Source organism: Stegodyphus dumicola, chromosome 8, assembly GCF_044657685.1.
Source record: "Stegodyphus dumicola isolate Sdum_Otavi_A_Nest chromosome 8, ASM4465768v1".
NCBI classification, from domain to species: Eukaryota; Metazoa; Arthropoda; class Arachnida; order Araneae; family Eresidae; genus Stegodyphus; species Stegodyphus dumicola.
In genome coordinates, this window is record NC_140775.1 from 25724145 (window position 1) to 25796233 (window position 72089).

General features: G+C 32.4%; 1 protein-coding gene across 2 annotated transcripts; it reads right to left on the reverse strand.

Annotated features, from left to right (window-relative positions):
* Positions 1-11245: 11245 nt before the first annotated feature.
* On the reverse strand, positions 11246-41688 carry LOC118196017 (insulin-like). 2 transcript variants are annotated; one of them, XM_035367377.2, is made up of 3 exons: positions 41530-41688; positions 14332-14533; positions 11246-12370 (listed from the first exon to the last, which is right to left on the reverse strand). In XM_035367377.2, exons 1-3 carry the CDS (start codon positions 41539-41541, stop codon positions 12168-12170), a joined length of 417 nt encoding a protein of 138 aa, XP_035223268.1. In that variant the 5' UTR covers positions 41542-41688; the 3' UTR covers positions 11246-12167. The 2 variants fall into 2 exon arrangements, with proteins under 2 accessions (XP_035223268.1, XP_085677813.1); XM_085821687.1 differs by lacking the exon at positions 41530-41688 and adding an exon at positions 33045-33209.
* Between the last annotated feature and the right edge of the window lie 30401 nt (positions 41689-72089).

Here is a 72089-nt window from a genome sequence, read left to right on the forward strand (position 1 = left end):
GCAAAGCTGATTTCAAGTTATTTCTCGCACCCTAAGCGGAAATTATTTATATCTGCGTTCTCCTTAAGCTTTTGATTTGCTGCTTGTAAATAAATTTATAATAAATTGTTAATTTATTTCTGTTATTCGGAGTAATATTCAGAGAGATTCCATCGAATCCATAGTCCCCAACAATTTGAAAATGCAATAAGAGCAAAATGTAGTGTTAAAAAATCTATAGAACCTTTCTTAGTTAAAAACGGTAAAATGATCTGCTTTTTTACATTACTTCTAGTCGAAGAAATTGTTTATATGATAGTGTAGTAAAATCAGATTATGTGTGTGAGGAAAAACCTCTAATGTTTATTTTTAGTAGAATTGAACAGGACAGGTTTTCAGCATAAATAACTATGCTAGTCACAGTTTCATAGCTTTCATGTAAATCATTCGTATCAAAACGTAATAAAGTACTCTGAAAGATACATACCAAGACATGCAGAAAGGAGAAAGAAAATACCTTATGCCTCTTATATCTCATAAACATCGCACAGAAGTATTATTTCAAGCACGGCATTTTTCTATCACACCTTTTTTTAATACACATGATTTGTACTTAAGAATATCATAGACTTCTGTTTCAGAAAAATTCCACTTATCAGAAGCAGCATCGGATCGCTTAATTTTGAAATAATCGGTTTATATTGTATTTTGAATACAATGTGACAGTTTTAACATTTACATTGTGTAAAAAAGAAATTCCCTTTTTAATAACAATAACTGCAACTTTGTCTTTCTCTTCCTATGGAAATTGGAAATATGTTAAAAATTGGTATCTTTGAAATCTAAAACTTGAGAGCCCTTGAAAATATCGAAATCGAATTTTCTTTTGCCATGAAATATATTTGCTTATACATGCATACGATGTAAACAAGATACGAAATGTAAAATCTTTGCATTCTAAGCAAAGAGCTTTGCTAAAGCGCAAACCAGTAAGAAAATCATTCAAATAACTTCGTTTCTGTTTTTAGCAAATATATTGAATATCGACATCCAATGAAACTACATCTCTACAGTTTAATTTAACGGAACTGAGTAGCACAAGGGGAATCTGTATACTACTAAAAAATTTTATTACTATTCTTGAGTTTTATTTTAATTCAGGCATAGGGTAAAACTTTGGAGAAGTAAGTAACTCTGGGATTCCGCTGGACGGAAAATAAAGATTTGTTTCAAATATGTGTAGGAAAAGATACAAAACGCAACGAAATCAATTAGAAATTACTAAGATTATCTGCTACGTACTCCTTGTCTTGTTCATTTTTCCGGTTGCAAGAAGACTAACTGCATCCTTATTTACAGTACCTCATACTTGTTTTCCTATATTTGAAGCATCAGATTCATTTGCAAATATCAGTTACTAAACATTAATGAAACGACTTGATTTTTTCCCGTATATTATTGATAATCTTTTTTTTTAAAACCACGAGGTTTTAGAAACATTTTCGATAAAAAAATTAGTTTATTCAAAAAGTTCTCAAAATGAACTCACATAAGCATTCAGACACTTAGAAGAAGCAGTTTAGGTTTAATAAAAGTATGAAAATAATAAGACATCCAATTATTAGTTAGATATGCTTTAGCTAAAAGTTTTAGCTTTTCATGCACTTTTTCATGGATTTAACTAATAGTTTCGAGTAAAAAGTTCCATTTTGATACATTCCTCTGTAAGAATTAACTTTTAATACAGCTTTCGAAAAAATGCGCTATTAAATTATTCTTTCTCCAATTCCCTCCACACTCTTTCGGTAAGATTCAAGTCAAAGAATATGAAATTTTGATAACTTCAGCATAGTCGTATAACGAATGTCGCTAGCGAACATTTCCAGCTATGCTTGCGATTGTTATCCTGATAGAAGTTGAATGTATTTTGCATTTCAGATTTCTTTGCAGATATTGCAGATTGATATCTTGACAGAAGTTGAATGTATTTTGCATTCCAGGTTTCTTTTCCAGGTTTTTTTGAGACTCTTACAAGTTTTCATTAAAATATTCATAATATTTTCATTAATCTATATTATTTTCTATAAAAGTAAATTTTCCATCCCAAACTTCCTCAAAAGATTATTCTTCCGTCTTGATGCTTAACAGCAGGCAAGAAACTTTTATCATTCAATTCCTCATTCGGCTTTTGCCTCAGAGCAATTCGTCCATCACATCCAAATGTATTCATTTTGGCTCATCTGCAAATGCAACATTATTTCATTATGGTAATTCTCTGCTTACAATTGATTTTGCGACAGCCAAGCATATTTTTCTTGCTTTTTTGCTGGGGAAGAATTTTCTTCTTGTTGTTCGCCTACTGTATTCGTGTTAACCAGTTAACTGTGATTGACGAGTATACTCGTCATGGAGAAGCGGCACGATTTTGTGTATTGACGAGCATACTCGTCATGCGTTTAATGAAATGGAAAGATAAGTGGGAGGTTTATTTAGTAAGTACTGTACATAATGACAACGTAATAGAAACAGAGAAAAGAAAAAAATAACAAAGAAACCGGAGCTAGTGATTGATTATGATAAAAAAATGGGTGGAGTGGATATGAGCGATGGAATTATCATAGAGTACTCCACAGCAAGAAAACGACTCAAAAAGTACTACAAAAAGATATTTCTCCATTTCTTAGACATGTGTCTGAATGTATTCATATTATATAAAAAAATAATGGAACAACTTTTTGATCAAATTTATTGAAGACACTTTTGCGATGTATCCAGTTGAAAGAAAGAAATCGACACAAACTCGGCCATTTAGACCTAATATAAGCCAATTAGGCGGGAATCATGTTCCGGATTATAAACTCGGAACATCGGAAAAAACAACCCTACGCGAAAGTGTTCGCATTGCTACAAATGTCAGATCAGGAAGGAATCGCGTTACTGGTGTTCGATTTGCAAAGTCCCATTGTGTATAGTACCCTGTTTCGCTGAATAACACTCCACAGCAGGAATTTAAATTCTTATACTTTTATATGAATAATATTTAATTTAATTTATTGTGTTTTTAGTTTAATATGTATGCAATATATGCTTATGTTAACCAAATAAGTAAATATTAGTAATAAAATTTTCAGTTTTATAAAATAAACCCATCTTTTTCATCCAATATCTTACCAGCGCAACTTATCTGTGATTGACGAATATACTAGTCATGGCTCGATTCTGGCGACAAAAAACGGTGCGCACTCTTAAACGAGGGCGTCACAGTTAACTGGTTAACTAATGACCCTTCTAACAGTTTCAAGGTTAAATTTTATTGCAAGCCGTCCTTCTAAATCCACTGCAAGTTTGTCAACACTAAATTTTGTGTTTTGTTTAATTTTTCATAGGCTAAATCTCCGATTCCTTCTTATTATCTTAGAATGTGGCGCAGACTTCAGTGCATTTTGAAGAGTTGCAATCAATTTCCATCATTTAACATCAAAGAAAGCGGAACGCTTTGAACCAGATTTCCTTTTTAATACTTTGACTATTTTTTCATTTTTAAAGCCGTGAAGAGTTAAATTTGTAACGTCTTATTATATTCATTCAGATTATGGAACTGTTAATATAACACTGGTGAAATAAATTAAAAAAATGTTCATATTTGATCTACGATCTCCAGAACTACTGGACAGATTTTAATAAAATTTGGTGTGAACATAGGTTGATATAATACAAAAAATGAACATTCAACAGTTATAATAAGCACACATGTTCGTGTGTAACACTCCTGGGAGTCTGAAGGTCTGAAGCAGCGGTTGCAGAAGACAAAAAAGAAAGGGGTTAATAGGGGGTATGGTCCCCTCTTACAGCCATACAGGCTTCGCAGCGTGATGTCATACTGGGAATAAGGCAGTTTATTAGTGCCTGTGGCAATTGGTCCCACTCATTCAGCAACACTATTTTCAGTTCCTGGATGGTTCTCGGAGGGTGTTGCGAGTTGCAATTGCCCTCCCTAGAACGTCCAGTCATGCTGTATAGGGTTCAGGTCTGGAGACCTGGCTGGCCAATCCATCGGGCGAACATCCTCACTCTCGAGAAATTCGTCGACCAGAAGGGCTCTATATGGTCTCTCATTATCGCTCTGTAATACGAACTTGGGGACCACTGCACCTCGGAAAAGGCGAACATAAGGCTCCAAGACCTCATCCCTATACCTCACACCAGTCACAGAGCCTCTGTCAAAGACGTGGAGAAATGTGCGGCCATCCAACATGATGCCTTTCCAGACCATTACACCGCCACCGCCGTAATTGTTGATTTGCAGACATTGGAGGGTAGGTAGCGGGTCCCTGGCTCTCTCCATATGAAAGTACAGCGAGAAACAGTGTTTAGGTTAAAACGGGACTCGTCGGTGAACAGAACGGCCGCCCAGTGCTTCGTACTCCAATCATTATGCTGCCTGCACCATGCTAATCGAATCGAATTCTCCTGCCCGTAGACTTGAGCGGGACGTAAACAGCCGGTCTTCTGGTAAACAACCCTCTTTCATTCAGTCTTTTGGAAACAGTCACCTTGTTACACGGGTTCTTGTGGCTGCAGGTTCCGAGAGAGCTGAGAAGCAGTAGTCCCTCTGTTACGCCTCACTAAAATGGAAAAATAACGATCTTCTCTGGCCGTCGTGGCTTTTGGACGACCTTGCCCTGGCTTTCTCTCGATGAATCAAGAATCCTGGAACAGTTTCTTTCATACATACAGTTTCCTAGGTTACATACGACGCTGGGCGTTAAATTAAACTCTCTGCATATCTGGACTTGCGATTGGTCTGCCCTTAACCACCCACCTCATTCCATCATCTAAACGTTGGTGGTTATTCATTTTTACTGTTCCGATGTGAATTTAACCGATTGCTGCAAGATAACACCAAGAAATTCGCCGAGGAGTGCTAGCGAACGCAATTCGTCTTACCCTCCACGCGCTTTTAAAGCCTGTTTTCTGCTGGCTTCGCCTACACGTGTACGCTTACGCATTTGCCGTACAAGATTTGCATTTTTATCTAGAAGCAGTGGTTTTTCCTTCAATTCAGTTGTTTTCATGCAATTCGATAAAATATGCAAATTCTCTTAATTTATTTCACCAGTGTATTTTGCTATACAAATAATAATTTCCAAATGCGATGTATGCTCCTTTGAAAATTGCGATGTATGATATAATTAATAATAGTTAATAATAAGATAATTATTGCGATGTATGTTCCTGTGAAAATTTTGACGAGAAAAATTGTCTTCCAGAACATCTCACAAAATTTCAAGTGTCCAAAATATTATGTGAATTACTGATTAATACTTTTGCAATAAGTTATTATTATTGCAAAGAATATTTGATGATATTTATTTTGAAATAAGGAAGTCTTAAATATAGAAATTATTTGGAAAGGAATACAAAATTTCAAGTGTCCAAAATATTATGAGAGTTACTGATTAAGGGGGCTGATACACCTTAAAACCCCTTACGGTCTTCGAATATGTGATTGTTACAAGAATTGGGATATTTTATTTATTTTAAAAGCAATTACTTCGAACCTTTTACAGCTGACTACATAATATAGCTGTTTTGGGAACTAGTAACCAGAAAGTTTGTGTTGCCACAAATATTTTTGTAATTTAATCCGCTTTGGGACAACATTTTTTGTCATGTTTCCACCTTGCGCGCATGATATTTTAAAAGTGACTAATGGTACATACTTGAAATTTGATGGAATTCTTTATACGGGCACTATCTTCTAACTGAACCAAAAATATGATGAATATTTTAATATTAAAAAATTTTATACACGAAAACATTACAGATTTTTTTTAATAAAATACATTTTATAAACTTAACTCCAAATAAACTAAAAATTTAACATGAAATTCTTAGAGTTTTTGGTTCACAGTTGTTTCCAAATGTTATAAAAGCTACATATTAAATATGGAATTAAATTATGCAACAGAATGTTTTAAGCCGTGTGCGCAAGGTAGAAACATGAACGAAACATTTTGCCACAAAGCGGATTAAATTATAAAAATATTTGTGGCAACACAAACTTCCTGATTACTATTTCAGAAAGCAGCTATATTATGTAGTCAGCTGTCAAAAGTTGGAAGTAATTGCTTTTTAAAAAAAATTAGTTATCCCAATTCTTGCAACAGTCACATATTCGAAGATCTTATGAGTTTTAAGGTGTTAGGAGTCTCCTTAAGACTTTTGCAATAAATTATTATTATTGCAAAGAATATTTGATGATATTTATTTTGAAATTAGGAAGTATTAAATATAGAAACTATTTGGAAAGGAATATTATATATTATTATTATTATATTAGGAAAAAAAATGTTTGGTATCTAAGTTTTAGCATTTATGTAGTACAAGATGTATGTAAATAAATTTGAAAAATGCAAGTGCCCAAGAGCAGATATGAGTCACTGTGTATATGTAGAGCTCACCGAATCCACAGTCAGTATTCATAAAGTATCACGGATTTGAAGGCGAGCTATACCTGTTTCACATACTACTTTAAAATATGAAATAATAACTAATAGCATAAAGAATTGTGAGTGTATGATTATAGACAGAGCAACAACTGATAGGAAAAAATTATATATTGGATTGTGTAAATGCTTGTGAATTATTGACTTACCCCATAAAGATAAGACATTTTGTTTGTAAATAACAGCGAAATAATTAAGCGGTGGAGACTATCCTGCTGAAGATAAGCTAGTTTAAGCTGAAGTGCGCTAAGAGTTGACCCTGTGAGTGATATACGTAATCTCGGATATTTTCAATATGTTTCAACTATTATATTTGCTGTATAATTTTAGTAACTGCAAAACAATTATGAATTTCTAGCTTCTCACTCAGTGTAATTATTTGAAGAGATTTATAAGAAGTCGCTTTATTAAAATCAAATGATTTAAAAGCGCAGTTTTAAATGGCAAACATTGTTACAGTGGACAGCAAAGTAATACAGCTTTTCGCAACTTTTCATTAATTTTCGATCCAATTTTTAATCATAATTTCCATCGATCCCTCTTATATAATAGAAATAAATACAATAATAATGTATTTTCGTTAAAGCTTTACCATTCACGATATTAAATATTCACAGTAGCAGAGTTCACGCAGAGTCAAGGATAATTTTTAAGTGGGCTTAAGCAAGCATTAGATGATAATAAAAAAGCAAAGTTATCCGGTGTCGGTAAATCGGTAAGTGTAAATACTAGAATTAATTGTCAGTCTGTATATCAGAGAGTACCTCAGACTCTCAGTGTCTTCCAACAGAAAAAAAAAACTTATGTAAGATTCATTTTGTAAAGTCTCATACTGGACATGAACATGGAAGATACTCAGTGGAGCTTACTTTCGAATTTAATAGAAAGTTTTGAGTAAATGACTGCCCTGATTTAGAGAAAAAGACTTAAACGCCGGAAAATTACAATCGATACAGAAATTTCATGGAAAAATATTTATTGTTTTAAGGAAATTATATTTACTAATGGCGTGAAAATTGAAAAATGAATTTTTTTATAAATTCATCATTTTGTGTAAAAGGATCAAGCTTAACGACAAAGCTGAGAATAGCATTTGATGCAAGTGCAAAATTATCATCGGATGCTTCTCTCAGACATTTTAATGATTGGTCCCAAACCCCAAGATGATCTGATTAATGTTCTTTTCAGATTTAGGCTTCATAGTATTGTGAGAATTGGTGATATTGAGAAATTGTATAGACCAGTTAAAATTGAGCCTAAACATATGCAATTTCAAAATATATTATCAGCCTTATCAATGGTCAAATCAATATGAAACTTTCCCGAGAAACACATTCATCCAAGCATTAGTTTGAACAGGAGGCTTTTAGCCTCAACTTTTGGTCAAAGTTGTCTTTAGCGATCTGATTTGCTTATGAGGCCGTAATAGTTACGATTTTAGGGAACATTCCGCTGGCAAGTCTGCTTTGTGTAGAGAAGGAGGGAAAGGAACCAATCAAAGGTAGGTTCTGTTTCTGTATATTTCTGAGTGGTATTCCTTCGTACTTCTGGAAAAAAAGTGTTTCTCGGAAATGTTTAACGTCAATAGGTCTGAATATAAATTTTAATTTTCCAATCAAACCTTAATGTATTACAGATTTGAGTTAGTATATTATTGTTATTACATCGTAATCATAGCGAAAAAGAGGTAAGAAGCTGTTATTGTAAAGTCTGATACGAAGATTTCAATTTCTTAATTTCTGATTAATTAATTAGTGATTTTATTAATGTTCACAATATTTATGTTGGTTTTTGTCTTGTATTTAATCTTAAGCAACATCAGAAAAGATAAGTCACCAAGCATTGGATGAAACTTTTGTTGATACTACAGAGGGTGTTCTTTTTGTAACAATTTTGCAAAGATTTATATATTTAAACAAACCTTGGTATTTTATTTTGTAATATATTGAGTCTGATAGCCTTTTTGTTGAAATATAATATATCACATCTTGGTTTTGAAGTTAAAAGTCCTTTTCTTAAAACATCAAAGTTGATTTTATTCCACTCCTTCTTCATAATCTTCCAGAGTCCATCCAATGTTTTGGGATGCCACTTATAAAGAGCTTGTTTTAAAAGTCCATATTCACAGTAATCTATAGGAGACACATCAAGCAACTTGGGTAGGATCCATTAAAGTGAATAACTATAATTCCGGTTTCATTTCCCATTTTTTCAAAAACATAGAGTAGTAGATTTAGAGGTATGGCTTGGAGCTTTATTCTGATGGAACTTAACACACTGAAGATTGTTTAAATAAAGAGATGGAATTTGCTCTTTAAAAATACGTGTTAAAACACAGTTCTGATAGTAATCCGAATTAATTTTGACATTTTTTTCTTCTTTCCTTGTTTAGCGTTGTAAGAGAATCCAGTAATAACCATAAAACCTTTAGAAAAACTCTCCTTGTTGTCTCTGAACCAACATACTAAGTCTGTTTCTCCTCTTTTCCGATAGTAAATCTATCTTTTTTTATCAAATAAGTATATCCAGGTCTCATCAATTGTAACTACATATTTCCATTCTTCACCCGCCAAATACACTCATGTCCATAAATTAAGGATAATGCAAAATCAGGCAAAGGAGGAGTTAGAAGCAAAACCAATTTGACTTATTTGTAAAGCTTATTTATTAAACAAAAGGTAAAGAGCAAAAAAAAAATGCTATATGTTTGATATTATTAAAAACTTCGCGATTTTTTCTCCCTCGAACAAATTACAAAAAAACCTATTTACAAAAAACCAATATTACATGGTTGGTATGATTGTTAATACATTGTATGTCTCCCAGACGATGCAATACAGTCCGTACAACGCCTACGTATGCTGAGTATCAAATTATCGATCTGATCTTGGGGGATATTACACCACTCAAAAAGAAATGCTCTCCGAAATTCCGGTAGACATGTAGGAGGAGGTTGACGGGCTGCAACTCGTCGGCCAAGCATATCCCATGACGGGCTGCAACTCGTCGCTCTACTGGATTCAAGTCCGGTGAGAATGCTGGCCGGTGATATCCTCCGACTGAAGGCATTCGCTTACGATGTTTGCACGGTGAGGACGGGCGTTGTCATCCATAAACACAAATTGTGCGCCCATGGCGCCCCGAAACATACGTACATATTGTTCCAGAATGACGTCCCGATAGATTTGGCTTGTCACGATTCCAATTTGAACATGTAGGTCAGTTCTGGAATCCAGAATAATTTCACCCCAAACGAGCACTCCTGTACCACCGTAACGGTGTCGTTCAATGAGGTTTTTTTGGTGGTAACGGGTACCTGGAGCTCTCCATATGAAAGTACGGCGAGAATCAGACTGCAAGCTAAACCTAGACTCGCCGGAAAACATCACACAAGCCCACTGTTGCGGTGTCCACAATGGATGCTCTCTATTCCAGGCTAACCGCAGCCGACAGTGAGTTGCAGTAAGTGGAACGCATCTGACAAGTCTACGAGCATATAGACCAATCTGCCTTAAGCGTTTGTACACGTTCTGCCTTGAAATTGTCATACCAGTGGCTGAAGAGAGCTGACAAGACAGGTCTGAGGCTGTGCTCCGCCTGTTTCTTTTGGCAGTAACTGCCAAATACCGGTCCTCATTCAGCATTGTAACTCTGGTGCGACTTGTGCTGTAACATCTACTCAGATTACCATCATCTTGGAATCGTTGCCAAAGCCTGGAGTTGACACTATGGGCAATTCCAAGTTCGTCTGATACTTCCAGTTGGGTACGCCCAGATTGCAGACGGCCGATAATTCTACCACGTAAACAATCATCCAAATGCGTCCTTTGTGTCATAACTATTCGGTTATTGCACTGAAATGCTTATAAAGCGCCTGCGAACAATTTTACTTCTTTGCCTGTATTCCTTATATATCACTCTCTTACGCTCTCGTCATTGTGACGTACCATCGGTGTCATCTGGTTACTTCCTGAAATTTGCATATGATTATTGAAGATGTGTGTAGTGATTTTACAGGTGATATATTTATTTTAGAGTTCGATTTCCGCGTGACTCCGAATTATCCTTAATTTATGGACATGAGTGTAATTTTCATACAGCAATCTGCATATAGTCTTATGCTGAGAAATATGTTTCGGCGTTAGGCGATGAAAATCATGTTTTTGTTTTGACTAGCTTTGAAGCAGATTTTATAATTTTGTTCACAACTCCTACAGAGATAATTCAAGATTCTGCAATAGGGGCTTTGAGGGGCTAGAGTTTTCCTTTCAAACATGAAATGCGACTTTAGATTTAATAACAGTTGTACGTACCTTTGTTGGATATACATTTTTTGCCCTTTTCCCAGTCAGATGTAAACTTTGACGTCTCTTTAATTTCATATTAATTATGTCACTTATTTTACATTGAGAAATATTAACATCATCATTTTCACATATTTTTTAAATAATTGAATTAGAGTATTTCTCTTCGGACAAGGCAAAAGTATAGTCTTCGATCCATTGTTTATTTTTCAGTGATATTTTAAAGAAAAGAATATTTTAATGCTGCAGACGATAATTAAAGCTTATTCCAATTTGAGGCCAGTCACATTTATATTTAAAAATTAATATTTAAATTCAAGCAGAAAATCAGAATCGTTCCAAAAATGTGCAAATACCTTCTGTATTAGATGTTAGGAACATCACGTAGTTCGAAATTACTTTATATGTCATATCAATATTTGACCTGAATACAGAAAAAAATACTCATATATATTTAGATGACAAATAGTTTAATGAAAGCATGACAAAATATCTACATACAGAAATGTGCATTAATTTAAAAGTGGAAAAGTGCTTTGAAAACATAAATCACATCAAATACATTCCCTTTATACCAGCACAAAATGGTAAGTCCTTTAAAAAAAGTACGATATTTTTTCCAGTCTAGAAAACACTGCGCAAATCTGTTTCAATTGATGAATAGAATGCTTTCCAGTTTTACATTAAGTACCATAATCAGAATCGTAATGGTCAGTAGTTGGGCAGCATTCAAGAATAAAACAGGAGAATTAGAAAATAAATTGTATCGATAATAAGGGTATTTTGAAATTTTGAAACTTTCTAATATTAAATTTTAAGATTAAATTCAAGATGAAATGAAATGTTGCTGAAATCATGCTTTTCTAAACCTTCTAGAAAGCTTTTTGAAACTAGTAAAACTAAACCACGATTGAGTATACTATGTTATCTGCAATAATAATACTGTTAGGTAAAGAATACATTTCATAAATATATAAATATATATATATCAATGATTAATTATTCTCGATATAAAACTGAAGTAATGCAGCAGTAATTGTGAACACATTTTGAGTTGCTCGAATTGCATTTTCTGTCTCGATTTTAAGGCACATTGTTATGAAGCACCTTGATATAAAAGTTCTGTGGTATTAACCAGGGATTTAATCATATTTATTACTTAGAGATATTTCCTACAACTATTATCATACTTTAAATAATTTTCATAACATGTACGAATGTAAAGGAATTAAAAAAAATTGTGTTTGTTTTATACCATGTTACAAATTTTTTACTTTGTGTTGCAATCAAAAATTAAAAAGTGTGCGTTGTGATCCCAACTACTGAGCATTAGTTAGTCCACAAAACATTCGGCAACGTATCATTTGATGTAGATTTATTTTCTTCCTTGGAAGACTGGACTATTTGGTCCGCAATATGACATGAGCTCTTGGATGGTGCAACTTTTCCGACAACATTCATCCACAATGCCTCTGGTATTTCTTGGCACCATATTGATACCGAAAAAGTCCAGTGCTGTCTGTGGTTTCATGAATCCATCGGATTCAGGGAATGAACTGTCCCAGGTGGGAATATTATCTGAAAATGTACGGAACAATTAAACACTCAGATTGACAGTACAATTAAAACAATTCTTTTTTAGTACAAAGGGGCTTTGTCCCTGAGCGACTATTGTTTTTATTTTGCGATTTTGCGTCGAATCATTCTGAATGTCTGCTTCACTTTTCAAACTGTTGCCGCCAAATTTTATCGCACTGTATTATATTTGAAGAAATTAAATAACGAAGAATCTGCATAAATGTATGTATGTTTCTCGCATTGTGATAAAATAACAGTACCTAGAGCCATCTAATTTTTGAATGACGTAATCCTAATGCGAATATGGGCATCTAGAAGCCGAAATTTGAAATTTGGAATTTGTTTTATCATCGATTTCAATTTTTGTAAAACCTTAAAGAATTTTTGATTAACAAATTCAAGGATTTCAAAGCGAACCATGGCAACGTTGTACAGAAAAAAAAATTTATCTCCAACGCGTGACACTGTGTATCGGAAATTCGAAAGATACGCTCAATTTAAAATTATTTTGCAATATTGCTCTTGAACCGAATTTTATGATTTAAGTGCGAAGAACATGATAATTAATAAATAAAGGTTACACACATAATTAAAAAAAAAACCCTTTGGACGTAATTTAAAATCTGAAACTTTTGAGATTTACATTTTTTTTTTTTTTTTTTTTTTTTTTTTTTTTTTTATCTGGAAACAAGGTTCATTTGTTATTTTAAAATTACTAGTTTCAAGTGAAAACATCTCGCGGAAAAAAGAATGCCGTAGAATTAAAGAAAGTAGGAAAGTTTGGTTTTTTTATTACGGCAAAGCACTTGAAGGCTATCTGCCTAAGGGTTGGGATGCCTTTGTCGAGGACTTTCTAAGAGAAACTAGCTCGTATTTATGTTAGGTCTTGGGGGAAGATCACGATAACGCCATGCAGTCATTCCGTTCTACGGGATGCAAACCCCAAACTGAAGTACCAGTGTTCAGCAACTTTACCGCTCAGCCACCATGGGCCAGTTCTAAAAGACCTTTGTTGAAAAAAAAAATTAAAAATACGTAGCAGTTTTAAAATATCGTTATATAAAATATTACGGTCAAAAATAAAGAAGAATAATGCATATCATCGCGTGATGCTAACATCGTCGACAATTTGATAATTGATATTAATACAGGTAACCTCATGCAATTACTCGTTGTTCTTTCTCTAAAGTTTTGAATGCTATACTTTTCATGAAAATCTAGTAATATAATTTTATAAAACAGATTGATAAACTACTAATAGCTATTAATTTAATAATTAACGACACTGATTTCAAATTCGATAAATAGTTATAAATAGCTTCAGTTTCTAGACATCTTTAGATTTTGAACTCTTCAGATTCTTTCTTGCTTTTTCAATAAAAATTTATTAGTATATTGAAAATATGAAATACAGAGGTAAAAAAATATTTCACAGTTCTTGCATTCTCAAGGCATTATGCGAACATGCATTTAAAGTATTTAAGACTGAAAAAACATATGATTTGTAAATTGTTGATTTGTAGATGCCTTATTTCCTACCACTTATCTTTTTACAACGACGTTTTAAAATTGAGAATTTTTTTAACTAATTATTTACATGATGATTTTGTTTAGATCTTCGATGTTATTTTCTTGCTTTCTTTTCTCCGGAGATGTTTTCGCCATGCGTTGTTTACTCTGACACATTTCCTTCCGCAATGTTTTCGATAGACAACATGTAATCTTAATTTGTAAAATGCTTTATAGAAACAATTTTAGCTAAATTAAAATACTTTTTTGTTACAAAACTCTTCAGAAAAAAGTTACGTAAAAATGACTTTTATGCAAAATTAATTTTTTAGTATACAGGTGGAAGCATTTATTAAAACAGTGATGACTTTTCATCATCAACAAAATCAATTTAATTAAATGCACGACTAAAATATTTTACAATCGTTTTGTAACCAGCAAATACTATTTACCTGATGAATAAACATAGTTTCGCTTCGTCATCTCTACGTTACTACTTGGGTCATAGTATTCACTCTGGCAGACTGTAGCTAGGGCCTCGACCAACATCTTTCCGCACAATCTAATGCCACTTCTCTTTTGTATGTTATGGTGAGTTGGCAGTGCATGTACTAGCATCACAGTGCAGGCCAAGGCTGCCCAAAGGGATAAGTACTGAAATGAAATAACATTTATTAGTAATCATTTTTGCACTAAAACTATCTGATGTCGGTACTCATACTACACAAGCCCATTTTTTATTTCCGTTATCACATAATGAAATGCAGTTTATTAAATCTTTAGCTGCGATTAGTTTCATTAAGAGCTTAATTTATCCAGTTGCAAAAAGACTAATTTACATCTTTATACTAAGTATTGCCTTATAGGAAGCTACTAGTTTCTTCAGTATTTGACTCGTATTTACTGTTCTTTGGAACACTGAGCGTAGCGAGTTAGATCGCCTTTGTCATATTTAGAATTAGTGTAATAACGTAAAATAAAGGAAATACAATACTGTGTGAACAGGTCGCATGGAAACGCTTATAGTGAGTTTTCAATTGCTCAAATGATTTTGTAGCCATATACAATGGTTATATGTGCATTCTGTAGCACAAGAAAACCAAGTAAAAACAAAATAATGAAAAATATTACTTCCAGTAATGAAACGGTTATAAGGTATTTTCTTCCTCTTTTCCGCATGCCCTTCGTGGTATAAATGGAAGTACGCTCGATGCATATTAGAGATATTTGAATCCTGGCGAGGGCATTGTACATTTTTCACGTCTTCTGACACTGACAAATTCTAAACGAGTTTAGAGTGGCGCCCGAATTATAAAAGGGGGTAAACGGTAATTCGTCACGGTGGACCAACTGTCATGGCAGAATGTGACGATAGGGTCCCCTAATCTCCAGTCGTCCTTTAAAAGAGAGAGTATATAAGGTATTTTCTCCTTTCCTTTCCGAATGCCTTTGTGACGTAAATGCAGGCACGCTCGAAGCGTATTCACGAAGTCCGGAGTTCAATTCCCGTTGAGAGCACTGCCCGTTTTTCGCGTTTCTGCTTAATATAACTTATTTACTCTATGCAGTATTATAAAAATGTTCAGAATAATACATAAAAAAGTCTGAAAGGTTTCAGATTTTCAATTACGTCCAAAGGGGCGGTTGTTTAACATTTTGTGTGTTACATTTATTTACTAAATATCATGTTCTTCGCACTTAAAGTATAAAATTCCGTTCAGCAGCAGTATCGCAAAATAATTTCAAAATCAGAATATTTTTACAGAGCCTCGTGCGCTGGAAGTAAAAATGCTTTTTTTTTTCCGTATAGTGTTGCCATTGCTCGCTTAGAAATCGTTTAGTTTGTTAATCAAAAATTCGTTGAAGTGTTACAAAATATGAAATCGATAATAAAACAAATTTCAAGTTCAAATTAGGGCTTCCACATGCTCGTATTCTATGGAAGATTACGTTATTCAAATTTTGGTGTCTCTAAATACCGTTGTTTTATCACAGTATTCATTCAGATTCTTCATTATTTAATTTCTTTAAATATAACACAGGGTGATAATATTTGGTGGCAGCGATTTGAAAAGTGAAACAACGCTTATCGTGAATCGAAGCAGTGCCAAAACAAAATTAACAGTTCTTCAGGGAAAACTGCCCCTTTCGACTAATAATCTTAAAATCAACAAGTTATATGCGTACATACATAAATACAAATTAATATAAAAGTTACTTTTTTATTATTACTAAAATCAGTACATCACGGGAAGAAATAGAATTAACTCTTATATCTGCACATAGAAATAGGCTTAACTTTAAAATCTGATGGGATTCAGAAAAGCTAATTGTGTATGCGAAATCAGTAATTCAGTTTATGAAGTTCACTCTTTTCTTTTTTAGTCAGATGATCTTGGATATTGGTTGCTCTGAACAGTTCAGATTAGGCTATTTCGATGCGGCAAAGCAAAAAAAGGGTTAGCTGTCTGAGGGAAGAGATGCATTCATGGAGGACTCTCTAAAGGAAACTGGCTCATATTACCATTACACACGAAGAAAACGACGGAAAACATCTATGAAGCCATCCCATTTGCTTGGTTCAAACCCGGATCAAACAATCAGTTCTCAGTGGTCTTAATCATTTGGCCACTAACGACACCGCAACGTATACAGATATGGTTATTCTCGTTTGATTTAGTTTATTTGATTACGGAAAGCGCTCGAGGGCTATCTGCCTAAAAGGAGAGATGCTTTCGTGGAGAACGTTCTATGGGAAACAGGCTCGTATACACGTTACACATAAGGAAAACCCCCAAAACACCCATGCAGTCAGCCCGTTCGTGGGAATTCAAACTCCCGGACTAAACTACCAGTGTTTGGCGATTTTCCCGCTCGGCAGCTGGTGAGCGGCATAAATGAAAGAGTATGGCGTATAAGATGTATCTCTGCGAAATTATCATTAACATTAAACTGAAAAACGCGTGAACTCGTATTTTCTGTGAACTTGCCATAGACATGACTTGAATTATTTATTGAAATTTATTGAAAGAACTTGAATTAAAACTCGAAGAATATTGCAGTTTAAGTAAAGCTGTCTAAACAATTATAGTTATAACATTCCCAGTAAAATTCAGTTACTAACACTTTTTCTGGTAGTGAAAGATAGTGCGAAAACGGTAAATGATTGCTTAAAATATGTTCTCCGGGGATGTGTGATACACATAAAACACAACAAAGTGATAACTTAAAGTTGTTGCTACTTTCTAAAGAGAAATGAAAATATAATTTCTCATCTTCGCTATCTGGCATCAAAATTTGTATCCTAAAAGATTCGCTGTATTCCCTAGAGTGTTTCGTTACTTTTCCTTTGGTCTGTACAATTGAAGTGGTTTACTTTTCGGCCATATAGCTGCATTAGCGGGATAACAATCGTGCAGTATAAGCATTTACAAGGATGAGGCACTTGCTTCGCTTCTTTAAATTTCCTTTTTGTGAACTGAACTGTTTCATAAAACACAATTTCCAAAGTTTATTACCTCTACAATTACTTGTAAAAGAGAACTATTAGAGGTAAATATTTATATTTGCATCTGATAAATTAGCATTCAAGCTTGAAGCAATTTACTGTTTACGTAACTTATATCTTTGTTCTACAAAACTGCAATGAATTATCGTTTGTACTGAAGTGCTATTTACTACTGCTTTTAACTGGAAGCAACGTTTAGGTTCAAAATCATTCAATTCAGCGTCTTAAAATTTTATTTATCAAAAAACTTTTCTGCTGTGATCTCGAATTAGACGAATAAATGTTATACTAAACAGAAAAAATAAAAAAGAAATTAAAAACTGAAAGTGCTCAGATTTTACATTACGCGCAAAGGAGCGTTTTTCTAACGTTTTGTCTATTACCTTTATTTATTAAATGTCACGTTCTTCGCACTTAAACCATAAAATTCAGTTCAACAGCAATATCGAGAAATAATTTTAAAATGAGAATATCTTTAGAATTTCCGATACACAGTCTCTCGCGCTAAAGATAATTTTTTTTTTTCATATAGTGTTGCCATTTCTCGCTTTGAAGTCGTTGAGTTTGTTAATCAAAAATTCGTTAAAGTTTTACAAAATATGAAATAGATAATAAAACAAATTCCAGATTCCAAATTTGGGCTTCTAGATGCCCATATTCGGGTGGAGATTCTTCATTATTTAATTTCTTTAAATATAATGCAGAGCTCTAATATTTGGTGGCAACAATTTGGAAAGTGAAGCGACATTTATCGTAAAGCAACGCAAAATGCCAAAACGAAATTAATAGTTCTTCTGGGCAAATTGCCTCATTTGACTAATAATTAAAATGAATTAATTATGTTCGTTGGAGTTAGACATTTCAGCAAAAACTTGAACCTCAGTTGCTTTAATTTGATTGCAAACTTTTGCTATAGGAACTGTGCAAACGATAATTAATAAGTTTATTATATCTTTCAGGTATCATTTTAGAATCTAAATACTAAAATGCTTTTCAATTTTTTGATTTTGTACTCCTTTACTCATTTTGTACTCAAAGATTTTTCGCTGTAGCACAAAATCTGCTCAAAAAAATGAAAGTCGGGTTAGGTTAGGTTATTTGAATTGTGCAAAGTATATATAACAGGGATGTTTGTTTAAGGAATAGATGCTTTCGTAGAGGACGTTTTGGGGAAAACTGGCTCATATCCACGTTACACACGGCAAAAAAAAAAAAAAAAAAAAAAAAAAAAAAAAAAAAAACAGCAAAACCAATCATGCAGCCAGTCAGTTTGCTTGGGTTCAAACACAGGTAGAGCTATCAGTACGTTCAGCGGTCTTAATCACTCAGCCGTCCGTTGGTGAAGTCAAGAATTGAAGGAGAAAATACGAATCTACATTTTCTACTTTTGCAATGGTTTTTTTAAAAAGAGGCAATAATATTATCGTAGTGCTTTTTTACAACGTAAGCATGAGCAACACATGCGTTTAGAATTCAATTAATATAGAATTATTGCATCCCCCTTGCGTTCCTTCGTGATGTAAGTAGTAGCACGTTCCGTTTACAGTCAGGAGATACCGGTGAGGCCTTAGGTGAGTTTGAGTCTTTTTCCATTCGCCTTTTATGGAGGAGTATATAAGAAATTACTATATTCTCTTGTGGGTGCTTCTTGGTGTAATATCCGGTTAGTAATTTTGAGTTCAAATCCAGTCAAGAACATAGCTGACGATTTTGGTTGTTGTTACTTATGCTCACTTGTCTGACAGTAATATTAGCCCAAGCCCACGAAATTCCTCGTGGCAAGGAACGCACATGATACGCCTGTCGTTGGCAAAAGCAGTGCGATTTAGCTCAGTTTCGCCCCCTAATTTTGATGGAGAGCACTCCGGGAAGAACGGTTCCGAGGTCCCCTTCCACCAAACTACACGAGAGGACTTTCGGCTCGCCGCATATTTAGAGTGCCGTCATGCCGCACCGACACTATTACATTTACAAACTTCTCCAGGATTCGAACCCGAGCCCTTTGGAACAGCAATCAGCGACGCTAACCACTATACCGGTTGGGGAGCTGATGTTTTTAACTTCTCCTAAGTGAACTAATAACCCTACAGATTTGAATGATTTTCTTTTTCGTCTTTACTTCACAGTGAGGAATGTTTTTTCATAAACGTATCATTTTTATACATAGTACTTTCATTTCTTCTTTCAGTTCTGCTTTCGCTTTATACTATATATTTAGCCTAGGAAAAATTTTCAGTTTACTTATTCGAGCATTAAAATGCCGTGATACATGAAATTATCGATAATGCGAATCACATTACCTTTATATTCAACAGAAGTTAAAGTTAAATATATTTATCAAAGCCTAATCGCTCTGTGAATTAAGTTGTTTTCCTTCTGTTGTCTCTCTGAGAAGAAAGATATTACGTGATATCTTATAAGTATCTCTACATAAATAAAGAAAAACAAGCGTCGTTGGTTTTTTGGAGGAAGCTATTGATACGGTTTAAATATAAACATCTATCTTTGCGCCAAGGAGTTTCTGATAAGATGATGAGTGATAATGGTCAGCTGATTTTGTTTACCATGAGTACTGTAGAACTACTTTTCCCACAGTTGTTATTGGGAGCCAGAGCAGTTGCTATGCACGAAAGTGTTCTGTTTACTGAATTTAAAAATTGTTTACTATTGCTGTGTTAAGTGCTTTTAAGCAACTAATTTTCAGTGAAATTTTACAACTTACCGAAAATTAATTTTTGATTTTGAGCAGTTAGTGGTTTTATAGATAATGGGAAAACTAAGCTGTGCTTTAAAAATTAGTGAACATTCAGAGATGAATATGGTTGTTTTTTAAATATTAACCAAAAATACTATCTCAAAGATTAATATATTTTCTATGTTTGGGTTTAATTTATTTACTTGAATTTATTCTGTTTCATGTAGATCAAAACAGGAACATTTTAAAATATTTTGTTTCTTATTGAAATTAGGTAAGAAAATAATAATTAAAAAAAACTGGTAAAATTTTGTTTTTCTTTTCTTCTTCAAACGCGTATCAGAAGAAGGGAAATGCACCACAAGAAGCACGGTTTCTTCTTCTTCTAACTTCGAATTTATATTTTAGATTACATTCAATAGAAAAATAAATAAAATCTATATTACGCCGACAGGGGCGTTTTTTTTAACGTTTTGTGTGTTACCTTTATTTATTAAATGTCATGTTCTTCGCACTTAAACCATAAAATTCAGTTCAACAGCAATATCGAGAAATAATTTTAAAATGAGAATATCTTTAGAATTTCCGATACACAGTGCCGCGCGTGGAGATGTATTTTTTTCTCGCGCACTGTTGTCATTGCTCGCTTTGAAATCGTTGAATCTGTTAGTCAAAATGTCGTTAAAGGTTTACAAAATATGAAACAGATAATAAAACAAATTCCAAATTTGGGCTTCCAGCTACCTATATTCGAGTGAAGGCCTGCGTTACTCCAAATTTGACGGCACTAAGTACCGTTGTTTTACAATGCGAGAAACATACATATATTCATGCAGATTCTCCGTTATTTAATTTCTTTAAATATAATGCACTGCTCTAATATTTCGTGGCAACAATTTGTAAATTGAAAATCCGTTATATAGTGGACGACGCAAAATGCCAGAACGAAAGTAATAGTCCTTATGGACAAATTGACCCCTTAGGCTAAACATCTTTATAGTCTACCACACAATTAAAATACATTGTTTGAATTTAAATTATCATTGAGGTTTTAAGGTTAAACTTGAGAGAGTTTTACCTAGTGAAAGAAGAACGGATAATAAAATAGAAACCGTATAATGACATTCAGTCACAGAATGACTAGGCTGATTTAGCCCTCACTATCAGCACAGTGTTTATTTATTTATTTATTTTTTTATTTAAACCTGATTTCTGCCATAGCTAAATTAAGACATACGATATTGTTGAAAAGTTTAGCCTATATTTTTTTTCTTTCACTGCCTCTTTTCGAGTACTCCTGCTTCTTCCAGGATTACATAATTTAAAACCTAAGAAAGAGGAGGCTTATGAGGGTTATGATAAGAAAAGAGAGGGTACCTGATAAAAAAAAAGAGCTAGAATATGATAAGAAAATAATCTGAATGTTACTGATATGAACGTAAAGAAATAGCCGGTTTGTTTCAATGAGATTCACAACGATCTTATTTTAGATCTTTTCTACGCTGTTACTGATTGAAACTATAATTTGATCGCAGAGCTTTAAACTTATTTCCTCCTGGAATTTATAATCAGCCTAGAACTGAATGTTTGCCTTAAATAAATTCGTTTAACATCAATAACTTTATTACAAAGAAGGACGAGTAACCTAAGCAAGTTTATCCGAAAGTGGTCAATTAAGTGTTTGTCGTTAGTGTAAATGGATTTCATATTGCATGTTAGATTACAGATGGCGCTAATTTCAGTTGACTTTTAGTTTATAAATCTGAAATAATACTCAGACGCTGTTAGTTCACAAAATTAGTTTTCAAAAGTTATCAAAATTGTGTGACTTGAACCTGATAAAAAGAGCGATAAAATGGAGATTTAGGAATGGTATGAAGCTGACTTTTGTTAAATACAAGACATCATTGTTTAACATTTCAGTAAATATTTGTCAAATTCGAAAGTTTAACTTGAGTAACTTTTTTAATTACACTGTATATGGAGCCTCCAGGTAGATTTTAGTTAATGATATTTCGGATAATTTTTCTTAGCATGCCTTCGTGGTGTAATGGTCAGCTCACCCGGCGCGTATTAGAGAGGTCCAAGTTCGAGTCCTGGCGAGGACAATGCTCATTTTTCATGTCTCTCACATAAAAAAATGCTAATATCTCTACAGTAAAAAAATCAAATCTCATAAAAAAATTCTAATGTCTCTACTCCTGTTTTGTTTGCTTATCTAAGTCTACTTTAGAAAACAGTTTTCACATTAAACTAGTGCACACATTTAATTTTCATATGGTTGTATCGTAACGTATTACGTTATCAGAATTATCGTAGCCTGAAAGCTGATTTATTTCATTAAGGGGTCTTGGAACCCAAAAATCTTTAAAAAATTGTGATTTCGGATTTTTGCGTTATCAAATTCTTTACACTTTTGTCTTTCTAAAAATACCATTTTTTTTTATATCCATGAAAATTAGAACTGTAAAAATCTAGTTTTAATTTGTCATCGACTGCTTTGATCAATGAGAACTTTTACATAAAAACGCGTTTTTCTCCAAACTTAATTTTTTTATACTCGACGTACCTTTTCTCAGGAACTACTGCTGAATTTTTATGGCTTATTTGCTAGGTTTCCTAATATATACTGAAATGGAGCTTTTTGTGATAAACTAAGAAAATAAAATTAAAATAAATTGTGCGAGAAAAGGGCTAAATTTTACTATGTCTAAACAAAATATTCTGTAAATTACTTTAAATTCAAAATGTTTCAAAAGCTCATTTCAGTATAATCAAATAGGTATACTTTAATTATACAAAAAATTTCAAGCGTTTATCTACAGCAGATTTTGAGAAAAAGTACATATCGAAAATGATCAATTTAACATTGTCGGTATAAGGGTTGCTGATACCCCTTAATTTGAGAAGTTGGAAACATAGGTCTACGAACAGTCTTTGAATAAGTACAACATAATTGGGTTGCAAAATTTCGTATCTTATGTTTCAATAATTAAGTTAAAATCTTGTATGTAAGAAGTCCCTGTGCTCAGCGTTCCTTATTGAGTTGTGATAATAATTTAATGTTTTATTTCTTGAAGTTGTAAAGACTTTATTTTATTCTAATCAATTATTTTGAAGTTTACTTTCCTTTCCCGCCTGATTTCAGTTTCCTGCCGGAATGTAAATTTTTATGACGTAGTTTGCTAATCTAAACGTGTTTTAGGAGCAGTATTTAAGCTGCATTTCAAGAGTTTGAAAACGTAGCAGTAGCGGACTTAGTTCCGAGTTTATGCTGCGTGTTTGAAATTAACTCTCTAGTCGGTGTTAGACAACTAGAGAGTTTCAGTTTATAATGATATTTCTAGTCTCGGCTTTGCTGCGTGCAGCCGATTTAGCGGTTTAGTTAAGTTTAGGAGCCAGTCGTTAGCCATTCAAATTTATTAGTGAATTGTTACATTTTTATTTTCTGTTGAATTTCAGTTACCCACAAGTGGTGGGAAACTGTAAGCACCATGTGCATGCATTTGTTTTATTTTAGTTAAAAAAAAGTTACTTAAAACCCTTCTGCAGTATCTAGTCTTCAAAGACATAGCAAGCATTCACTATTTCGTCTTCTACGTAGAGTCTACGTTGTAGGCTTCCAAAAATACCCTGAGACACTATAAAGTGCTTGTAAATTAATCATTTATCAGATTTAGTGATTGGTTTCTCAGACTTTAACCTCTATCACTTTTAATAGCAGAGTACGAGTGAGAAAATAATAAGGAAGGGAACTAAAGTGGGGAAAGTGTTTTTTCCTTGACCTTAATTAAGATGATAAAAAATAGCCTTTGGTAAACATAAATTCAAATGATATAAGAGAGAATTTTGGTGATATCAGATGTCTGCTATAATAAGGAAAATGTAAAATGTTACTAACAATCATACGTCAAGTGTTAATCTATGCTCTTAGATTATCACACAAAATCTCAAAATGAGTAAGTAATATGACGGAAGGTTTCTAGAAACATTACATAACAAAATATCACTTCATTCTTTTATGCTACCCAAAACCTATTAATGGAACAGCAGTGAGATTTTTCACGTTAATTTTTAAAAGCATCAGGATTTTAACATCAGCTAAAGAGTACAAAATATGAAACTCGTTTAAAAAAGTGGACGAAAAATACCCGAGGAAGTGTTGTGAATGTTCCTATCTTATAAATTTTCCCCCTCTTCTTGTTTAAATTTTAATTCAATCATAGTATTGTGTAATATAACACTTTCCCAGAGTCGTATTTAGCACCCGGGGACAAATGAAGATTTCTCGCCCCCCTCCTGTTATCGAAGAATGGAAAACATTTTTCTAAAATTTTTTAACATCAATTTGAAAACCCCTAGTTACTGCGCTCGGGGACAGATTTTTTTGCCCTTAGCTACCTCCTTGCTCTTTTCTAAAGAGAGCCCTGTGATTTGTGGTAATTAATTAATTCACATGCCAGGTAGAAAAACATGCAAAATACCGCTGTTGGTGTTGCTTCTAATCTTTAGTTCAAACGCTAATAGGACTATGAATAAATTTATGGTAAATTCTTGTGTCGTGGAAATTAGCCAGTGGTGATAAACATTATAAACTTTCATTTGGAAACATTCGAAGGAATGGAACACAAAGACCTGACACTCCTGCTTCTATTTTCCTCAACCTTTTCCAGAGGACTTTTAGATGATGAATTTGTAATTACCCTTATTCCGTATAAGCGTTATAGCTGTAACGTTCAAATTTCTTAATTTAACCGCTTATTGTGATTTAGATCTTTACTATCACTTCTTCGTTCCGTTTCCTCGCCAGAATGAGACTTAGATTGATTATTTAAGCTGAAGTTGTTAGATAAATAAGACAGAGCGAGTTTGCATCAATTCTGAATTGTCTAATTCGTATGAGCTTCAAGAAATGAAAGCTTCGTTTTCCGATTTTTGTAACTAGGAACAGGTTTCCAGGGCATAATCCATGCAGTTGAAAAATCTTCTAATCGTCTTCTTACCAATCTAGCATCGATATAGATGTTATTATTGATACTTGACAGTTGTATCCAATCTAGCATCGTTATCATTTGCATAAAGAAACGATTCCTTTCGCTTCAGCCATGGATTCTAAGGTTTCATTTTTTAATTTTGCGGCCTACTGCCCTTCGGTTGACTAGAACATGTTACATTTATTTACAAAATTTCTAAATAATTTCTGACATAATATTACCTATGGTTACGCTTTCTTTTGCCTTCGTTTTCACTTGGCTACCAATGAGATTTACCCGTATTTCTGTCCTACATTATAATATAACCTGGTTAGGATATTTCTGCGTCCTCCAAACTGATGAAAGATTTTGTTATTTGGTACTTATTAGACAGCTCCTCTTATATCTACTGTCCGTTAGAGGTCAAGAAAGATGAAGTAATACTACGCTTGTGTTTTGCTTACATTTGCCAACGAGGATTTCAAAATTAAGAATGCCAAACATGCTTTTGAAATATATTAAACTAGGAAAGGGGATACTCATATTAAATGCATAGAATCAAAATAATAATTTGTCACCATAATTGTATGGAAACTAATGTAAATACAAATTTCCAGATTCGCCAAATATTTATTTATTTATTTATAAAATGTTTATGTTTATGTTCAGCTTGGATTGATAACATTTAATAAATTTAAAATCAGATTAAAGCGTTTAAAGTATGTTTTTATTGATATTAACTTACTCTTTAAAACTCTGATAAACTTACTCTTTTCTTATACGCCGTGTAAAGTTTTTACATTTTTATTTCTGATCTTCTTAGAAATATTTATCCCATGTCTTCTATTTATTTTTTTTTTTTTGGCCAGTAACAGTATTTCATCAATATATGACAAAACCTTTCTTTATTCTCCTTTCTATATTCCTTGTATATTAAGAGACATAAACGCACGCGGAGCGAGAGCGCTTCTAATAAACTTTTTGCATCCAGTGTTAGCAAACATCCCACGCATATCACAGGTTGGTTCGCAGCTGGAAAGGTATCTCTTTACATGCTTCTGTCCATATCAATGTTCTCAAACAACTTTTTGCGTAGGAGACGTTCTGCAGTATCCGAAGAACCATGAATTTGCATTCATGTTATTAAAGTCTTGCGTTAAGGGTTTTGAGGCACAGTTTTGCAAAGTTACGCTAATTGAAAATGCTTTCTAGACCAATAAAACCTTTTTTGCATTTTTCTTTCCTTTTCTAAGAGTCGATTTCAATAATAAATATTTAGTATTTTAGCATATCAACACAAAATTCATAGTGACTTTACTCAATGGCAGGAAGATTTTAATGCATTGAATCTTTTAATGGATTTGAGATTTTCAGACCTTCCCACGCAGATGTTTTGAATAGAAAATTAAAACAAAAATGATGCATATATTTTACTCTGGAAATGTATTAATAATTGGGAGAGAAATGAAACAGTATTTTGGATTTTATAATTAGAAATACTGACGTTATTGTAAGTAATTTGATAATAAAATGTAAATGATTAGGATAGTAATGTAAATGATTCTCACGGAATCATCGTGTATTATTAAGTCACAGAACCATGCGAATTTCGGCAAGAAAAGTTAGTTGAGAACAACAGTTAAAAATTATGTACTCTTTTTAACCGATTGCGCAGTCAGCCCTCTAAAATATATTTTTATAACATAGCTAGTAGTTAATAACAATTAAGATGAAAAACTGCGTTTATTAACTTTAAATCGCCTAGTTACTTAAGCAGCAACAGGCAAATTAAATTTAAAAAAAACAATATCTAACGTTTTGCCGAATGGAGGCACACTGGTACATGGAAGATAAAAATATTTTATTTCAGGCAGAGGCGACAAATTTCTTTTAAATCGTTGAGTTTGCTGATTAAATTTGAAAGTCAAATATCTTGTGCTTTGGAAGTAGCGATTTAATTAAAAGCATCAACAATTACGTAGAATAAATATATGCAATAGCAAATGATAAAATATTTTTATATTGAAAGTACATTTCATGAAACGAATAAAGTTCTCAAGAAAGTAAGTGTAGTTTATTTATTTATCTAATTGTAAAAATAACATTTTTTTTTATTCTGAGATCATTCGCCTAATATGATCTAATCGCGAAATGTGAATTCGCATCCGAGAGATAACGTCTTCTGCATTTCGCTATTTCTTCTGAATTTTTAATATTTCCTCGATAGGTAATAAAGAGAAATGTGCCGACATGAATATAGGTATGAAAGGACTAAAATCTCTAAACAACGTTTCGTAATGTGTTAATGTATTCAGGTTCTTCAAAATTAATTTATAGATAGAATATTTCTGTTTGACTAAATTGGCATTTAAATATTTTTGTTCATTCGGTTAACGCATTTATTTGACTCTTGCGATTTGTTCTATAGTAGATAGATTTCTTAATATAAACGTAGAAATCAGACTTATGAAACTATGGTTGGCAGTTTTTGAGAAAAGAGTTTCCTTACATACTGCAATTATTTCTCGAAACTTTTGAAATTTTACTATGGAGCTAAATATATTCTCTGGTATGTCTTAAATATCACTTAGAATTGGAGAAGACTCCAAAATTTCTGCTTTCAATAAAACAGTTTTTCTACTATCAGAAAATAATTCTGGCAAAATACTAATTTACAAATACGATAATAAGCCTATGGTCTTATTCTTAAAACCTTCATCTATTTCAAACGAAATCAGTTTGAAAATAGTTGATTCTTTGCAGCTCACAGGTGCGAATCATAAGAAATACCATAACTGCAAACAAAAAAAAAAAAAAAAAAAAAAAAAAAAAGATTAAAAAAAACATTCTGAAGCGATGCAAACAAAGCTACGCATTTCATTTCTAGACATTTTGGCTTTTTTTTCTCCTCTGTCGTATAAATATTGTCACACAGACCTAAATTGCTCTTCGCAGAGTTTCCTAGAACGTCATTTGACAAACATTGGAATGGAGGTTTATAGACTGTCTATTTAGTACGAGCGCATTGGTCTAGATTTCTGGAAAAGGAGAGCACGATGATAGAGAAAATAAATCATTTATATTTCTTGCTATAAAACCAGATGAATTTGGATTTCTGACATGCAAGCATAAAAAACCTCTTTATTAAACATAATTTTTAACTTTGCATTTTAATTCTGCATTCAGCATCTTTGTTTTAATTTTTATTTACTTTTTTATTTGTATTCCTTCAGTTTGGCATTTGAATTTAATATCTCTAAGATGGACATAAATTTGATCATTTATATAAATGTTGAGAAAATTTTCAGTATCTTAACCTTTTCATTTTCTTTATCTTTAATTCACTAACTTAATTCTAAATTCCGAGAAAAATTCAGAATAAATTCAATTCAATTAAAAAAGAGGTAAAATTTCCTTAGTTAAGCACTTAAAAGCTACTTGCCAAAGGCAAGATATGCCTAAATGATAAATTTTCTAGGATTAAATTGGCTCATAGTTTCAAATGTAGTAAGTTTTTCTTTTGATAAATCTTATGTATTCATAAATCCTCCTTTTTTTCTTTTATGTGGAAACGGATAAAATATTTAACTAAAAATATTTCTAAGTAATTATATTTAAGCTTTTTTAACTATCACATTATTTTTGTACCATTCAGGTAATTGGTTAAAAAAGTCGTCTTTAATTTAATTTGGGAAACAGAATAAAAATTCGTAATTTTTTGAAGGAGTAAAAACGCCTTAATAACTATTGCGGGAAAGTTAATAACTATTAACTCTAGAGTTACTAATAGACGTGTTTTAAATTTAGAACGCATATGAATGCACGTTCAAGGTTTTAAAAAATTAATGAATAACTCAAAATTTAAAAATAAGTTTAATTAAAACGAATAACATATCATTCGAGAATAAAAAGCTTATTTGAAATAATCATTTTTAAAATGTTAAAATAGATTATCTGATGTCGCCCTCATTTTACTCGATTAGGAAACTCTAAACTAAGTTTGATTAAAATCTGAACTCTGAACTTTAGATTGACACATATTTTAGAAAAACAACATCTTAGTTTTGTGTTAAATTTAGGAAAATTTTCTAATTTTAAAACTGATCCTCATTTTTTTTGTGCATATTATAAATTCTAAAACATATTTGGTATTACAAGGTTATTAAATACATTCGATTTTTTAAAGGGGAGGGGTAAAAATTTCCTGCATTGTTATGCCGTTATTAAACTCTTCTCTGATAAAAGGCGTGCATAATAAGACAAATCAAGATAAATTAAAAATTAATTGCAGCATTAAACTGAAACATTTCTCTTAGTTTCTTTCTAAGTGATGACGTTCTAAATATAGAACGATTTTTATTTTTGAAACCTTGGCTGGAGAAACCAAACAACGTATTTTTGTTTTCTCTTGCTCCAAAATTGCTTGATAAAATTCTATGGTATATTTGACTTTCAAGGACAATTTTGCATCAACAATAATGGTTCTTAATAAACTAAATAATAAATTTTTGTAGCTGTCTGTAACAGATGCAACAAATTCGATCATATTTTTGATACTTTTTCATCGGTTTACAACATATTAATTAGCCACAATTTAATTATTATTATTAATTTCATTTTGGCATTTTGCGTTGATTCACTCTAAACGAGGAATCACTTTTTAAATTGTTGCCACCATATATTAGCGTCCTGCATTACATTTAAAGGAATTAAATAATGAAAAATCTGCATAAATGTATGTATGTTTCTCATATTGTGATAAAACAACGGCACCTAGAGCCATCAAAGTTTGAATAACGCGCGTCTCCACCCAAATATGGGCATCTGGAAGCCCAGATTTGGAATTTGGAATTTGTTTTATCATCTATTTCATATTTTGCAAAGCATTTATGAGTTTTTGATTAAGAAACTTAACCATTTCAAAGCGAGCAATGGAAACACTGTACTGAAAAAAAATTATCTCTAGCGCACGAGTCTGTGTATCGGGAGTTCGAAAGATAAAAATATGCTTTAAAATATTTTGTCATATTTTTGTTGAATTAAATTTAGTGTGGTTTAAGTGCGAAGAACATGATATTTATTAAATAAACTTATTAAATATAACTTTTTTAAATATTTGTTTTATTATTTATTGCGATTTTTATTTTATCCTTCTGATAATGGTATACATATTTACATTAGAAGAAATAATTTAATAAAAGTGCTATAAAATATAAAACATGATTGTTATAAAAGGTGTTATAAAATGAATGCTTGCTATAAAGTAAAATATCTAAATTTCTCTATAACGTCTTCGGAATTCTGGAAAATGTGCCATTAAATCTCAAGATTTTTTAGAGCCCAATTATAATATACTGCTGTAGAGCCTTCTTATATTTTTTAACAGAAAGTTAATTTTGAGGTATTATTGAAGCATATTCAGGCTTCGAGAACCGAACACGAAACGAATTGCCAATCTTCCGAAGCTTTCATTAAAAGTCGTTATTCTACAACAAAAGTTTTGAAAAATATTACAGATGATGCATAACAGATGACAGAAAAAAATAACAGAAGTATTTTTGGAGCTTATATTTGATTTAAGTATTTCTGAAAAGTACTCAAAACTGTGGCTTTTGAAGAATGTGCATTTTGAAGTTGTTTCTAAGGTCAGTTATTTGAACCATTTACACGGTAAATGCGTGAACATTTACAAAAAAGTAAATATTTTTCAGAAATTACATAATAATATATTTATTCTGATTGATTTATTGAAATTAATTATTTTTCCTTCACAAAAATTAATTATTTTTCAAATATTACATAATAATATATTTATTTCGATTGCTACTTACTTTATTATAAGTAAATTCGTTTATGCACTTTTGATTCCATTTAAATTTATGATTTAGAGATAATTAGAATTAAAAATAGTTAAATAAGAAATTCGAAATAAGTACTCGTTAATTACTTAATGATATTATGAAGATTTTATTGCATCTTTCTCTTTCAAAACCTTTCTTAAAAAAAGTAAAATTTTCACAAAATTCGTTTTGGGAAAAAGAAAAAAAAAAAAGCGTTGAAATTTCAGTGTTTAAAGGTATGGCGAGTTAAATATAAGAAAAGAAAAGTATTTAAGCAGAATCTAGATAAATATTTAAAATTATTGGAAAATTAAAACTTGTATTTCAGAAGGAATGCTTTATGTTCATAAAAATTCCTATCATTTCGAAATTTTTTCTGGTTTATTATATCGTAATCATAACCATTATTGATTGGTATGCTTTGCTATTATTAAAACAATATATTCTATCCAGATTTTTTCCAAAGAACGTTATATAGACAAGCATAAAGTTTATTATATCGATAAAGCAGAAAACTGCGAAATAGAATACACGCTTTAGTAGTTGAAAAATAACAATTAGAAACGAGGAAAATTATTATTTCTGTGGTTAAGCTTAGGTAAATCATAAAGCGAATGAACCTTTCTATAATCCCCAAAAGTTTTCACTTAATTTCCAATTTCAGCAAAACTAGAATAGCTTCTACTTTCTAGGTTCATATAAAATAATAGAAATTCCTTATCATTATGATAGAAAATGAGTAAAATAATAATGAACAATGATAATGGCCATTTTTCCAGGTATGTTATTGACGTGGCTTGGATATTCTACGTCCAATCAAAGTCGCCTGAATTGAGTTGATTTTGGTTTAACGCTCGGTTGAACGTAGGGCTCGATAACCCTGGTCCTTGTGATGATAACCCTAGTCCTCATAACGATAACCCTCGTCAGGCGGGGCGAAACGGCCATTTGGGAATACTTCCACACTAGAAATCTCAATAATGAAGTGCCTTTGTAACTAGATATGCGTAAAAAACAAAGTCGTAAAAAGAGATGGAGTTCATCTGTATATATTCTTGAGATAACAAGATAGTTTGGTGTTAGATCTTTATTTCTTTTTTGCCTCGTTTTCTTTCTTCTAGAATTTTATTATGCCCTGACAGAAGAGTCACTGAACGAAATCTAAACAAAAACAAGTTAAACCGAGGTCAAGGTTTCATCGGAGAGCCACCTATGTCGTAAACAAGAGGCCTCAGATAATGAAATGAAAAATATATATTCAAAAGCACTTTTGCAGAAAATGTGCTATTCTCTCATAGCGAAATATATCATCCTAGAAGAGATCAATAAAACAAGGTCAATAAGATATCTGTCAGTGAAACAGATTATTAGCAAATAACCTGTTTCTCACATAAAATATTTTGGGTGAAAATAAAGCTAACTTTTGAAACATAAAAAATTTTTTTATAAAAAATATACCAAATATAAATACTGGGATCAAAACGTATCAAGAACGATTCATTTAAAATCCGAATCTCAAAAGAATCTATTGCAAAGTTTGAGACGATTTCAAACATATTTGGAAACTATCCCCATTTTATTTCTAATGACAATTTAAAATTAATTCTTTTTTAATAATTAAAGATATTTTTTTGCTTAGGCGATTTCCCAAAATGGCAAACATAATTAAGCAAAGAACATGCATTAAATTTTGATTTCTCAATCGAAATCTGCTGCAAAATCGTTTGAAATTTTTGCAAAAGAACCTCGAGGACAATATTTTACTTGAAACGAAGAGTTTGTAAGAGGTATAAGATGTGTAAGAAAGGTAGAAAGCGTCAGAGATGAACCAGGCGATTTATTTGAGGCGTGTTTCTGTTCTGTCTTCATGTCAGTGTTCTTCGAAGCTACTTTGGAAAAGGACTTCCAGGTACTAAACTTCGTTGACTCGCAAAATTGTGAGGTCCAGTTGGTCAACGCTTGTCTTAAGGAATGCCTGTTGTTGTTTCGGTTGCCTTCTCAGTTACTTTATGTACTGTATTTTGTATTATTTTATACTTCATGGCATCATGAATGTTATTCGTCGCCTTACGGTCATACCATAACTTATAGAATACCAACAAAATTTATATTTGAGATCTACAGCTTTAATATCTGGTAGTCATCTTACCTTCTCTGGCAAAACGATATCCAATCCGATTCGGGTAACACAAATAGTAAAGTAATAAATTTCACCTTTCCGAATTTAGGGTAATAGAAGGAGAGCAATAAGTACAAGAAATATCCGTAAGTAGCTATAAATAACTAGGAAATGAAAACTTCAAGGACAGTACTTGGGATAACATAGGAAGAAAAACTCCCACGAAAGAAAAGAGCGTCAGTAAGAGAGATCACGGTATTAATAGTAAACACCAAGTAATCTTATCTTTGAGTCAATCAGATTTTGAGCAATAATTGCTTCTATTTCAAATAAAAAATTCTTTCGATTAAAAGAGCGAAGGTATACAATCTCCTTCTGAAATCAGAGAAGGTTTCATCACTAAAACATCTTTTATCTAGAACACTGATTCAGAAGGTACGAAAGACTTTAGAATCGATGAATCAGAAAAATCTGGATAGTTCAAATCTTTTTTTATGTCAAGCTTTTATTTAATTATGTCGAAGTTTATTCTTATTTAGAAACTTTTCCAACAAATATTCACTATTCCAAATTTTGATGTTGCTACTTTGAGCACTTAAAGGTGAGTTTTTAATATGAATTAAGATTGGCTATTTTATGTCTAATAAGTCGAAATTATCGAGATTATTTGAATTTCGAAGCAATGAAAAAGCTTACATAAAACGGCCTCTGTCAACTATGTAGTTTACGCGTTTCTATGCGTTCATCATGGCTTATTTTTAGACTTATAGTAAGAGAAACAAATCTGAAGGCAATATAGGGACATGAGGCTACTTTTCCGCGTCTGAAGCGATTCTTAGCTGACCATTCCAAGTTGGCAACTCTTTATCGTTTACTACTTTGCGTTCGGCTGTCAATGTAAAGTAACATTCTTGAAATTTTCGCAAAATCTCCTCCTGGAGTGGAGCTCAAGTCTTAATTTTACTAAATCAGATATGCTGGCCAGACACACTACAGCAAAACATGACAGGAATGTCTTCAGTTCCGCACAATTTATTATACTAAAACGTTCACGTGTTTCGGTCCTTTGGTTCGGTGGAAGAATGTCTTCCTGAAAGACATTGTAAAATAAAGTGGATTATATTTGTATTTCAAATAATGAAACTCACTAAATACCTATACAGTCGGCCATGTCATCTACAAAATCTTATCAAGTAAAGTTCTGCGGTTTTTACCAACTTTTATTAGATCTGTTGGGCTTAAAGAAAAATTACTTTGAATAAAATATAGTGCTTTGTCTAAACTATATCTTTCGGAAACGCCAAACTAATTACATGTTCTGCGAAACATGTCAGCAGATTTTGTTATTCTTTAGCCTTTTGTGATGAAGTGTGCTAACATGCTAAAAAATAATGATCAACCGGGAGGGCATGAAGAACTTTAAATCTGTGAGAAAAAACACGAATGTTTCTTTCATGATTATCTGTGGTTGAAACAAATACTGAAGAAAATGTAGGAGAATTTAGAAATTATTGTAGTTTGTATTATAAAATTCAAACAAATAACTCCTTAATTATAGAAAATTCTTTGAAGTTGCTCTATATTTAGTTTTTTATTTTTAATTCGATTGAGCGAAAAAAGTAGAAATTACTTAATACAAGCTATAATTATATTTTCTGGAATTCAATAGATTAGTACAGTTTTTAGATATCGATTGATTAAGAAAGGCAACACCCACATTTTATATACCTTTCTTTAAGTTTCTAAAACATGAAGTAAAAAGTTTAAATTCGAGTATTACTTTCATTATTAAATCCTGAATGCTTTTCCATGATCAAATTCATCACCTAGTTTAATTTGCATTTTTTGTGATTATAAAGTAATTAATTAGCTTTAGAAATTTTATATAAAGATAGGTAATTTACTTTTTAGTTTATGTACATTAAATCATACTTTAAAACCAAGTAACAGTGCTGTCAAATTTTGAAAATAAATAAATTTTTTACAGTAAACATACCTTTATATTTCCTTTGTATTAATAAGTTATTTACTAACTTTTGTAAACCTCATGGTATACGTTTGGAGGATAAGAAACGTCGCGTTTTTTTTATTAAAAAGATGAATAAATAAACGCATAATCTATTTTAACTTCTTGTTTTTCTTTCATCTTGTATTTTTATATATGACATCTAAGAATTAAAAAAGTTTCTTAAGGTTTGTATTTAACAGAACAAAGCTTTGAATTTACTAAACTCTTGCCACAGAAATGTAGTTATTTATTTCAGATGAAAGAAAAATAACTGAACGAAAACTCTTCACTTTAAAAACTTACGTCAAGAAATTCAATTATTGTTTTTTGACAAAGTTAGATTCACTTTTTATCATTTCTTCCTCTATTTCTAATGAATTCATTTCGGTTATTTTCTACATACATGGTGTAAGTATGCTTCAACGTTTTTTAAATTTCTTTTTTTAAATGATGACATTTAAATTCTTTTCTTTTCTTCTCTCCCACGCTCCATTTTTTAAAATCTGTTACTTATTATGAGAAGCAACTGGCTTCTTGAAAAACAACTTTATTCTGAAGAACAAACTTTTTAAAGTTTATATTTGTCGCATGAAGATGACTAGCAGATTTTATCTCTGATTTTAAATTAAGGGACATGAACAGAATTAAATTACTGAGATATCTACCCTTTTGACACTCATACGTTTGAACAAAGCATATTTTCATACTTATTGAAGGTTAAAGGTACGAAAATGATAAAACGGAAAGTGTTTTTTTTACATAGGAATGTAATCTAGGAAATTATTCTGAAATACTTATATTAATTAATTGAACAATTACGGTGAAATTAATGTATAGTATGAGTTAATATTTATTAAATACAGTATATGGTTAAAGGAAATAAAATTATTAATTAGAAGTATTCGATCTTTTAAAATACTTAATGCTGCAACGAAATATATCTCTGTTGCGAAGGTTTTATATAATTAATTTCCTTTTAAATTTCCACTTAAATTTGTAGTAACCGAGGCATCTAAATTTCTAAAAACTCAAGATTAAATATTTGCATATTTAAGCTTAATCGTATGTGTGTGAAAGTGTGTGTACATCGTGAGTGTCGAAAGCCAAATTTAAACACTAAATGTGAAGCCACTTTAACCCTAGATTAGTTTTTCCGTCATAGATATACTCTATTAACGACCAAATCATCCAAATAATACTGGTAATAAGCAGGAACTGTCACCCCGCTAGTGGCTCTGCCATCCAATCCCAGAAAGTTCCATATACCCTTCAAACAAAATCTGTATCAGGGCCATGCCATCGTGTCCTCCTGTTCGAAAATCGTTCCCTCATGATCGGATTGTAGTTACAACACTGGCTGCTGTATCTTTGTCCCAAGTTTGAATCCCGGACAAATCTTGGATAGTTGTAAATGCTTGGGACACTGAAAATACCAGAGATGTTTGGTGATAGAGAAAATGGAGTAGAAGAACGTGGATCTGTCCACGAGAAGCTCTTCCTTAAAACTAGAATGAAGCTGTACAGTTAGTACAGTATAGAGACTATATCTTGTGAAACCATTGTCAAAATTCTGGTGTATCGTTCACTTCTTCCTATCTCATCTGAAAATCCTTTCATTTGGCAGAGAATGAGAAATAAGACTTTCGGAATTCATCAGGCAGGGTACTCTGGTCAAAACTCTGATGTTATTGCTTTTGAAGCTGCATAAGTTGGATTACTCCTCTGTATATGGATACCCATATTAATATTCAGTAATTTACTGCATTTTTGGAGTTTCTAAAAGTTTGGACAGAAAAAAGTCAAATACATTTTAAGACTAAAATCGTACTTTGTGTACTTCCGTACCGAGTAATCGCATTACTAAACAGGTTTCAAAGTAAAACTTTGCTTGAAAATCTCTGGGAGAAAAATCAGGCTTTCATTCTGTAATGCCGAGTAATTTCTGTTAATAATTTCTATTTCTTAACGTAAGATTTAAAGTGGAAGACATAATAAATTTTAATTTATTATAGGCACAAGAAAAATTTTAGAAGTTTCTAATTAATGGCATGTTCATTCAAAAACGAGTGAAATGCATTTTAATTTCATTTTTAATCGAACAATTTAACCTCAAAATTTTTTATATCTGAGAGAGGCAGCCTTCAGAAAAGTTTGATTCCTGTATTTTATTTGGGCTAGGCTATGTCTATCATATTAGGATTAGATTTAGTTTAAATGTTTTTTTCTACTTTAATATCCATTATGAAATTATAACAATTTGCTAGAGCAATGCTTTTTTAAAGGGGCCAATATCGTCCCCACCAGGAATTTTAATTATCCAGAAGCCTAGGGCACAAATGGGCGCACGGGGATTAGGGCTAAACATAATGCTCAAGGGAATGCGATATTGGTAAAACTTTGTAATAAGGATAGCTAATTGTAAGATAAGTTTTGCGCAATTGAGAGATATGCTTAAAGTGAACAATTAGAACAGGTCTCCCAGAAAGTCTCCCATGCAGTATTCACAATATGATGGGTGAGGTGACGAAATGTTCAAAGATTAGCCACAATTTATTCGACAACTTTATTATGTTCCTTATTTTATATAATTGTAATATTCGGACTGGAAATGAAACGAGAAATGGAAATCTTTATCTTTAATATTCTGAAAAAAATTAAAATATTTAATTTAATAATTAAATAATAATCAGAATAAATAATTTCGGCAACTAAATTTAATAACGGAACTTGCATTTTGGATCAATCCCAATCAAGTCTTTTATTATATTCTAAATTCCGGTAATCTTGATTAAACGTCTATAAATAACACATGATTTTTCTAAAATTTTTCATTTGCTAATTTAAGAAAAAAAAACTTTTCAACTAACGACAAAAAAAAAAAAAAAAAAAAAAAAAAAAAATCACTGGGAAAGATATTCAGTTAGATGATGGAATCATATTATTGTACATAATTTCCTTTAAAAAGATAATTTCTGCCTCCTACCAGTATGCCATCGTGATGTAATGGTAGCACACTCGGCGCATATTAGTTTAGTTTAGTGACGGAGGACGTGGGCACCACCCCTTTACCATTATGGTTAATTGGTTTAGCGCCACGTCCATTCTTATCTAAAGCTGACTCATGTTAGAGTCACACGAGATCCACTCATAGGGCACATTGATTAGTGTTACAAAACATAGATATTAAAAATGGTTACATCTGTGTGAACACAGTACTTATGAACAAAACTTTAGCAAGTGACACATAAGATTAGAATTCAATACCCTAGCAAGTAATTTTAGCAAGTTAGGTTCAGGTTGGAGTCCCGGGTACGGCACTGCACACTTTCACACCTCCTGCTTTAAAATAACCTAATGACTCTGCATGTGGCGCGCGAATTACAAAGGAGTGGATGATAATTCTTCTCATCCAGGATTTGCCAAATGGGTCTCCTAATCCCCCAGTCGCCCTTTGAAAGGGGAGTATATAAGGTATCAGTAGTGAGTGCAGCCCAACACACCTAACCAAAGTTGGTCTCATGGTCATAATAGGCCACGCGAAGTATATAAAGTATTTTCTCCCTCGTTCCAGTATGTCTTCGTGGTGTAACGATAGCTCCTTCGGCGCGTATCCGAGAGATCCAGGTTCGCGTCCTGGCGAGGGCATTGCACATTTTTCGAACCTTCTGCTTTAAAATAACCTAACATCTCTGCACCGTTACCACTGAAGGAAAGTGTATGTTCAATATTATTAGCGTTAGCAATTTCCAAGGCATTTTTATTCTTACTTACCGATTAATCTTTATAATCTCTTCTTCTTTCTAATTTTATTTTCTCGCGCGAGGAATATGTAAAGGAAGGACTAAGTACAGACAAAAGTACAGACAAAAGCGCGAGAATTGATTGAATGGGAATAACTGCTATCTAAGTTTTCAAACATCCGGTGCCGCTGCAATACCCCAGTAAGGGAGAGTTCTGGCTTTCTGTTGCTACACGAGGTACTGCTGCTATTCTAGCTGCTGTAAGCGATAAATAAGTAACTCAGGAGTCGTGAACATTTTGGTGGTCAGTCAGTTTAATTTAGTCTAGCTTGCATAAAATTAGGTTAGATGAATTTAGATTATTGGAATATCACATAAGAGTTGTCTGTGACAAAAACAGTGACTTGGTGGTTTGGTTTGGTTTATGTAATTACGGCAAAGCCTAGAAGGCCGTCGGTCTAAAGGAAGGGCTGCTTTTGTGGAGAACTTTCTCGGCGAAACTGGCTCGTATACACGTTGCAAGGGGGGAAAACCATGAAAACGTCAATGCAGCTAGCCCGTCCGCGAGATTAGAACCTCGAACTGAAAGCGACTTTACCGCTCGGTTGCTGGTTGCCGGCAGCAGTTTGGCGGAGAAGTGATCTAAGAGAATGTGGCTTGTGTTTACGTGCACACGAAGCTCATTCTCTTATAGAGATAACCACGAAAACTAGCCCTGCATCCAGCCATTTCGTTTGACACTGAATCCAGGTTGAGCTCTGAGTATTCAGCAGTCTTAACTTTGGCCGCTGGTGAGGCAGCTGTAAGTTAAGGGTAATATGATACCTAAAGAAGTCTATTTCGTATGTTTAGTTGTATTTTTTCACTCAGAATTTTTGTGGTAATAGATTTACTTTTAATCTTTACATTCTGAATGGTAGTCCTAGTAGCTTTCACATTCTAAATGCAAATGAAGTTGACATGTATATATGCCATTACATTTCAGAAAACTCCGTTTTATTCTTTAGTTTAATATTTGAAGCGATATCATTCTTCATATATTAAATTATTTTAAAATCAATAAAATACTTAAAAATAACTAAAGAACTTATAATTAAAGGTGAACAAATCTTTACAGCTTAAATAAAGCTTGAAAAATCTTCTAGTTATAAAATTTATTATTAATGCGTTTTGTTTCACGTAAATATTATGTATTAAAACTGTTTTAATATACCACTTCCCCATTTGCTCTAATCTACCACCATTTTATCACCTCTGAACATTGTTGGGGGAAATTTTGCCGGAGTTAACAGAGCTTTTAAAAGGGTTTGTAGAGTGAAACCGCTAGTTTAACACTGTAGCCATATCATTACCTAATTAGAAATGGTCCAACGGAGGATCTTCAGTGTTAGAAAGCAATAATCGGAATTAATTCTGATTAGACAAATCTGTTTAGACAATTTTTCTGATTCTGTGTAGACAATACGTAATGTTTGAAATTTAGAGCTGTTTATTAATTGTTTTGGATATATTTAAGATATTAAAATTATCCCCCAAAATATATTAATTTACATCATAATACGTAATAGCCAGATATGAAACTAGTATATAAAATTTATTTCATTCCGTGTAGTTAAATGCCCACTTAGTATGGTTTGTATTTTAGCTTCTTACTCAAAAAAGGAAAGCTTTCTACTAATTGCTAAAATATGATGTACATGCACTACTCTGTCTAGGGAGCAAAAAATAAGTAATAGTTATCTTTTCAGTAGCAGTTTCTCTGAAGTAGAGCACCTTTTCAGTACATTTCTTCAGTGACGAATTCATTTGTAAGATATATGCATTAAATATTCTTGAGCAATTACCGAGTTGTTACTTTGAACATTTTTATTTATTTATCATTATTTTATATATATTTTACAATTTATATATAAAAAATTTAAAAGAAATCCTAGATGACTTAAAAGCATCTCTTTCTTAGTAGTAATAAATAATAATAAATTAATTTTTATTAGTTGAACAAATGATTTTTTAAATCATTTCTGTTTCCATTCAATCGCTGGTTGAATTATTAATTAAGTTTGGATTGGGAGATTAAAAGGTAGTTTTTTAGAATTATGACCTGCAACAAATTCTGATGGTAATTTTTTTTTAATTGTGCTAACGATCGAAGTATTTGTGAATGTTTTTATGCTTCGAAAATTGACGAAGCCTTAAAGGTAAAAAAACTTAAAAAATAAGTTGAGAATTATCAAAAAGGAGGTATGATTCATAGTAAAACGAAAAAAAAGTGCATTATATAATACAAAAAGATAAATCTGAAATATCAGATCAGTTTTAAACTTTATTATTAGTTTTCATAGAATTATGAATTTTCTATAATATTATAGTTTTATTTAACTATTTAAGAAATAACCTAACTAAAAATATGTTTAAGAAAAGTTAGATTTACAATGTTTAAAGGCAAAATAGTTTCATGCATAAAATTAAGGTTTGGTCATTAAAGGCAAACGAATGCAGTCTTTACAGTAACTATTAAAAAATCATTTAATCCTCATTTTTTTATTATCCGGTTTGTTTAGACTTTAATATTATTCAATGTATTTAACATCAGTTCATTAAATCAGTAATGGCCTATAGACACATTTTTAGCCAGATATTAAGTGAAACATTCCAGAAAGTGTTCTATTAAAACCGATATTAACTGTCATTTCTATTATCGCAGAAGACATTTAAGAATGATTTATAAAATCGTTTTAAACGGCAAACGAAAATTCGAGGAACTTACCTTAAATGCCATCGGGCTATCGGGATATACGTTGATTGGTCAGTTGAAGGCGTTCAGCGGAAATGAGAACTAGATGGGACGCGAATGGGAAGTTTAAGAGCAGAACGATCTTCGCGTGCTTTTATACACTGCCGAACGAGCAAACGATAGCGCTGTCTATCATTCGAATTTCGTCTGGGAAGAGGTAGAAAGAGGGAGAGAGGGAAAAGCGCGCACGCTTGATCTATAGCACGTGTCTGGAAAAAATAAAAGTGAAACTAAAACAACGATCCACGTAGGGGGTCGACTATGGTGAGAAGGGGAGTAAAAATCTTTTATGATACGTTGTGCAAGTGTGATGGGAAGGGAAGGGGATAAAGAAAAGGAATCACAAAAAGAAACGTGGTGAATAATTAGTGAAAAGTTACACCTAGAGAAAGGGAAAAGGGGAGTGGGTGGTGTTGCGCATGCGCTGATCGATCGACGGAAAATCACCCCTTTCACTTGGCGTACATCCTTTGTCCATGTTAGAAGATGGTTTTATACCTGAAACGTGGATTTCGTAGTTCGTTATTTTTCATTTTGATCAGATATAATTCGTTTGAATCAGATAGAATGCAATAGAAAACTAGAGTTTGCAAAAAAGTTAATTAAGGTGTTCAATAAACCTTAATTAATTTTAGTTAAATGGTTTATCCACATTATCTTTCGAAAGCTTAGAAATTCTACATATAAAATTTGACGAATTCGTACAGAATTAAGATCCACGTTTTCAGCAAAAGACTGCACTGAAATTTTAAAATAATTTAATTTTATGGAAAGTCATGCCAGTTTTAAACTATCCCAGAAATCCCAGAAAACCTTTTTTTTTTTTTAAATACATATATGATATTTTAAAATAAAGATAAAAGGCGTTCACAGTTACCAAAAAAAAAAAAAAAAAAGTAAATTTAGTAGAATGTATGAAGTTATTTAAATTCTACAATTATTAACAAACATAAAATCATTTTTAGTGATAAATTATCTTAAAATTTGATTATATTTAATATTGAAACGCAAATACTAGGACATTTTTATGGATATATAGATTCAGTTTCTATCAAGATAGGTGTAAAGAGGAAACAAAACTGTTTTTGCATAAATTTGAGCTATTAAAAATTAAGCAGCAGGAAAGAGTTTCTGAAATATCTTAGATGCCCGAGTAAAAGATAATGAATGTTTTTTCTAAAATTTTGTTTCTGGAAATTATACTCTTCATACTAATACCACAACCGACATGAATTTAGAGACAATCTCAAGATTGCTTGCTTCTAAATTAATTCTAAATTAAATGTGTATAGGTGTTGAGTGCGTAAGGGTTCGTAATGGTTCGAATGCACACAAAACCGATGACTGTCTGATAAAATTTACTTTCCCAAAAGAAACACTTCACAGTTCTGGAACTTTCCACAAAATTAATCGTCTCTTCTCAGTACGATAGAGCACAGACAGTAGTTACCACTTTAAACTGTAGAGACATTAGGTATTTTTTGGAAGCAGGCAAGATGAAAAATGAGCAACCTCTTTCGCCGGGAATCGAACCCGCGCAGAGATCTCTCATTACTCCAAAGTCAAAACTTAATTAAAAGCAACTGAGAAATGATGCTCTCTCCGGTTTTATGTTATATTCCCCCTGCCTCCCAGAAACCTCCAGTACCTTGTATTTCTCGAAATTACTAGAAAGTTGTAAAAGCCTGCCTCTTCGATGAAATTAATCGTCATCGCAAACCGCGAAAGCATAAAGTCGGACCGAACCGGTTTTGTAACACGTTATTCCACCGAGAGCTGAAAGGAGGAAATGTTTTCGCCTCGCCTCGTCTTTTTCACAACTTTGTTTCTGCACACTTTGAAGTGAATGTCTGGTCAAAATCTCCTACAAATTCCAGTTTTTTTACGAAAACATCATGGATGAATATTTCAAACATACACAAAACTATAGGAATTTTTTTATACTTGTTTCCATATGAAAGTTGAAACGGATTATTACCGCCGACTTCAGCCAGCTTCATCCATCATGCTGCAGGTATAACGAACTCATGAGTAATGCCTGAATAATTCTTCGTACATGCTAAAACATTTCTTGTGATTTGAAGAGCATATCATTCGCCCCTATGTGTCAACATATTTTGTGTTTTCTTAATTAATCCAGATGTTTCAAGATATGAATCTGTGCACGAGCAACCGATGCTATGAATACTATCACGATGTGCCCTTTCTTTCGTTCAATTATTAACTATAACTTCTGTGTAACAATAAAGTGTTGTAGATATATATATATCTTTATTCAAGAAATTAGTAAATTCAGGAAAACGCTAAGTAATAAAATTATCAAAATGTGCAAAAAAATATGTTTCTTGTGTGTGTTTCTTTAGATACACACACTATTTGGTAAGTAACATGTTTAAATATTATTGAAAATTACTGTCGATAATTCAGGTATTTTAACAATTGGATTATTGCATCCTCACAACGCGTTGAGATTTATGTTCTAGTTGGAATACCTTTGCTTATTGGGCACATTCCATTACACGTTAAATAAGTTAAACAATTAGTCTTGGAAACGATATCTTGTACATTAAACTTAACTTTTGCCATAATGTTTGGCCACCGTCTCCAGTACAAAAGTATGTACCGTTAAAGTTACGTATCAGGATCGAATACGGTCACTTGTAAGTATATATTAGAGTTATTCAATTACAGTACCAATTGCAATTAAACAGGGACGACTGCAATATGTCGCTAAATAATCATAAAGTTTGGCACCAATTGGCGATTTTTAGAGAAATTTGGCGACAAAAATTAGCCGACAAAATCATTACCAGCTTGGGGATATCTTGCCAGTTTAGCGAGATAGGCATTAACGTCAATGTTTAAATAGACGTGCCCTGTAATCTTATTTTTCTGGCAGAGTCTAGCTTTTGATGAAGACGTTCATGTTACATTTTAGAAAATTCACGATGATATATATATCTTTTAATTATATATCTTTTTTAATTTATAATTTAATTTTAACGAAGTAATTATGTTACTGTTATTACTTATTGCACCCTCCGCATATTAACTTGCTGCATATGAGAACTTAGCTGCAAATTCCTTTATTCTACTAAAATGTCTTCGGAACTGCACTGTTGTGTTACATTTCAGGCTATTTTGGCTCAATAAGCTGTAGCTGTACATTTTCTTTGCTTTAAACTTAATATTTAAATTACGTAATGAATTTTTCCATTTAATTTATTTAATACTTAATCGAGTTTTCTCACTGTATAAATCATAATTATTTAATTTTTGCAAGTTAAAAGAATTTATAATGCAATAAGTGATTATTGTCTATTATTATACGTTAGAAAAAGAAGAGCTCATTACCTATTAGTCTTAAGAATAACCTTTTTAACAGTTTTTAGCAAATCGTCAAATGGTAATTGAAAACAATTATTACTATGAAAACTTAGCTTGCTTTTCTTAGAATTTCTTCTGCTTAGAGACAAAATTTTCCCTTCATGTCCCATTTATGCTTTAAGAAGTTTCATGGAGTTGGAAATGAAAGTTGTGTCTCTACAGACTTCTCTTTTCTGCCGCAGATGGAAGTATAAAAAGTAGTACTTTTACCTTTTCTTTCTTATCATAATTTTTTTGGCAGATAAGTACTTGAATGAAAGCACATCATAATTATTAAATTTATTCAACATTAAGAAGAAAGAATTCAGAAATAAAATTCACATATTTTTAAATAACTTCGAAATAATTTGTGCACGAAACAAAGAAAATCAAAGAAGGGAGACAAAAACACAATTGGAAACAAAGGACATATTTTCTATTTGAAAAGCATGGAATAATGTTTCGCAGAAGTTCACAAGAAATCCATTTCTCAGTTATGGCTCGACGTCGTCCTTGCGAAAGAAAAGTACATTTTTAAAGAATTAGTCACGAAAGCAATTAATCTATTTTATTAAAAAATCCGATATCAGCAATAATTAAGATTTTCACGAATCTCTGGAGCATCATAGTTTTAAATTAAATTTATTGCCAGCCTAATCCTCAAATTTTCTTCATTCTTCGCTCAAGATGTAGAGTTTTCAAAACATTTTAGTAGCGATTACATAAGCCTGCAAAATTTGACTAATGTCATTCGTTAATTGATTCCTATACAATTTTTAGTGCTGAAACCTAAAATGAAGTTCATTTTTTTCCATCCACACAGGTTTTTATTTTTGTTTGGAAATTGCAATTTAAAGAATCTAGTAAACATCGAAAAGTTGCGAAAATGTGAGATTTTAAAACTGACTTAAAACGGTTTTTTTATATTTTTTTCTTTTCCTTATCTTATAGTTAAACAATGCCCGTAAATTATACAATTTTATTTCATGTATATCGAAGTTTCCATGGACCGTTCATGGTCTTCTGCGCGATTTTTCGTTTATGTTCTTGATGGGATTCGTCTCGGTGTAACATTCAGCAATAGTCAGTCACCATCGAATTAGTCCATTTTTCTTGATACCTCTCTTCCATGTTTTTGATATCTTGATGATATCTCTGACCCACTTCTTTCTAGCGAAGCACAGATTTCAGGAAAATCGTGTATCTATGAATTTAGAAAGTGAATCTTTAAGCTCATGGAAGAGCCAGAATTTTTGTACTTCTGCAGCATGTCCCCAACAATTGATTTAAAATTCGGGTACTTTGTATTGCCCAGAAACTTCGTTATATGTTTTTAAAGGCTCACTAGGCTTCTTTTCTACAACTTTCATTTGTTTTTCAAAAATTGTCACCTCTGAGAAATTTTCTAATTTTAAGACCAATAAAAACTTTTAAGGGATTAATAAGTCTTGAAATTTGTCACTGATAAAGATGTAGGAGAGGGGAAAGATGGAAAAGTGTTTCAATTGTCAAATGTACCTCTTAAAATTTGCACGTAATGTCTAAAAGACAATAATAATTAGCATTATACCACCAAAAGTAATGAAAACGTTTCTCACGTGAAAACTAAAGCACTGTGTCATCTGGTGGTGAATTAAGCACTTTGCCCAAAGTGAATACATGAATGATTTTCTTTCTAGTTCATTATTTTATTTTAGTGTGTAAGAATTAGAAACGGCTCGAAGTTTGGGTGTGACTCCTAAATATCATTAGCAAGAACCTGTGAAATGACGAATCATCGGCAGTTTAAAAAGGGGAGCAGACAATGTTCGAAGTAGTGAGCTGTGTGAAAATTTCAAGACAAACAATCTGTACGCTGTGAAAACAATTTCAGAACCCTGGAACTTTTATAGAAATGACTAAAAAGATCGTAAACAAATAGCAGCTACTTCCATGTTAAATTTATTAGCCTTAAGTAATTCTGAGCTCTCTGTATAACATATTATTACCATTTTCATCATTTCGTGCTACAAGTTTACATCATAGGCAATGAATTTAAAATTTTCTTTTGTATTTATGTGTTACGATGTATCAAGTCATACAAATACATAAAATGATAGATCACACTTTAGAAAATACGTTATTTCATGCATGTAAAGGTTATTTTGAATATGAGTATAATCAGAAACGAACAGACTGCTGGCTGTCCAAGCCGTACATTATATGGTGTTGCCTAAAATTATGAAAGCTTCAGAAAAAATCGCTCTTCGAGCTTTAAAAAGGTGATTTCCTGAAATTTCCAAAAAGTTCCGAAGTTGATAAGAAATTGTCATCTATTTTCAACTTCCCACTATGAGAATTTCTGTAAAGAACTAAGCTTCTATATTTCTGCAATATCTAATGTTCTTCTTCAGCTATTTTTGCAGTTTAAACTTTGTTGGATTCAGAATCTCAAGCTCTATAACCCTACGAAGAAATAAACACTTTATTAAAAATATATGGCCAAACTTTAATTTGACAGTAATGAACCTTAAAATTACGACTTACAATAAATAAGCATATAAAGGCAATTAATAAGAAAAAAAATGAAATATAACTTTTAATGTGATTTTCCTTTAACTAAAACGTTTTCTTAATACAACGTTTATCATACTTTGATTTGTTAAGAGCAGAAAATGGAGTACCTTATGCGAAAACTTGCTGAGAGATATATAATCAGAGTACGAGGTTGTAAATTTAAATGATAATCTACAAATTGAAGAACAAATAAAATTTTGCATCAGAAGGTAGCTAATTTTGGTTTGAAGACGCCATTAAATTTTTTCAAAAAGATGTTGAATTAAGTCAATGTCCAATGGAAAAGAAATGACATTGCTTTTGAATACTTCCATAGACGTTTTAACGCAAAACTACAAAATATTTAATTATTAATTACTTAAAGCATGTTAAATATTTTATTAAATGGAAATTTTTCTCTACAAAAATATTCTAAAATTTAGATTGCTTATTTTGAAACCCTCCTCACGCACAGTATGGGAAAACTTCATTTAAAGAGATGTTTTAATCGGAAGAGCAATATTTAAAGAAATTCTGTTTGTAGCATTTTTCAAACAGCCTGTTAAGGGGACTCGTACACCTTAAACCCCTCATGATCTTCGAATATGTGACTGTTGCAAGAATTGGGATATTTTATTTCTTTTAAAAGCAATTACTTCCAACTTTTTACAGCTGGCGACATAATATAGCTGCTTTGGAAACTAGTAACCAGAAAGTTTGTGTTGCCACAAACATTTTTGTAATTTAATCCTCTTTGTGACAAAATATTTCGCCGTGTTTCCACCTTGCGCGCATGATATTTAAAAAATGGCTAATGGTACATACTTGAAATTGGATGGAATTCTTTATATGGGCACTATTTTCTAACTGAACCAACAATCTGATGAATATTTTAATATTGAAAATATTTATGGGCGAAAACATTAAAAATGTTTTTAATAAAATACATTTTATAAACTCAAAATAAAATAAAAATTTAACATGAAATTCTTAGAATTTTAGGTTCACAGTAGTTTCCAAATGTTATAAAAGCTATATATTAAATATGGAATTAAATTATGAAACAGAATGTTTTAAACTGTGCGCGCAAGTTGTAAACATGACAAAAAATGTTGTCACAAAGCGGATTAAATTATAAAAATATTTGTGGCAACACAAACTTTCTGATTACTATTTCAGAAAGCAGCTATATTATGTCGTCAGCTGTAAAAAGTTGGAAGTAATTGCTTTTAAAATAAATAAGTTATCCCAATTCTTGCAACAGTCACCTATTCGAATATCTTATCGGTTTTAAGGTGTATGAGTCCCCTTAATGAAAAAATACTTATCCTTCCTTAAAATTATTGGAATATCATCCTTGTCCCTTTTTCTTTTGCTCATGAAAATGTAGCAAACATTTTTTTTATTATGCACTCAAGGTTGTTAAGAGAATGTCCTGAATATTCTTTAGATACCTACGTGCTTTTATCTAAAGAAACCATTTTATTCAGAATATTTCAAAACGATTCAACGAATGAATATTTCTCGAATCTCGGTCGCAGACCTGTGGTTCCGTATTAAAAAATGAATAAAAAAGACAGACTTTTCGATTGTGACAGATTTTGAATAAACATCAGATTATGTTAGTCGCGATGAATCGAAGTTTCCAACTGTTCGAAAAATGTTTGTATGTGTAATACACCTCTTTTCTTGAAATTTAAAGCAGCTTTACTGTGAATATTTTATTGAACGCGAAAAATTACAAAGATACATATTAACATTTATTTAATTTTTTATTATTTATGCAGTTATTATTACGTAAACATTTTACATGTTTACAAAATGAAGCTGTGTTAAATACTTTTTTAAATAATTAAAAATAAAAAGAGCAAAATCTGAAAAGGTTTAAGATTTTAACGGTCGCTCAAAAGGGTTTGTTAAGGTTGTTTTTACAGTTTGCAGTTTACCAGTCTGCTGCTACACTTACTCCTGCTAATCCACTTCTTTTTATCTTTTTAGTTTTATTATTAAGACTCATTTTCTTCGCACGTGTACCAAATATAATTAATCAACAAAACTGCAAAAATTTAAAAGCTACATAGCATCATATGCGTAAATGCGTATGCTTTAATGCATACGCTTTCATAATTCGTGATGCAGTATTAAGTACTGGCATACATTTTTACACATTTTTTAGTCTTTTGTTAGTTTATCATATCAATGTTCAGTTTTTTAAGTAAGATGGCTTTCAAAATTATGTTTTTATATTTTTATTCCGAAAGTTTTATGTGTTAAATTTATTTATTAAATATTATGTTCTTCGCCGTTACACCACATAAAATTCAATTCAACACCAAAATCATAAAATATTTAAAAGCAATATCTCTTTAGAATTTCCGATAGACAGTCTCATGCGCTGGAGATAAAATCGTTTTATTCCGTACAGTGTTGGCAGTGGTCGCTTTCAAATCGTTGAAGAAAAATTCATTAACGTTCTAAAAAATATGAAATAGGAAATTCGAAATTAAAAATTCGGGCTTCCAAGTGTGGGGTGTTGTGTGTAAAACATTATTTAACTAGATACTTAGAAGAATCAAATCAAAGTGCATGTGCCCAATATTTACTGGCTTGAAAACAAATATGCCGCACATTGCGTCGTAACCCTATAATAGAGAATAATAAAATTACATCACTTACCCACAAACACATATGCATGAGAGTTGTGGAGACACGCTTCTTTTCCCAGTCTCACCTTATTCAATTATTAAAAATATCAATTTGATAACATAGCACACAAAAACACAAGAACATAATAACATAAGAACGGAAGGACCGCGCCGTTTAGCGAAGATCGAAAGCAAATTTTATATCTTATTTCATAGTTTATTTTTCGTAGTGGACATGCTTCCACGTTATGTAAACAGCTTGCAGATGTTGTTTTATACACGACTATATTATTCTTTTTTTACACACATTCTTCTGGTCAGCACAAGGTATAATCCAAGAGGAGACGAGCGAATGACACTAGCAGCAATTTCTTAATGCGAAACACACATTAACAATTTATTTCAAGACGGTTCAATTTTTAGCATAATTATTTTATAGGTGGATTAATTTTCTACATTATCTTTCAGACTATTTTGTGCAATTCTTATACTGCTTCGCTCCTTCTTCTCCATCAAAAAAGACATCATTCCATGAGTGTGATGTTCCGCAGCCCAGCATACTCGTCCGAACCATAGTCAGCAAAAAACGAAAAACATGTTTGGCGGATATTTATATGCAACGTGTAGTCCAGCGATTGCGATTAATATTACGATAGTGTCGATGCTGATGAACTGCGTGGTGTGAGAAATTTTCATTCTCACAAAGTGCACATGTTCGGGTGGAAGACAATGTTATTCAAAATTAGATGACCCTAGGTGCCATCGTGTTTTCACAGTGCGAGGAGCATACATATATGCATACTTCATTATTTAATTTCTTTAAAAATAATACAGGACGATAGTATTTGATGGAAACAATTTGAAAAATGATTCGCCGTTTATAGTGGACGATGGCCAAATCCGATTTCGAGACTAATAGCCCATGTGGGCTATCGTCCTTTTGAGTGAGCTAAAAAAGGGAAAAGGGGGAGTAGCATAAGTTATCTAAATTCTAAAAGATGTTTTTAGGGAAATTCAAAACCGCAAAATGGTCACCTGGTTTTTAGCATTCTAAATAATTGCATTCTTTGATGAAATAGTACATTAGCAACTATATGTAATAATAGAAAAAAATCTAAGGAATATTTTAGGAATTCGTCTGTGCTCTCGACGAATTAATAAGTTCAAAATGATAAAATTATCACTTTCTTTTTTCCAGTCTTCTAGATAACTACGATTTCCACAGCTTCAATCCGAGTCAAACTAGTCACATAAAAATGTATTAATAGCAAAATGTAATGTTAAGAAATCAAAATAAGTAAGGAAAGAAAAAAATCTAAAAGGATTTTCGGATTTTAACGTTCCCCCAAAAGAGTTTTAAAATGTAATACTGTTTTTCAGTAGAGATGCACTTATTAAAAGCAGCATCGGTTCACTTAATTTGAGAACGAACGGTTTCTACTATTATTTTGAATTTAATGTGACATTTTTAATATTTACGTAAAAATATAAATTCGTCTTTTAATAAAAATAGCTGTGACCTTGTAATCATCTGAAAATCTTTGATATCTGAAACTTAGTAGTCTGTCGAAATACCGAAATCGAATTTTCTTTCGCCACGAAACATATTTGCTCATACATACAGTGGTGTGCAAAAATTAAGGACGAAGTCGAAAAATTAGCATATCAGCTGAACGAAGAGGCAGAGCGGACAGAAAGACCAATCAGGAGATTAAGTAAGGTGATGTACGGTAGCACATGCGCAGATATGCAGGTAGACGTAATGGGGGAGTGTCTGAGTAGTATAAAGCATGTTGTCGGTGTAAGATCAGTATTTCTGGCAAAGAGATTGCACGCCGTATAGCAGTTAAAATCACACCGAGTTGCTGCCTCAGCGAGAAATGGCGAATAATCAATCTGCTAGACGACATCTGGATGCTTTTACCCGAAGTCGAATCATTGGGAAGTTGGAAGAAGGCCGCAGTGTGGCAAGTGTGGCTGCAGAGTTCGGAATTGCTCACAGCATCGTTTCACGACTTTGGAGACAATTTCAAACTACAGGAACAGCTATCCGGGGGTTTAGTAGTGGTCGTCCACGAGGAACCACACCCGCAGATGACCGGTATATTACATTACAGGCCAGAAGAAACAGGCGGCAGACAGCCGGAGAAATCGCTAGACACACGACACAGGCGACTGGATGCCCGATATCGCGTTTTACCGTGACGAGAAGACTGCACGGTGGTGGTCTGTATGCACGACGCCCTGTACGGTGTGTACCTCTAACGCCTGCCCATCGGAGAAGGCGTTCTCTGTGGTGCCGGGAACACCAGAATTGGAGAGATAATGAATGGGGACGAGTACTCTTTACAGATGAGAGCAGATTCAGTCTGAGTAGCGATTCTCATCGCATACTCATCTGGAGAGAGCGGGGAAGCCGCAATCATCCCTCGAACATCATTGAAAGGGACAGGTATGGAGATGGCGGTGTTCTCGTTTGGGGAGGCATCATGCTTGGTAGTCGTACAGACCTTCACATCTTCGACGCAGGTTCAGTCAACGGGACCCGTTATTGTAACGAGATTCTTCTTCCATATCTGCGTCTTTTTAAAGGCGCTATGGGTCCGCAGTTCCTTTTCATGGACAACAATGCACCATGTCATCGCACAGTAGCTGCCGAACAGCTCTTAGAGAGTGAGGATATTGAACGTATGGATTGGCCGGCACGATCTCCGGATCTCAATTCCATTGAGCATGTATGGGATTTTCTAGGCAGACCCTTGACAGCTCGTACCTTACCACCAGTAACGATTCCGGAGCTTCGATTGGCGCTGCAAGACGAATGGGCAGCAATGCCTCAACAACTCATTGACACCCTCATTCTCAGCATGGGCAGACGCTGTGAAACCTGCCTAGCAGTCAGGGGGGATCATATCACCTATTAAAGACCGGATGTTTCTTGCTGGACACCCATCACAGGGATATTTCGGCCTTCAGTCGCATTGCGCTCCATGTTACTTTTTCAATAAAGCTTCTTTTTATCCCTCTGATTTCTCTTTTAGTAAGTGTTGCTTACATTACTCATGTCCTTACGTATTGGGGATCTTACGGTATTAAATGTGTTGATTTGGAAAGCTTTTGTACAAAGTTATATTAAAAAAACCGTCTAGTCCTTAATTTTTGCACACCAGTGTATGTATTGTAGAAACATTAGGTATTTTTTGGAAGCGAGAAAGATGAAAAATTAGCAACGCCTTCGCCGAGTATCAAACCGTGGACCTCTGGAATACCGGCAAAGTGTGCAAACCACCACACCACGAAGGCACGTCAAGAAGATGGGAGAAATACCTTATAGTATGACGTAAAAACAAAATACGAAATGTAACAAAACTTTGAATTCTAAAGAAAGAACTTCCTTAAAACTCAAACTAGAAAAAAAAGTCAAAATCAAAGCTCAGTTTAAGTCAAACTTGATTACTAAAGTATAAGCCTTATTACTTAATGATTTTTTATGATTTTAATCTTAATTTTATGATTTGCATTTTGTGAACAGTTTTGATGTTAGTTTTAAGGCATTCTGAAATGAATGAGTTTTAAGCATACATTGGTTATTATTTATTGTTATTTCAGTTATTATTCCTAGCTTTAGCAGTGCCATCAGCATGTTGGTTAGTATGATTCAGGAAGGCGAAGGAAGAAAAATGACGAGGGGTAAAACAGGTCCAAGAGAAAAAAATGTTAAGTGGCGTGTAGTTCGATCTGGCGGTATTAAAAAATATTAATAATATAAGTGTACTTTCTTATGTAATAAAAAATCTAATGTGTACACCACATGACTTCCTTGTACGGAATATTAAATTATACGCATTTTTTCTTGCATTTCATTTAAACTTATTGGATTGAATTAAATCTACTTCGCCGACAGCGCATAAACCACAATACAATAAATGAATTCTTTAAAATTCAATGTAGTATTTGTTTACCATAGCGACACTCTGGCGCTAGATTCACTTAACAGTATTGTATTTCGTTCATATTATAACTCATAATGCATAAAATTTATATCATTTAAAGGATAGAATTATCTAATCGTTGCCACATGTTCTATTCAAATACTTTAATAAAGCTAGAATGATGTATAAAAGAAATTAAGCAAATAAAACAAAAAAGAAACAGTTTTTCACAGACGATTGAGTATTTCTCATTCAATTAATTCAGTTCTCACTTCGTGAGGAGGCAAAAATACATAAAAAGTCAAAATATCTATATTAAAAATTATGAAGTAAATCTTAAACACTTATTTCCTCGAAAAAATTCCAGAAAGGATTAAGCATGATTTAGTTGGCAATAATAAAGGAAGGTGTTATCTTTGTTGTTGCGAAGCTAAGTTTCTCTAGATTGGCAACAAATACACTAGTCTCCTGTTTCAAATGTAAACAATCAATGGCCGCCATAAAAAAAAAAAAGGCTTAGCGGCACTTAAACAACTTTAAAATTGTTGATAATTCTAAAAATATTGCATACAGATTTACTAAAGGCATAAAAACCTTAACCGGAAGATAAAAACAACATAATTCAATCATTTTTAAAGCAAAAAATGTACAATTTACATACATATAAGAGTAAAGAAACTGAGATCACTGAGCCGGGTAATAGAGTGGATATATATATAAATATATTTATATGCGTTTGGTGCGGCCGATAGCAACCAAAATACGAGGTGCATATCTACATGTTATAGTAATCCTATATACCAAATTTCAAAGTTCTGAGGCTACTCGTTTTTGAGTTATGCGAGATACATACGTACATATGTTAGTACAGACGCCGCGAAAAATTCTTTTCAGAATTAATTTTAAAGCAGTTTTAGTTTTATAATTTTTTTGAAGGAAAAGAGTATGGAAAAGAGCATTTTATTCTGTCCTTACGTACAGATATCACGCAAAAACATCGTTAAATTGCATTCGATAGCGGTCAAAATGGATATTTTCGTTGAAATATGTTGCCTGAAACTTTTCGCGATTACAATACTTCCTTTTTACTTCGAACAAGGAAGTAAAAAGAAAAACTGAAAAAAGAACTTGGATAAAACATTTTGTTATTCCAAAGGAGCTTTGTCCCTGAGGTACTTTTGTTTTCCTTTTAACATTTTGCGTTGAAATCTTTAAAAGGCTGTATCACTTTTCAAACTGTTGCCCCCAAATATTATCGCCCTGTATTATATTTGAAGAAATTAAATAATGAAGGATCTGCATAAATGTATGTATGTTTATCGCTTTGTGATAAAACAATGGTACGTAAAGCCATCCAACGTTGAATGACGTAATTCTACTGCGAATCTGGAAACACAAATTTGAAATTTGGAATTTTTTTTTTTTTTTTTATCGATTTCATGTTTTGAAAAACTTTAACGAATTTCTGATTAACAAACTCAAGGATTTCAAAGCCAGCAATGGAAACGGTGTACAGAAAAAATATTTTTTTCTCCAGTGCGTGAGACTTTGTATCGGAAATTCTAAAGATATGTACAATTTAAAATTATTTTGCGATATTGCTCTTGAACTAAATTTTATGGTTTAAATGCGAAGAACATGATATTAATAAATAAAGGTAACACACAAAATGTTAAAAAAAGGCTCCTTTGGACGTAATTTAAAATCTGAAATATTTCATTTTTTTTTTTTTTTTTTTTTTTTTTTTTTTTCTGTTGTTGTTGCCGTCCTGAACTACTAAGAAAACGACTGTAACATCGACACCAGGTTAAGACTAAAAAAATAGACGATAGTGCTGTAGACGATAGTGCTTAAAAATATGCATATATAAACATGAACCTGAAAACATATTGGCATTTCGACTTTAAGCCATTACAGACTCAGTCAGCTGATCAATGTTTACAATTAATGTTTTCGAAAATGAAAGTAATCAAAAACAGTCTAAAAGAGATCATTGAGCAGCCAAAACATCTAAGTTCCCTCTGTGCTCTCGACGAATGAATACCAACATTCAGCAGTCAAAAAAAAAAAAAAAATTAGTTCTCTGCGTATGATTAACGGTAGATAATAACATTAACACATCAAAACAATTGTTCGAGACAGATCATTGGAAATTGAAAACAAGGACGGAATTTTTACAGGACACAGGTACGTTGGTGAGTCATTTTATTTCAAAGCATTATTCGATTAGTTAGAGAATCGAGGCTTACTGGTTAATAAAGAAATATAAAAACATGTAAGATTTTTAAGTATGCATGCTTATGTATTTAATTTATTAGTATTATTAACATTATTGCACGCATAATCATTATATTTTGTATTGACAACGAAGAACAAGGAGTCGAAAATTTAATTAGAATTTTAAAACTTCTTATACTAGAAAAATACAATAATTAGCCTTTCTTTTAGAAATGTACAATATTTAAAAAGTAAGCAAATGTTTCAAAATTCTGGTGGGAAGATCAAAAATGCAAGCAGGAAACTCAAATTTTCACAAAACTTTAATTGGAAAATTAATATATCTTAAAATCTTGTAAGTATATTGCTTCTTTAAAATTAATAAATATATAGGTACATATGCTAATAAATTTTCCATTTTGCCTAATTATATATTTGTAAAGCCCATTCAAGTTATGATGTTTCAGATTATTGTACCTTGAGAAGTCTGTAGGAATATAAAAATATGAATAATCAATATTGTATTCTAAAAAATTTATATGATTGATATTTCCAATTTAAATAAATTATATAAAATATTTTCGAAAATAGTAAGCGAGCGATCGTCTTTAATTTTGATTCATATTTTAAATGTAATAGGTTTTTTTTATACAATTTTAACATCTTGGCTGATATGGTTTAATCTACCTCTACTAAATTATTAAATTAAGCTTTTGCAAACATTGCATGTAAAAGAATTTTATGTATAATTCTGTTGATTTAATGCGCAAAATTTGCTGAAATGCTACAAACAATTGGCCTTTGAAATGGCCAAAAGCTTAGAAATACATTTTACCACAACTTTCATTTTTAGAGTGAATTTTTACAAAGGTTTTGTTTTTAAACAGTTGTAAGAAACTAACGTTTAATATGAAAGCATAAAAAAAAATTCGATGTTTTAGGCGATTGTTTATATAAATGTATTTAGCCTCTATGCTTTTGAAGATCTCTGTTTTCTCAAAATATAGTATCCATATCAAAGGTCTCAAAAATGCTGCAAAAGCAAAATATAAGCAAATTAAGCAAAATATTGCAAAAGCAGGAACTAAAGCTAACCTATTAAACACATATATAACACAAATGTCAAACCGGTAGGAAAAAAAATAAGAATCAACGTAATAGATATATATGCAAAAATTGTAATATAAATTCTATCAAATACAGTATATGGTAATGATGCACAAAGAATTCTAACGTAATAGCAAGAAAAGCTGATAACATGTAACTTAAATTGCATTGTGACTTAGAACAATACTGATCAAATAATAATAATAAAAGTGTAAGAATGAATGTTATTAGTATGCAGTGTGATTTCTGCTACGAAATTTAACAATGTAATACTAAATGCATTGTTATATTTAGTACGAAATATAACAATATAATACTTTTTGTCCAAAGACAAAGAGTGAGTGCACCGCTATGTTGGCTTCCGACCACGGACATGAACCAAACGGCGAGGAACAAAGTTGAATATTACATACTAAACCAGTTTCTATAGTTTGATAACTGCAGGCACTAAGCGTTATTCTGGTTACCTGCTTTAAATTCTGAACATTTGAAACTTTTTATTATTCACTGTTGTTTCTGCTTAGGCAGGGTCTTGAGATTTTCTCGATTTACCAAGGATTACTCTGTTTTTGAGTGTGTTAGACGTCCACATTGCCCAGGCACAGTCCGCTGGTTTCTTCCAGTGCCAGGTTCTTGTATCTACACAATGAAAGTAATCGTGTCGCCATCCTCTCCGCATTCGTAGAGAGGAGTATCCCTAAGTCTGAATCTGTTGAGGTATACAGGTAATGGTTCATGACCTGTCACGAACTGTGTTAGTCTAGCACAGTGGGTCTTAATTTCCATGTTAACTTCTGGCAGTAAGTGTTATGTCCTTCGTTCGACCTCTGTATCTGTCCATCTACTTTGCCAATTTTGTAGCAAACTTGTCAAAGCTATTCGCTTAATGTGAGACCAAGGAGTTTAGTTGGTCGTTCTAATAAATCCTCGCAGTTGGCTGCCTGTTTGTCCAGTAGGTCAGCGACTTCATTGCCTTGAATCCCTGTATGAGCGGGAACTCATTTTAAAGTGGGTCTTTGTGGGACAGGTATTGCTAGAAGGTGTTTCTGAATTCAGTATACAAAGGGACTACAAAGACAAAAGAATGCCAAGTGTCGAGACACTATAATAATCCTGATAGTTTAAGTGGTAGGCCTCATCGCCCGTGGACCGCCGAAGTTTCGCTGTTGAATTCATCAAAAAACAAATGCTTCTCTGATACGGACAACTAGTTTATGGGGACAATACCTACTGAATGTTGGTAAATTCTAACAGTTCCCGTTATTTCTAACTGTACTTATTTAGAATTTGTGAAACATGGTTTCAGAATCCCACTTGAACGGAATCATCAATCCAAAAAGCTGCTAATTATAAAAACAACTATCATAAATGTCCTGATTTGATTAGACAATAAATCCATAAACAAATATAATGCATAAATATTTTTCTTACGTTTATTAACATTGTTAATATTGAAAAGGGATGCAAATAGCATCAGAGAAATATGTTGACGTTGCTGTCAGAAATTGCTGTTTTTAAATGGCTTATTTTATTACAAAAATAAGCATCGCGGGCGGTGTTATAATTCAGAAGTTAAACGAAAAACTTTAAGCCATGAAGAGTAGCGACAACTTTAATTGGCTTTTAAATGGCTTTATGTAAAGTGGAAACGAGTTTTATGCTTGTGATGAAAATCATGAAAAAACAGATACCAGTCATGGAAGGAACCAAAATATGTACAAAAAAACAGAATCTTGACATAATAAACATTCTAATGTGATTGTATTACTTAAATATAGCAGAATATTATTTAAGTTTTCTTGGTAAACACAGAAACTCAAAATAGAAACAGCAATAAACCATTAAATAAAACAAGAAATAAATTATTAAAGGACACTTACAGATTATTGTCATAAATATGATTTTAATATACCAAACGTTTTCTTTCAAATTATGAATTGAATTTTTGAATTATTAATTTAATAAATTATTATTAAATTAATTATTAAATTAATAAATATAATTTTATACATGTCAAGTATTATGAATTTTAAAACACCATCATTATGTACTAAGAATATTTTATATTAAGCAAGATAGAATATATATATAGATATATATACATACACAAATTATTATTATTATCTTAAATATTGAACTAACTAGGTATCGACCATATGGTAGAAAGATTTCTCTGCATTAACATTAGAATCTACCAGTGAGTTTTATTCTCATAGACCATAATAACTGTTCAGAGTACGAAATAAAAAGCAATAGATTAGCAGCCATCCATATCCACCCTTATCGAGAATATTCTCAGCACGTATATTGAGTAACTTGAAATTGTTAGTAATCGCACGTGGAAATGCATCATTTTATACATTATCAGAAATTCTTCATTTCATTCAGAAAAAAAATAAACCTGAATTATGTTGAAGATAGATCATAGCATTCATATGTAAGCCAAATATAGTAACGAATAAAGGGCGAAGTCGGCAGAAATTTTTTATTCATTTAAATAAATAGCTGCGTTTTTTAAAATGATAAATTTTTAGTCCAAAGGAGCAATTTTCCCAGAAGTATTATTAATTTCGTTTTGGCATTGCTTCGATTGACGATAAGCGTTGTTTCACTTTTCAAATCGTTGCCACCAAATATTATGACCCTGTGTTATAATTAAAGAAATTAAATAATGAAGAATCTGCATGAATGTATCTATGTTTCTCGCACTGTCATAAAACAACGGTATTTAGAGACATCAAAATTTGAATAGCGTAATCTTCCACAGAATATGAGCACGTGGAAGCCCTAATTTGAATTTGAAATTTGTTTTATTATCGATTTCATATTTTATAACACTTGAACGAATTTTTGATTAACAAACTAAACGATTTAAAAGCGAGCAATCGAAACAATGTACGAAATAAAACATTTTTATTTCCATCGCGCGAGTCTCTGTATCAGAAATTCTAAAGCTACGCTCATTTAAAAATTATTTTGCGATATTGTTGTTGAACTAATTTTTATGGTTTAAGTGCGAAGAGAACATGATATTTAATAAATAAAAGAAACACACAAAATGTTTAAAAAAAAACGCCGCTTTGGGCGTAATTTAAAATCCGAAACCTTTCAATTTTTTTTATTCTTAAAATACTTTCCAATTTAAGTTTTTTTATACTTTTGCGAATCGTCGCAAGTTTCCTTTAAATATTTTTGGCATCAATCTCGAAAAAAAGTAAGGGCTAATCATATTAAAAATATTATTACTAAATATAAGAAATATTAAAAAAAAAATAAAAATTGCGAAATTATTAAAAACTAGCTGGGGTACCCGGGTGTTCGCTCAGGGAGTTGATATGAGATTGTGTGGTACTTGGAATAAAAGGATATACTTTAAAATACAAGAGGTAAAATGTTTTTTATTGAAAACATATTCTAACTATTTACAATGCCTGTTTATAAATGACATCTTTCATTTTGTTATCTGGGGTATACATGTACAAATTTTTCGAAATTCCTACTCGAGAAAGCTACGTATAGTCGAGACCAAACTCAACAAACGAGACAAAACAATTCGAAAGGTCCAAGGTTCGAGTCCTGGCGAGGGCACTGCACATTTTTCATGTCTCCTACTTTAAAATAACCTAATGACTCTACAAAAGTTGAGATTTCTGAGTAGTACCATTGGAGATCCAATTTTCAGTCGAAGGCAGTATAATGGCATTCCTGGCACTTGCAAAGAGTTTAAAAATTCTGTAGGAAAATTAACCGTTTCTTCAATGTTTACCATCGTGTCAATTGATTTGTATAGTCTCTCTTCACCGGGACTTTTCTTTTGAATATTAAAGTTGTTATCGTCGACAATATTATTTTTAGTTGCCAAAATTGCCCTTTGAAATAGCCAATCCGGATTGGTATAGTTGTGAACAATGTTCGGATAAATTTGGTAGATGAGTTCGTTTTCAGTAGTGGCTATGTTGCCAATATCACTGTTGAGTTCAATGAGGTCGATCGTTTGGTCAATGCCTTCGTCAGGATAAGTACCTTCGCCTATTTGTGAAAGTTTTGAGCAAAATGTGCTGTTGTTTCGTCTTTCTATAGTCCAACTCTCATACTTTTCGTTAGTCGCAGTATATGTACGTGTGGCCAGAGATATGATTTTTTTAAGCATGCATTGATTTTATCTGTTGGTGTTGACTTGGGGATAACTGAAAGTGTTTGTCGATAGTGAAACGCTTCATTCGTTAGATTGTACTGCTTACTTGTCCTCGTCCGCGCTTCTCGAAGGTAATATTTTCATGGGTGGCCTGCGTTCGCAGTCTTTTATTATAAGCTTGTGCCGTAATTCTTGATTCTTCAATTCATTCATTCCGTTGTTCTTCGGTTTCCGTGCTTTTCATGGTGCTCATTCTCCTTCGTTGGGAACGTAAATGTGCTTCGCGATCTTCGAGTGTTTCGGGTTTTCGCTGTTTTGTTTTCGCCGTTTTCCTTTAGAACTGGCAAGTTATCCTACTCTTTTACGTTTGGGCATTCTATAAAATATAAACCAAATCAACGTTTTATTAAGAAATACACTAAGATCACTTTGATTACTCACACTTCACTGCTTTTATTCACTCACTGCACTTGACTGATAAAACCTGACGTTCGAACCCACAACGGATCTTGATTTATATACCTCTACGAATTGGTAGGCCCACCCATACAAAAAAGGCTTCAAATGGTCCACAATGTTCCAAAACATTGTGGACCATTTGGAGTTGTTAAAAATCTATTCCACAGCATTCGAGAGTATTCTGGAATGTTTCACAATGATCATGGATATTTATGAACGTTCCAAACTATTCCCAAACATCCCATAACATTCCAGAATGTTCTGGGATATTCTGTAATGTTAAGGAATGCTCTTGAATGTTCTGGACTTTCTAGAAATTTCTTGAGGGCAAAACTACCAGCCCTTATATCTTCAAAATCACGCTCTTCAGGTAAAAACGGAAATCTTCTTCGTGGATGGGGCATAGAGAACTACCACACCATGTAACTCCCTTGATCATACCGGGAGTCGTTTATGAGTTTTAACGACACGCACATTATACACTTACTTTTATAATATATATTGATTATGAAAATTCATAAAAAGTTCATCGCATCTCTTTTCAAATAAATATAATACCTACTGCTGCTAACTCATAAATCTGAGTTTTTTGTTACACAAAATTAAAAACTGACTCGAAAAGAATTTATATTTGAAAAGTTTTGGAATCTTTTCTGCCCTTCTTTCCCGAGCATAAAACGGTACAAATAAATTGAATATATATATATATTACTGTTTGAATAAAATAAATATAGAAAAAAATATTATAATGAGACTTGAAACTTTTTGAACTACAAAATTTCATCACAATCATTTACGTAAATTTTGGGTTCACACCGCAACTGACGCAATTATGAATTTCAGCAGTCAACCTATTAGAAGTTGTTAGAAATCTATTTTACTTATAAAATTAAAATGTATAAAATAAATTGTTTAAAAAATCCAAATAAAAGAACTTTTGAAATGATTAAATTATATCGTACTCTGCAACCCACTATTACAATACTGAAGAAAAAAGTTTGATTTTATTTACCGTTGATTAGTAAAGATCTCTGTTTATTTTATTGCAAACTGAAAACGATATCTCAGTAAGCTTTCTCTTCAAGGTGATAAAATAATTTAAATATTAAAGACAATTTCTTTTAAGTACTTAAAAGTTTTAAGGAATTAAAACATGCATTACTGCTACAGACATTACAGATTATTTCAACACATAAAAATCAAAATACAGATTGATTTCTAATACTATTTGTAAATTTTTATACACTGGAAAGACTCTTTTAAGGAAAGATAATAAAAAGTTATGACTGCTCTAAATTCAAAAATATAGTATTTCTCTCAAATTTATCCTCTGAATTTTCTCCTATGATGATTTGGAGTTACGGACTTTTAATTATAGCAAAGCACCCAAGGATTACTGCCTTAGGAAAGGGATGCCTTTGTGAAAGACACTTTAAAGAAAATTGATTTGTACTCATGTTACACGAATATGTGGCGATACTGGTAAATTAAAATAATCACAAAGTTCTTTCAGTAAGAGATAGATGATCTAAATTTTAACTAAACATGTATTGAAACTTCATAACGAAATATAGATCAAACTAAATAATCATGGAAATTCTAAAGTTTGCGCTTGGCGTAACTATTCCAGCAGTGTTATGCCTAAGATTCGCTGGAACATTCTCTATACATATAAGGATGCGCGCACATTTGTTGCCGTTCATTTTCCACAAACTCAGCTAGTTATAAATCATACTGGCATAAATGTAAGAGACAATTTCCTTCCATTTTAAAAAGATCTAAAAACCAGTTCGTCTTACATGTATATTCTTGCTTTTAAAAAGTTGTTAAAATGATTTATCATTTAGTCTTTCACTTTTATATTCACAAATTACATATTTGTTTAGAATAATATGATATTTAAGGAATCTGCTATCATTTTTAAGAAACATTTTTAACATAGCTGTAAGAATCTTTTACACACGTGCTGTTTTTATATACGTAAGGCTCTCTCGCTTGAGAGGTTTTTAACTTCTAACAAAACAGCGTAAAAATTCGAAGGTCTTTATGTAAGGGTCGCCAAAAACAAAGAATATAATATTTCGTGCTCTACTCTGCATGACTAATGGCTTTGTCTTAGCGCATATTTACTGTCTGAAAGGGTTAAAAAATGGTTTTTCTTCTGTATAACCAAAATGCCAATAACTAAGCATTGTTAACTTCTTAAATATTTTATTCTTCTCTTTTAATACACTTAAGATTAATGGTATTATAATAGAAAACTGTATTACTAAAATATATTAACTTTTTATTATTCACATTATAAAAAGGAGGAAATTACCAGTCATGTAGTACAAGTCAAATATTTACAGAACTCCTTCCCATCTTTGACACTTATCCTTCAATATCTATCCACTTCAACATAGTTGAAACATTCTCTTTTCTTGTATTTGGCTAGTTACGGTTTTTTTTAAAAAAAAGGCTTTCTTTTGAACATTTTATTACTGTTGCCATTTACCATTTTCTAAACTCTATCTTGCCTTTATCACCGGATTGAAAGCCGTTGAGTTACATCTGTAATTAGATTCGGATCAATGTAGTGGTAGTAAATTGTATGTTAATTGACATGCTATTTACTTTTTCAGCATTTACTATAACTTCTACTTTCCGTACTCCTCGCCAGAATGCAAATGAGTAGCTATTATTTAAATTAACGATTTCGGATTTTAACTCAGAGCGTGTTTCTGGTATCACGTGTGAGCCATTTGTAATTTCTGCCAGCTCTTGATAGTTGAAATTATTCGCTTTGCTTTTACGTGCTGCTGACATTTCAATTCGGACACTCAGGTAGAGTAATGAGCAGCTTCCCGTATAGTAATTGAATGCGTAGTCTTTGATTATTGTTCCACATTTAACTTAAATTTGACTGTTCTGTTTAGTTCCATCACTACGAGTTTTGGTTGTAGCATAAGAGAATGCCTATAAGTTATAAATTCTGTTTAAGTAAAAAGTTTATTTTTAACTTTGTCACGACATTGTGTTGTTTCAGACATAACGCTCATACGCTTTACGTCTGTTAGGGTTATTGGACTAAGAAACTACATACGCGTCTCGTTTGAGGAACAACTGCTCCAGATTTTATGTTTTATGTTTATGTCATATATGCACTTACTAAATGCATAAGTTTGCTTTTCTAAATATACCGAATACGCTTAGACATTTCAATACTTTTTGTTCATATTATTTTTATTGTAAATCTAAGCTAGATTCAAAACGAATTCTGACTGGTTGTTTGCAAAATTAATTATTTATTAGCATTTTGTTTTAGAACTGTTAACTCACATTATGATAGTCTTAATTTAATGAGTTATGTTATTAAAATAATTTCGCGGGAATAACTAATAGTTTCCTTCAACAAGAGCATAAAATTTAAACATGTTCAACGAAGTCCGGTTAACTGAATTTTTCCTTTAAGTTCTGTTCCACACTCCTGTGGAATTAATTAATAAACATTCACATTTTGAACGAAATCTTATGCATGATCATAAATTGAACTATTATTCTCACAACATCATTTCCCAATTCTCGAGATGAAAATATCAAATCATACAAAATAAATTTAAAAAATGATGGCTAACATGTAACTTTAAAGGCATAATCAAGGATTTCACTTGCAAAAATAAAATTTAGCAATACTATTAACTCCAACGATTTCATTAAAGTCCTAAAAGAAATGTTCTATGGTTAATGAAATCCTAAAAGATATGTTCTATGGTTAAAACATATGCAATAGTAATTTAAAAATAACGCACTACTTATTAAGCACTTTTTGACTATTTACAAGACGCGGCCATTTAACTCTCGTGATACCCGAGAGCTGTAGCCTGACTGTATTAAAAATCACCCAAAGATTCGTTTTTCCTGATATACTATTACGAACATGCAAGCCTATGGCATGAATGAAAGGTCACACTTCCAGGAAAGTAACGCATAAATGGGCCGATGACTTTGATGGACATTCATGTGAATCTTTCATATGAAGAACAGCAGAGAAAAATATTTTTGTTAGACCCCGTCTGAGCTTATACACGTCTGAGCGTCTGGTTTATACGTTCAAACCAGACGAACTTAAAATTAATCCAATATTCTGTTAAACCGAAGATTTAACACATTAGCTAAAATATTTTTGTTAGAACACGTCTGAGCTTATACACGCCTGAGCGTCTGGTTTATACGCTCAAACCAGACGAAATTAAAATTAATCCAATATTCTGTTAAACCGATGATTTAACACATTAGCTAAAATATTTTTGTTAGAACACGTCTGAGCGTCTGGTTTATACGCTCAAACCAGGCGAATTTAAAATTAATCCAATATTCTGTTAAACCGGCGATTTAACACATTAGCTAAAATAATTTTGTTAGAACACGTCGGAGCGTCTGGTTTATACGCTCAAACCAGACGAAATTAAAATTTATCCAGTATTCTGTTAAACCGAGGATTTAACACATTAGCTAAAATATTTTTGTTAGAATACGTCTGAGCTTATACACGTCTGAGCATCTGGTTTATACGCTAGTAAATTTCAAATTGATAGTTGTATGTATTAGTTAAGCATAGAGAAGGAAAAAACTATCAGTGTGCAGATTTTGGTGTAAAAATGAGAAGTCCAAGCTTAGAGCACCAAAGCGTATTAATATCAAATTTATTGTGGAACTCCGAAAAAGTGCTGATGAAATGGTAGTATTGTTGTAAGCGTCTTGTAGATACTAACTAAAGATTAATGGCCTTCGTGCATCAGCAGATGGCGTAAAGGTTAACCCATTAACCGCCACAACTACAAGGTATGTTTCTTTTCTCATGAGTAGGAGTGTACTCGTGTGTTGTTTCTTTTGAGTGGAGCGCAGGATTACTTTTTAGCTGTATAACGTTTTATAAATCTACAAATTACTTTACTTGTAATTAATGTAATATTAAAATATACATTGTATTTCTTTTACAAATACAGATTATTTCATTTGAAAGATTCAAGCATGAAAAGCTTGATTACAATCATGATGTAAAGCTGAATTACATACTTTGCATCTATAAACAGTCTGGCTGTGGTACTCTTTACAACAAAGTCTTGTGTTATCAACGGACTTTACGATAAAATGTCTACCATCTCCATGCAATGGTTTTTGAATGCTGAATTCACTAGGTCTTCCTGTTGCTGATCTATTTCTGGCTAATTCTACACTCTCTGTAGGAGTTTGCAAAAGGAATAATGCGTTCTCGCGTCTGAAATCTAAAAGAGATTTTATATTTCCAGTAGTAAAAAGTGGTAATATTTAGTAAGTTTAGATACGGTCTCACCTCATATAATTTATCAGCATTGTCAATTTGACTATTGCCAAATGCAAATTCTGCTTCATATTCCTGTACTGCAAACGTGATATCGATTCTCGTACAACAGGAACAGAAATGTCCTTATCAAAAGACGAATACATTTTTTTCTTGAGGTAAAGAATAATATCCTGTAAGCAATACTATTCCAATAAATCTTCTCATATAGGCTTCAGATGCAATAAATTCTAGGCCTTTTTTTTTTTTTTTTTTTTTTTTTTGTGCTGAGCGTATATATTTGTCTGTTCAACGAGAAGAGAGTAAATGTCTAAACCAAAAAGAAAATCGAAAATCTGTGCACTAGTTTTACCTTGTGTTTTCTCTTTTATAATTTCTCTTCTATCTCTTTCTTCATGTTCTTCCTGAGACATAACTAACAGTTCCTTTTTATCCACTTCAAGATTTCAGTTTTCTGCTTTTTAAACTTTTTAGTATGACTATAACTGCTTTTAGAAGGATGAAACTTACTTCTTACGTGAATTTCGACTTCCCCAGCAGTATCATTTGGCAAAATATCATTATCATTATTTAAAACATTGCCATTCCTTTCTTCTTCGTCACTAGCCTCAGCAATTTCTGGGGGAACAACAATAATATCAGTTTCATTCTGGTCATTATTAACATTATCATCATCTGTTTCTTCATCAAAAAATCTTTGAAGGGCTTCTTCTAATGTAAGATACCCCGTTCTAGGCATTTTTAAACAACCAGAACAGGAACCAGAACATCGAAAGGAATGAGTTAAAAAGGAGATTGACTACCCGTTTCCTGCTGACGTTGCGTCAAGGCAACACTTGTTTTCTCTTCCTTCCCAACCATGGAGGTAAGAAAGTTCTGGACCATGGAGCTTCCTACCTCCATGTTCCTAACGCAAATATAAACATCTGACTGATGTAATGTTCTGATAAACGGTGACCTTGACTAAAAATAGATCACTCATAAAGACGGCGATTCTTTCGTTAAATATTTTCAGCAAAAATACCCAGTCGAAAATTTTGCTTAAAGTGTGAGATTAATTATTATAACAAAATGATTGTTGAAGGCAAATATTTTTTTACAGAAATAATCTTCATAATATTCCCTACACAAAATCATCTGCTGGTATAAATATATTTAGTTATATTTATATACGCATTTTTTGACCGTTGCGTCAACGCAACACCAGCGGCTAATGGGTTAATGTTTACGTGATTGCATGTTCTTTTTCAGACGAAGCTATAATGACGAACTAACGAGGAAAGAATCATCAAGTTAATCCTTCTTGTACATTTTCAAATAAGGAAAAATGAATGTTCTATTGTATAGATGCTGGAGCTGAATTTAATTTACAGAAGTGATGCTCAAAGAAAAGAAGAATTAGAGTAAGGAAGGTACCCATTTTCCTTATCGTTAGAGATCTAAGACAAAAGATTTTAAAAGCCTTCCATTTCAAATACATGAAAATGTTTAATGTGTTTCAATTAGCATAAAATCTTCAAAGATGGACAAGAAGCTGTTCCTAGAAACAGTCAGCGAAAACTAGCAACGATGGGCATTAGCAAGTAGGATATGGTATGTCCAGATAACGACTGAGTATGAGTGTAGCTGAAAAAATATTCTTTAATCCAGAAAGAATTAGACTAATTTTGGCATAAGATTCAACTGACGCAAGTTACAAATATTTCTTTTGTTGTTACCAGTCTCACTTGTCTGATGAAAGTCAGCATAAACCTACGACATTCATCGTGGCTAGGAAACAAATGCGCCTGTCACTGGCAATCTTGGAGATGACAGTTCGACTTTAGCTCAGATCTGCGTGCAATTTAGAGAGAGCGCTGCCAGGAGGATAGGTCAGAGGATCTTCTACTCCTCTTCCCATACCACCAACCTCTCGAGAGGACTTTCGGCTAGCCGCATACTTAGAGTGCCCCCATTCCGCACAGACATTATACATTTACAAACATCCTTGCCTTCTTCGGAATTCGAACTTAGGCCCTTCGGCACGGCAGCCAGAGTCGCTAACCACTATCCCATTTGGGTGGCTCAATGGTTTCTGACTTTACAAAATTAAATGCTGCTCTGAAGGAGTGAAGAATTTCTAATATAACTGATATCTGTCAAAATGTCTACCTAATGTTCGTTAGTGTACAGGAAAATTAGTTTTAATTTCGCTTCCAGGAAAGGAACGTCATCCAGTAAATGCACAAGGGATGTACTTTGAGCGTAACAGCATCTATCAGTATAGATTTCCACATATGCAGGTTTAATGAAGTGCGTTCCGAAATTAAATGGTCAAACTTTATGCGTGTCATATTATTTATGTAAGATGTCATTAGCGCATAATTCAATATATTTATAATAACATTTCCCATTTAAACACAGGTGCACGTAAAGTGTAGTACTTAAGATTCCAGAAACAAATTCAAATAGAACAAATTAAAACAAATTAATAAAAACTCTATGTTACATACAATTTTAATTACAGCATAATATACTTTTTAATTAAATTCTTCTCGCAATTGAATGCAACAAGTATTTGTTTCATGAAAGATTTATTTCTACTATAAAGTTTTATTTAAAAATAACACCAACTAAAAAGTCATTTTTAATTTTAAAAAAATATTTTTGACCTTGCGTATCAATGAATATGCTAAAAAACATGAAATAATGGTTTAAATTTACAAATCACAAATTTTTTTAAAAATTTATTTCCCTCCTTCACTCGTACTTCCAAAATTAGTAAGGTGTATAAAACTACTAATAAAATGAGAAATAAAAAGGAAGTAAAATATTGCCGTGTTTGGACTGAAAAGATATGTGAAAGGTAATATAATGCAAGTACCATATATATAGTTTTCATTGCATGTAATGCTACGTGCCTTTGATTGTATTCTTGCAGAGAGAAAATAATGCATCATTGTTGTTTTTATGATCGATCAATGTCTTCTCTCCTCCTGGCAACACAATGATGAAAGAAGATAGTGAGTTCTCTCTCACTCCATAATGATTGCTAAACTGAGAAATGATGCGTCCTAGGAAAGGTGAGGACAAAGACACATCATCATTCATGTTACGTGGATTAAAAAGACATTTGAAAGCAGTAGGTTTCAGACCTGTAGATCGCTAGAGACCAACATCCATGACGGGAAAAAGTGTCCTTGGATTTGATACTGATTTTAAAACCTGTCTAAATTTGTTACATGCCTGCTCACTATTAACATATAAGTTGATGGAAAGTGACTTCTAATCTATAGGTCACCGATGACCAACAAAGCAATAAGTATGATAGACATCGTTATGCTTCATTTTAATTGTAATTTAAACATTTATATAAATTTACTATTTCCTACCTGTTGGTAAGTAGTCGATCAATTGCAAGTGATTTTCAATTTGTAGGTGATTGGTGATCAAAAGCCTTCACGTGATTGGTGTACTTTGATAATTTAGTGCTGTAGTGTTTTGATAGTTTAGTGCTTTGATCATTTAATTAAAATTTAAATATATATTTCAATATACTGCTCCCCTCTGATGACCAGAGGATTAATCTTAAGTAACAGATAAATTATCGATGAGCAGTGACCGACAGCTTTGGCGAGAATTGCGTTTCAGTTTAATTTTAATGTAAATATTTATCAAAAGTTCCTGTACCCCTTCTAGATGCCGTGACATGTACTATATCGAATAATTTTCATCATAAGAGGATAGATAATTTCTTAAGGATAGGTGGGACTAATTTAGCCATTAAAAATAATTGAAAATATTTGTTAACATCATTTTTCTGTCCAATGAAGCGTACACTGCTACTTTAGAATAGGCACTTCAATCTAATCCTCACTCCCAAATGGACTTGTCAATATGGTAACGACTGCTGCGAAAAAAAAAAAAAATGTCTAACCCCTCAACTCCCTCTGTCGGGTGATAATGATACACGTTGAGATCGTAAACGAGGGGAGAGTCTCACTAGGACTTTTGAAGTGCCTATTTTAAATTATGAGATTATAGAGTAAAAAATATTTTGCATTTTTCTACTAAAAGGTGTTGCAGTTTGAATGTCTGTACTAGGCTCGTCAAACTCGGGATCTTGGATGGGCCAAATAATTAACAAAGTACGATAACGCGGGATGCAAAAGCCGGATTTATACTTGATGCTATAATTAAAAAGTGACTAAATACATACAATTTTACTTAATACTGCAGTTCTTTCAAAACATATAAGGAACATAGCAGATCCCTATAGCATAGGGATGCCAGTTGTTTTTTTTTCCGATAACCTGACTTCTTTTCAATGCAATCAACCGAACATAGAAATCACGTACCTTCAACTTTGAAGCATTCTTAACAAACGCATCTGTAAAATTCGGAAATTCCTGCTAACTGAATTTTTGCTTTAAAATTGAATCGCGCTAAATTTCTGCCAATTACATCGCTACATGGACTGCCACTATTGCAACGCCGGTTGAGAAAATATTTTTTAATAGATTGTCTCGAGAGTCCTTTTTAGCACTCGAGATAGTATATATATGCCTCGATATTGGATGGAATTGCAACCTTAATTAATATGTTTAATTAATCTTTTTGTTATATTTTAGGGTGAGACGAGAGAAATGAATTAAAAATCCGCGCGTTTGACACTTCTGGTCTATTCTATTAAATTCATTTTCTAAAATTGGGATCATATGTCTGCAACCAACTGCTCAAGAAATTCAAAGGCCAGGCTTTGACTAACTGTTCAAGAAATATTTTAATAGCTTTGAGCAACCATTTTGAAATATAAAGTATCATATTTAACGTTC

Coding starts and splice junctions, on each gene's coding strand:
- LOC118196017 (XM_035367377.2), bottom strand. Junction 12,371..14,331: donor AAACTATGTTTATTCATCAG/GTAAATAGTATT, acceptor GTACATTTTCAG/ATAATATTCCCACCTGGGAC.